This window comes from Eleutherodactylus coqui, chromosome 13 (assembly GCF_035609145.1).
Source record: "Eleutherodactylus coqui strain aEleCoq1 chromosome 13, aEleCoq1.hap1, whole genome shotgun sequence".
Lineage (NCBI taxonomy): Eukaryota > Metazoa > Chordata > Amphibia > Anura > Eleutherodactylidae > Eleutherodactylus > Eleutherodactylus coqui.
This window is the reverse complement of record NC_089849.1, coordinates 57,414,889-57,476,656: the sequence shown is the minus strand read 5'-3', so window position 1 is coordinate 57,476,656 and position 61,768 is coordinate 57,414,889. Positions and strand designations below refer to the sequence as shown.

Sequence of the window (61,768 nt, the reverse complement as noted above, 5' to 3'; positions counted from 1 at the left end):
AGCTTAAATGAGGTGCGTATATATCTGCAGAATTAACCCCCTAGATCCCTGCGTACGCAGAACTCTCATCAACGAATAGGGGGAAAGGGACCGATGTGGCTCTGGGCGTTGAGCACATGTCCTAGTTGGAGGTATTTGTAAAAGCTGGTTCTAGGGATCTGGTAAAGCTGCTGCAGCTGCTCAGAGGCGGCTAAAACACCGTTAATATATATGCGCTTCATGGAGGCGATTTCAAGGTCTATCCAGAATTGTGTGTCTGGGAGGTTCACCAAGTGTGCGAGTGCTCAGTTACCCCATATGGGGGGTTGGTGTCTTCATACCTAGTCAACATCTATCTGCCAGTGAAATCCAAATCTTACATTTACTCTGAAGGGGAGGAGAGGGGCCACATTCATATTTAAGATGTAAGCAGAGTCTATAGCTATAGGAATTCCCAGGTATTTAAAGCTTGGAGGTTACATATCTTATTCCCCATGGTCCAGTCTCTTGTTTGCATCGGCATAAATGTGGACTTTGGTCATTTTTCAGGCCTATATATAAATTAGCCAAACGTGCTACTCATGGAGATAGCTTGTGGCAGTTTCCTTAGGGTTTGACAAACAGAAACAAGTCATCTGCATGTAGCCAGACTCAGTTTTCCCTTGGGCCTATTACTACACTTCCGTAAACGGGGTCTTGATGAAGGAGTAAAGCTGGATGTTCTATGGCCACTGCAAACGAGGGGGGGCGGGGGGGGGGGGGGGGGGGGGAGAGAAGACATCCTTGGCGAGTTCCCCTGGTCAACCAAAAGGGGGCAGAGGTCATTATTTAAGGAGACCGTAGCGACCAGATAACTATATTACAGAAACTAGCGTACCCATCGCGCATTGCTGCGAAGACATACATACATACATTTTTATATATCTAGATAGCAGCTTTCAAGTTACCTCAGCGGTATAATATATAACAACCAATCACAGCACAGCAGCTTTCATGTTACCTCAGCAGTATAATATATAGCAACCAATCACAGCACAGCTTTCATGTTACCTCAGCGGTATAATATATAGCAACCAATAACAGCACAGCTTTCATGTTACCTCAGCAGTATAAGAAATATCAACCAATCAGAGCACAGCTTTCATTTTACCTCAGCAGTATAAGAAATTGCAACCAATCACAGCACAGCTTTCATTTTACCTCAGCATTCTCAATATCCAGCAATTGTCTTGCGAAACGTTCAGCGGATGCATCATTTTGTAGTTGAACACTCATCCCGTTGCTCGTAATGCCTTTTGCTTTTGTGCTTGAGATGGAAATCAAACGATCTTTGTCTGGGGGGCATAACTGTCGACGATGCTCGCAGGATAGGTGTACTATGCCAGTAATTTTCCCAGGAGTGTACTCAACAACTTCCCAAAGTTTCATGGCGATTAGATGAATGGTGTAGTAGCGCAAAAAGGACAGACAGACAGACATACATTCCTTTTTATATATATAGATGACATCAGAAAGTGAGAGAATTAGATTCCGTACGTAAAATTTGGACGCTAATTATTGTGCGCTTAGAATTGAATAATCGAGTTGGGACCTATTAACTTTTCCTATTTATGACATAATCAATGCTCGTGCCAAATTTCAAGTTTCTATGACATTGGGAAGCGAGAAAATTAGATTCCGTACTTAAAATTTGGACGCTAATTCTTTGGCGCTTAGAATTGAATAATGGAGTTGGGACCCATTAGCTTTTCCTATTTATGACATAATCAATGCTCGTGCCAAATTTCAAGTTTCTATGACATTATGAAGTGAGAAAATTAGATTCCATACATAAAATTTGGACGCTAATTCTTTGGCGCTTAGAATTGAATAATCGAGTTGGGACCTATTAGCTTTTCCTATTTATGACACAATCAATGCTCGTGCCAAATTTCAAGTTTCTATGACATTGGGAGGTGAGAAAATTAGATTCCGTACGTAAAATTTGGACGCTAATTCTTTGGCGCTTAGAATTGAATAATCGAGTTGGGACCCATTAATTTTTCCTAGTTATGACATAATCAATGCTCGTGGCAAATTTCATGTTTCTACAACATCGGGAAGTGAGAGAATTAGTGGCAATGATGGAAATCGAACGATCTAGGTGGGGGGGTCGTAACTGTCGACGACGCTCGCACGCGTGCCACCTATCATAGGATAGTTGCACTATGCCTATAATCTTCCCAGGAGTGTACTCAGGAACTTCCCAAAGTTTCATGGCGATCGGATGAATGGTGAAGTAGCGCATAAAGGACAAACACACAGACAGACAGACATACATTCAATTTTATATATATATAGATAAAAAAACTAACTCTTTAATATACAACTACTATACTACACTAAACTAAGAGTTACAAGAGCCACATTACAGTGGTTTAGAATTTAATTGATTATTGTGCGATCTGACAAGAGTAAGCATACTCCACGTGGGCCCGTATGGATTATAGGAGTATTTTCTAATAAGCAACCCAAGTAAACAAAACACAATTGTGCAAAGCAGGGATGAAGTTTATTGTAATATGTACAAATGTGTGCAAACAAAACAGGCACCCCCCACAAAAAAGCAAGATACACACCCAAAATAACCTACAAAACATACAACTAATGGAGTGTTGCAGATACCACTGCAAGTTGAAGTCTCAGCCACACAAGCAATAAAGTATATACACATAGCCTAGGTTTATGCATACACAAATACGCAGAATGTGTAGATGCTACACAACGTTGTCTAGTTTAAAGCGGACCGATCACCTCTGCACAATGCTGGCAATCATTTCAGATTTGTACCAATCCAGAATATTCAGTAGTTGGATACAGTAGGAAGCAGCAATGCTTAAGTCTGGAATAGCACTAGGCCTGTCCATTATGACAATGGCTCCTAGCACACCGACGGGCTACCAAAAAACAATGCACCCTTTGTGCATACGCAATGTCCTCTTTACATACATAAGAAAGGTCTTCTAGAAAGACTTTACAATATTTAGCAACAGCTTGGTCTTCAAAATATAGCTTTTAATATTTCGCAATTAAAAAAAAAAAAAAAAAGTTGCGTTAATTCATTGATTCTTGCCAGATGAAGGCTGTGCTCAAAACTGCCATACTGTAAAGACTATGCTTTCTACAATGCTATATCACAATTGTAAGTGAAGAAAGCTTCTAACAAGCTTTAAAGGCGGCACATCTCAAACAGATTAAAGCAGTAGGTGCCATGTGGCTAACATGAAGTGTGCTTTAATAAAATTCTACATGATGACAGCAAACTAAATGGAACTTGTCACCAGGTTCATGCTTCCCGAACCACAGTCAGTACGAACCCAGGGCAGATGTGCCCCTTCAGCCCATGTACTTTTTATTCTGAGACATTCCTGCATTTCAGAAAAAAAAAAATATATATAAAAAAAATATCTGTTGCAGTTCAACTCTGAGGTCGAGTCGTAGAATCAAGCGTGACAGCTCCTCATGGGCTGTCAGTGTTGATGCTGTGGGCGGGGGAAGACCCGCCTCCAATTTGGAACTCCCTGTCAAACTTCTAACACTGCTGCATTTTAGGGTGAAACAATTTGATTGTTCCCAGCAAGAGAAACCCAAGTAATCTTGTAGACAGGATACCTTTTAATGGGTAACAAAAATACATGATGTTACAGCGAGCTTTCAAACCTCTGAGGATCCTTCCTCAGGCATAATGGGTAAAACCTACATGGGCCGAATGAGCATATCTGTCCCAAGTGTGGTTTGGCCAGCAAGAACCTGGTGACAGATTCACTTTAACCCTTCCAAGACCACTGATTTTTCCCCAGTTGTTGCTTGTTTTTATTCCTGCCTTCCAAGAACATAGTTGTATGAATTCCATTTCCTCTACCCTTTTCTTTCCTGCATATTTTAGGTGATCAAAAAACGTACACAACTTTTTAAACCATTAAAGGGGGGTGTGAAATAAACTGCACCATTTATTTTTGGGTGGGGGCTCATTTTTATGACAGTCCAGCAGTTATACTCATGGCCTTAAACTGTGTGCCCCAAAGACATGGATGAGAAGTGACAGGTTTGCATTATTCTGTAGGTCAGCAGGACTACAGAAGATGATTTGTTACTGTTTTATTATACTTCATTGCATTCTGTTGCCATATGACCTAAATGAATTTTCCAGTTGACAGTTGTGAGACAGCTTTTTTTGATGGGGGAAAGCTGTTTATTGGTACGGTTTTGGAGTACATACAATTTTGATCACTTTTCATTCAATTTTTTATGGGGACAGGGTAATGAAAAAAAACCTGCACACTAGTCAAGTTGCAATTCTGGCGTTGTGCTTTTTATGGTCTTTAACTGTGTAAGATAAATACTGTAAAAGTTACACACAAAAAAAAAACAAATACCAATTCTGTTAAAAAAAAACCAAAAAAAAAAAACCCCAAAAAACTGTTACAGAACGTGTACAGCCGTGTCTGCAAAACTCTAAACTATTAAAACATGACAGCATTTATTCTGCACTGTAATCATCGCAAAAACACAGAAATCCAGAACGCCAGATTTGCATCCATTCCTTTTTTTGTTTAGGGGAATATTTAAAACATTTTTAAAAATATTATTACACTTTATTTATTACCAACAGCAGACTCCCAAGGTCTAATCAGCTTCCGTGTATGGCGGCCCTGGGAGCCTTCACTAGGCCATAGACTGTCATGGCAACTCATTGGTTCCCTGCAGATTTACGTTATGTGGTCAGGAAGAGGTTAACCAACCCTTTAAAATGTGTTCTATAAAAAACAACTGCCATGGGTAGAACGTGTACAAAGTAGTAGGAGAAAGATTAAAATAGGTAAAATGCTGCATAAAAACCATTTAAAATTGCACAACCGTAAACCAATAGGGCACACAGCGATTAAACAGTGCAATATACATTACAGTGCCATGCAGAATCCGCTAACGGATCGCCCTCTCGCTGACAACATCCTGCAGGCGTTTTATCAGCACGTCATCATTCTCTGTGCACATCCTCTTTGCAGGAGAATCCGAGTCACTGTCGATGGTGATTGCTCGTTTGCGGCTCCTGTGGTCTTGTTTAATCATGCTGTTGATATCTTCCAAGCTCTACAATGATAAGAATGAAGTCCAGATCAGAAGACAGCATAAAGTAATAGGTAGATTAAAGGAACCCTCCTGGAGAAACAAAGATGGCCACACCAGCTTCTCTCACTACCTGATGCGCATTGTGCATTAGTATGCAGCATTAATCTAAGACACTACATGCTGCTCTGGCTGGTCAGTGCTTCTCATGTGGGCAGCACTGGTTATACCAACCAGGTGTGGTGTCTCAAGGCCCATTTAGATGGGACGAGTGTCGGGCAAACGATGCCAGACACTCGTCCCCGCACATACTAGCTTCCGAGCGCTAGCATCTTTGGCTCACAGCGGGGCGGCAGGAGAAGATTTCTCTCCTCTCATTCCCCCACCCTTCTCTATTGACTTAATATAGCGGCTGTTCAGTACTGAACGGCTGCTATTTATGCTGCAATAAACGATGGACTGATCGCTTACCGCTCAGTGTAAATAGCAGCTGTTCAGTACTGAATGGCCGCTATGTTAAGTCAATGGAGAGGGGCGGGGGGAGCTCGAGGAGAGAAATCTCCTCCTACCGTCCCGCTGTGAGCCAGCAATACTAGCTCTTGTGCAGGTGCACGATGACAGTGCACGATAAACAGCTGGCTCCCCTGAAACAAATAGGTGTGTGCTGTGTTCCCCCCAATGAACATCTGAGAAAAGAATTTTGTGGCGAGTAACCAAAAAAAAAAAACTATCAAAAAAAATCTTGTTTTCTTGGCTGTGTCATTGGGGAACACAGACAACCTCGGGACACTCAAAAGCAATCACTGGGGATGGGCCAAAGGATGCTCCCCCCAGTGGGCAGTGACCCAAAAGGGCAGGGTCCTGCTCTTAGCACGGTAGGCCTCCGTGATCACCGGCCTGATCTAGCGAACAATTGTGGACTTGGGTCTGCCAGACCTCAGCAAAGGCAGTCTGATGAGAAAGTGAATGGCAGAAGAATTCGGTGCAAGAATAATAGATCTACAATGCACGTACGGCATTAAGCTTGCAAAGATTATATTCCATAGGGTGTGCTGGCTCCGGACATAAAGAGGGCAGAATGCTTTAAAGAGCTGAGTCTCAATCCCATTGTCACATTTTGTTGGAGGAAGAAAAGAATACAGGGAACGGAAAACATGCATCGGTTGGAGAGGTTGCTCATTTCATCTGAAGGTCCTCCACACCCTATGGTAGATATGAGGATTTCCTAGCCTTGAGCATAGTCCGAACCCCTGCGTTTTCAAGGCATATGTGAATGTGGGTGAAGTGTTAGGACCTCCTGCGTAGATCTAAAAGGGCCAGATTGGACCGTGGCGTAGCTGTCTCTAAGACAAGTAATGGGCAGGGACACACTCGCTATATGAAGTGGTTGTTGGCGATACATACTTACCTTCACTGGAAGGGGGAAGAGCCACATATAATGGTATTGATGCCCAGCATGATCCCACAAAATTTCTCACCTCCCTTTGGAACCAGACTGAGTCGATCCTCGCTGGCGGGTCATAGAAGACTTCATGCTTCTCTGAGCCACCTTGCCTTCAGGAGGCAGGTAATTCAGCAGAGGAGTTAGATCAACCCTGATGTTCCTTCTAAGTAGGGGGATTCTGTCACCGTGGGCACCATAAAGGTACAAGGCATTCCACTATTTGGAAGACCTGCAGCAGGAAGGTCTGCTTCCTATAGATACTAAGCTAAAACTCATACAGCTTAGTGGCTGCAGGAGGGGTATAGCTGGTAGGAGGAGTAAACTTTTGCTTAGTGTCCACCTCCTAGTGGCAGGAGCTATACCTAAGGTCTTCGCTGCATCCACCAATGACACAGTCCAGAAAAGTCAAACTTGGTACAACCTCTTTAAAACATTCCTAGGAATAATTATAAAAACGGTAATGGAAGTGTACATTAGGTAACGTTAGGAAGACTTAAAACCACTGCTGTAGTGAACTTACCTTAGAAGGACTGCCATTGAACTTATATAGAAGTGCTGTGCGTGGGGTGAGACAAGCTGTGTTCTTATGTGGAGACACATATATGGAATGCTGCTGGGACACACGGCGTGGTGAAACCGCATGTTGTCGGATGCTGGGGAATGGGGACAATGGAGGAGCTGCTGCCTAAATGGGAAAGAAGATAATCCATTAGACAAGGTTAATCCTTCAATTTTTTGTGTGTCAATATTAAGTGCTGTTAAATGGATTGCATCATAAAAGGGAACCAGTCACCTCCGGCAGGGAGGTGACTGGGAGCCGATAGATGTATTTTTTTTTTTTTTAATACTCACCCAGCTGCCCTATTCCCATAATGCGGTCTGCAAATCTCTTTTTAAACCACTGTCTACGCGCTTTCCCATAGATTTCTATGGGTATGCATGTGCACAACGGTCTGAAGAGGCAAGATTTTCAGACCAAATGCAGACTTCACACGGGGTAGGAGCAGGTGCGTGTACATATTAATATACTTTTCTTTTTACATACAATCTCCCAGAAATAGCCCCGTAAATTATGTAGCGCTGTTCAGAAGTGACAGGTACCCTTTAAGAGATCCCAAACTGCAGGGTTTTCTGCAATCTGATATTACATGGCTGCATTACTTTAAAAATAAATAAATAAATAAATAAATAAAAAAGGACTAAGCGCCATAAATTTACAGTCCCATGCCATAGCAAAATTACTGTGAGTGTAAAGCTCCTGCAATGTAGCTGGAACAGGTCAGTTGTTCTGCAGTCAGAGACAGCCAAGGATCAAGAGAAGACAGAAGAAGTTTCTAACCGCTTCTTCATTCTCTTTTGCACCCAATGAGCGCCATGTCTGTTTGGACCCAAACTGGGAGACCTATTAGCTGAGGAGCAACAGAAGAATGGCCTGAAGTTCCAACAAGTTTATCGTAAGGGTAGACTCATTTACTGTCCAAGTGCCCTGCGAGTTTCTGCAGGGTCCTCTGCCCCCTTCCCCCAGCAGAGTAGGCGGACATAAGTGGGCGTACCCATCCCTGTAGAATTAGGAAGGGGTGTCCCAGATGGAGCTGTGGAGAGTCGAGCCATCGGAGAAGGGAGTGTTGAAGCTTTTGAGGTAGACAGATATATTCAACAAGAGAGCCTGCGTATTTGTCCCACAGAGCAACTGAGCATGAAATTAGTTGAATGGAATCGCCTTAAAAGGAGGAACCCATCAGCCCCAGCACTCTCATGCAGTGACGAATGGTCACGGTGGCTTGCACATGAAGATGTAATTTCTGCGGCAGTAGGACAGCGGCACATGCTGTGTCTAATGAGACACCCAGAGTGCACAGACACTGTGATTATGAGGACAACTTGGGAGTGGTTGGTGATCCAACTGAACCAGGACAGAGTGTCCAATGTGATCTGTAGACTTTTTAGCTTGTCTGACCGGATTGGAGCTTTCACCAAGAGCTCATCAAGATAGTGGCAATCAACCACCCCTTGGAGTGAAGAAGAGTCATCACTGATACTGTAACCTTTGTGAAGGCTAGGGGGCAATGGCCAACCTGCATGAAAGGGCAGTGAACCAGAAGTGTTCCAACCGGATGGTGAAGCAGAAGAATTGCTGATGCATGTAACAGATGGGGACATGAAGGTAGGCATCCTTGTTAATTGATGGCAAACTCCCCTGGTTCCATGGACTGAACCTTAAATTCTTCAAATCCAGAAAGGGTCTGACAGAACCCTCCTCCTCCTTGGGGACCATGAAGAGACTGAACCCCTGAAATAGTTCTAAGGGAAGAACAGGAACTATTACGCCCTGAGAGAATAGTGTGTATCACATGAGCCAAAGCATTGGCTTTTAAAGGAGACACCAGAATTCCGGAGCTAAAGAAGCTGCTTGGAGCGTGGGCAGAAAATTCAATAGTATAGCCTGAGTAAATGATCTCTGGAACACCGGTGTCCAAGACACAAGTGAGCCAGGTCTCCCTGAATAGGGAAAGTTGAGATTTGGTAGAAAACAAATTTCAGGGTTGTATTCAGGGGCACCAGGAGGGACACGTTAAAAGGAAGACCTATGCTTTTGTTTTTCTGAGCTTGTCTTGTTGTTTGAGGTCCGGTACTGAAGGCAGGAAGAAAAGAGGACCTGAGGGCGCAGGGAGAGGCCCATAGAGTGGGAATGTTGTAGGGGCCCCTTAAATAGAAAAAAAATAAAGGGAGAGAAATGAAAGAAGAGAAAAAGTTATGCCCACATCCGGAGTAGTCACAGCAGGGCTTAAGGTAGCAAAGAGGTATCCCTTTATAAAGACTGGGGGGATAGGTTGGAAAAAGAGGGTAGTGGTAGTGGAAGGAGAGGGGAGGAAAAAAGGAGTATAAGGACTCTGTTTCTGGATACTTACCCAGACAGAGAAATACTTTTCTGCTGCATAAAACAGGTCTCCAGCAGTGTGTCCTAGTACTTGCCCATCTTGGGGAAGCAAGGGAGTGCTTCAGTGTGGGGCCACTATGGTTGGTGGGTCAAGGTCAAACCAACAGTTGGCCATACGTAGTCTTCTGAAGGTTGGGCCAGCAACAGAGTGGTTAACACAAGTCTGTTCACCATCCTTGGGGTGAGGGGGAACGGCAACAGGGAGAGTCTACTGCCAGCCCTGTTTTCTTTGAGTCAGGGAGATAACAGCTGAAAACCAATGAATAGAGAGGTCTGCCTCCTATAAACACCAAGCTAAAATTGTTTAGCTTGGTGGCTGCAGGAGGGGTGTAGCTGGTAGGTGTAGCTAACCCTTTTTTGCCAAGTGTCTGCTTTCTAGTGGCAATAGCTATACGCACGCCAACTTCAACAGCCTAGAAAGTTGCATGATCTAGAGGCTCAGTTACAGTAAATGTGAAGTGATATGCCCTAGGATACCATACCGAACCTGTATACCTCCATGCACACAACCGTATCACATCTTGCATCCAAGCAATTAGTGTTTATTCCTTTCCCCAGAACAGATATAAAGTAACACCATTTATCAGGTTATATAAGAAATTCACAATGTTCATTCTACACTTAACAGAGATGCTCCTACCAGATGGTCACTAGTGGTGATTGCATATTTAAGGGCAAACAGCTGCACTCGTTCCACGTAGACGTTGTTATAAAAGGTTATTAAGTCTCCTCTTTCTTGTTCACTGGCGCCAGCAGCTTGATTCGAGTGAGAGTCATTAGAATCTATAAAACAGGGACCAAAAAAAAAAAAAAAAGTTAAGACTGACGATTGTCTCACTAATCTGTGAGAATGGAGTATCCCCAAGTTCACCCAGTGGCAACTGAACGCAATGTGTTTGCTGCGTTAGCCCAACATACTATAAAATGAAATGTACTAGACTGCATGATCATCAGGATGCGTAGCACTCAAATTTGAGATTTGCTTTTCTGCATTCAGGAAAATTGGCAAGTCACCCATTGTATTTTATGGGCTGATGAGTCCGAGTCAGATGAAGTCATCCACTAGCATTGAATGCAATACGAGGACACAGACTATGATGGGCAGAAAACTATTTGCCTGAGGCTGGATTCACACGAATGTATATCGGCTCGGTTTTCACGCCGAGCCGATATACGTCGTCCTCATCTGCAGGCAGGGGAAGGATGGAAGAGCCAGAAGCAGGAACTGAGCTCCCGCCCCCTCTCTGCCCCATTTGCAATGGGGAGAGGCAGGGCGGGGCTAATTCTCAGCCCATAGCCCCTCCCCCATCCTTTCAATGCAAATATGCAGAGGGGGCGGGAGCTCAGTTCCTGCTTCTGGCTCTTCCATCCTCTCCCCCCCCCCCCCCCCTTGCAGATGAGGACGACGTATATCGGCTCGGCGTGAAAACCGAGCCGATATAAGTTCGTGTGAATGCAGCCTAAACCAAAGAGCAGGGTTTCCCAATCTGTAGCTCTCCAGCTGTTGCAAAATTACAATTCTTGAGCCTGTTAAGTGCGGGCAATTTGGAAAAGTAATTTTGCAACAGCAGGAGAGCCACAGGTTGGGGGCTACTTGTCTAAAGATTCAAAAGGTCAACTGCAGACAATTGGAAAAATACCCAAAGTGAAGCAGGAGACCAAGGCCGTTCACTGGCTATAAAGCAAACCTCTGTGTGAGCAAGGGAGGCTTCATCCAACATATTTTCTTACCACAATCAGCCATTTCCACATCTTGGCTGGATCCAGTGTCACTTTGCTGCATGTCAGCCAGTTTTTTTAGTAATACATGCCTATACACCTAAGAAAAGAAAAAGCAAATATGTAACGCTGATGCTTTTTAAAAAAAAAACAAAAAAACACAACACAAACAAAAAAGCCACATTATATATCTTTACTTACACGGCTGTCTGCTTGGGGTTGATTCCTGTAACATTTCATGATATCATGAAACAGCCTCTCTTCCTTTGTTACCTGTGGAATAGTTAAAAAAGACAACTAAATGCATACCTGTCATTTCAAGTGACTTTTCAGAATAAGCCATTGCGAGTACAAGAGAAGTGGCAGATGCCTGAAGGTCGTCCTGTGATGGTCGTTCTTGTGCTTTTACATAGGAACGATTGCTGAGTGAATGTAGGCAGAGCGGGATGGATATCATTCCGGCACACCCACCTCCATTCACAGTGAACAGGTAGTCACACCGGTTTCACACAGGCAGAGTGACGTTCAGGTTTTATGAACGCAGAAACTGGACCACAAACGATAAGCGAACGCATCAGTCATCGTTCAGTCTGTGAATGCACTTACACTGGTCACGGGAATCCAATAATTTGTGCTAGGATAACGTAAAGACCCTTTTACACTGGCCAGTCCTTGAACACCTGAGCGATAATCAGAAATATTTATTTACACGTTAACACTTCGTGAGGCCTCCTTTGGCCCTAACTATATCAGGTACACAGTCATACTTTCTACTAACGTCTGATGCACTTCAGCTCGTATGTCCCTCCATTCATCCTGCAAACATCTACAATAGTACACAAAGCATCGTCACTGGATAGTTGATGGATCACACTACTCCATCTTCAAATCAGATGGACGTACCTGGGTGTGGAAGATGCATGGAGAAAGCCTTTTGCTTAAGTGTGTGGTGCAATTAAAAAAGCACTTCCTGAAAACACTTGCTTCTCTCAACTGATAGCCTGTCAGGCTCTGGAGGTTCTCTCCGTATTTTGTACTGTCTTCCCCAGCTACTTGGTCTCAGTTTTTAAAAATGCAAGCGGAATTTCCACCCCGTATGAATACAGCCAAAAGGCCAAGATGTCCTTTAGGGCCAGGATAAATAGCCAGCCCCTTCCACCTCTTAGCACTGAGTGCTCTACCTCGGAGCGTGGCCTGGGTAGAGTTGTGCCGATGTGGAGGTGCGCCCAGGAGCTCAGAATCCAAAATGGCACCCACTACCTGTGCTGGCTACATCCTCCAGGGAAAGAGGAGAGTCGACCCTTCTGCATCGGAACCTCACGGACCACATAAGACAATATGGCGGGCCAGATTCTGCCTGCGGGCCATGAGCTTGACATGTGTTCTAGACCAGTGTTCCCCCAACTCCAGTCCTCAGGGACCGCCAACAGGTCATGTTTTCTGGATTTCTTCAGTGTTGTACAGGTGATTTAATTATTGTCGTTGCCTCAGACATTGCCACAGGTGTTCTTACCATAGGATATCCTGAAAACATGACCTGTTGGTGGTCCCTGAGGACTGGAGTTGGGGACCCCTGTTCTAGACAACACACCTTGTGAAAAATGTAATGCTGGTTGACGTTTGTTTGGGCTTACCTGAACCCCACTGAACATCCTGGGGACAAACTGGAATGCCATTTCCTGACGCATGAACAGCATGCATTTTCTCTTAGAGAACGTGCCAGATGTTTGCAAGATGAATGGAAATACTGGCTGAAGTGTACTGGCTGGTAGGATTGTGTATAGTCATTCTACCCTTTGTAAGCAGTATCTAACAATTTGCTCTGCAGTACACCCTCGGGAGCAGCCGCATGGAAGACATTATACAGCAGCACTGAGTAGTGTAGCTGTGAATCCAGCATGGTAGAGAGATAAAACACCAATTGCTGCTACAGCAGCATCTGTAGGACTCTTGCCTCTTCACTCTGCAGCTGCTCCCTCCTCCCCATTCTATAGATTTCTCTGGGCAAGACATAACCTAATCCCTCAGTAAGGTGATCTGTCTTGAAACAGATTTTAGCAGTATTTCATAGTGACTCATCAGTGCAAGAGAAAAAGTGGCTGATAAATATAAATCAGGTACTTTCTCTAAGACATTACTGAAATAGGTGTTTCTAATATTCTCGTGTACGATTTATACAAGATTTGTTGAGAGGACAGGGCTTTTCAAGAAAAAATAAATAAAATAAAAAGGTGCTCATATACACTTAAGGATGTCTGAAACCACGACAAATGCCATAATGACTAACAGCAGAACATTCTCTATGGGGCAGTATACAGCTTCAAGCAATATATAACAAACAGAAGAGTCAAGTTGAAAAAGGAAGCAAAGTTTTACTTGAAATAAAAAAATAAAAAAATAATAATTGCAGTAAGAGGTTGATCAATGTTTGAAAAGAGCGAGAGCCATAGTCTGTCTGTAGCTTCAATTGAATTGCATGAAATTGAGTTTTGGGGGAGAAGGGATGCACAAAGCAAGACGCTGCCACAAATATAGGAATATACAACGGAAGAGAAACATACCCCTTCTATTTCATTGTCTTCTATGAACTCACGCCACTGAAAGAAGCTGTTAAAGCTTTTCATGGCATCATCCTCATTCTTGCTTCCATCACTCTGGAAAGAAGTACATTAAAGAGAAACTGTCAAAAAGGTACACGCTGCAATAGTCCTATGCAGCGTGCGACCTCTAACTGCAGAGCTCCTGCCAAGAGCTTTAAGCTCCGAACTCTCTCCACCACTATAAAGGTGCAATCATGGTCACTGCAATTGCACACCAAGCGCCAAATCTATTAAGTACTGGGGAAAAGAGGACAGCTCCTTTACAATGGTGCATTTGCAAACGGGGCACAAAAATTCCCAGAGCTTAAAGCTGCAGATACTAGGTATTGGCCGGAATTCATGAGTGACAAGCGCACGCTGTATGACTAAGGGGCATGTAACTTCATGACAGATTCTCTTTAAGGCGCTACTAGGTTTTTAATTATCAATTTGATGACGTAAGCACCCCCACAACCAACAAATGAAAATAAGAAGGCTGCAGGATAAGACAGCCGATTGCTGAAGAATCCCAAGCGGACCCCCATTGATCTTGCTATAGATGACCTATTCTCAGGATAGGTCACCAATAGCAGAAATGGGACCCCTTAAATAGCTAATGTATAGTAAAGCCTTACCTTTGCCATAATGTACACTGCACATAGAAGCAACTGATCAAGGTGTCTATCTTTCATCAAATCTGTGCAGTGAACCAGCGAGTACCCAAACAGCGTCCAGATCTTGCGTCGCAAATCATTAGACAAATCAAGCTTCAAACACAAGTCTCTCAGGCGAACACTAACCAAATGGTACACCTAGAAATAAAACAAGTGTAGTACAGTAGGACGTGAAGTGGCATTTGTCACACGGGAAGAAAGGCAGAGAAGACAGACGTCATACCTTCCTGAAGAAAAGCGCTAGAGATCCTGTTCTCTTGGGCTTCTTTGCTGATATGTTGCATACATCTTGGGTTCGGGAAACCTGACTCTTAGGGCTGATTAAAGCCTGTGCAGTTAAGGGAACCTGAATGCCATTTTCACTTTGTGACTGTGAATATTGCAGGACGCTTGCAGTTTGAATACCTTAGATAGATGTCAGGATCAAAACTATTAGTATTAAATTATGGGCATTTAAAACGACCAAAAACTACCCCTGTACAGGATAGTGAAGAATTACCTGTCACATTGACCTTCAGGCCGGACAACAGAGTTTTATCAGGCGACAGGCACATTTGTTCAGAGGTCTGGCATGGAACAATTCTTATTCTGGTAATCTCCGGTGTAGTGTGCATTCTTTCCACTGGTGACTCTTTTGGACCATCATCCCCAAAGAGCCTCCTTTTAGCGCTGCCAGCGGTAGGAGAGTTGTAGCGTTCATGAACAGAAAGTGGTGACAGAGGCAGCGCATCTGAAAGATGAATTAGAATACATGCAAGAAAAATCAAAGTCATCAAGATAAGAAATATATACTTCCTTTACATGGGGAAAGATAAATCCATCAAAATAATTATAAATAGAGATGAGTGAGCATACTCGTTAAGGCGATTTACTTGAGAGCATTGCCTTTTTCGAGTACCTGCTGGCCCGTCGCTGAAGGTTTGGTGGACCGCTGGGGAGAGCTCTCTCCTCCCCGCTCCCCCTCGCTGCCCCCGACCCCCGCGAATCTTCAGGGACGAGCCAGCAGGTACTCGAAAAAGGCGATGCTCTCTCGTGTAGATCGCCTTACCAAGTATGCTCGCTCATCTCTAATTATAAACTAATCATGAAAAGCTTTTGTAAACTTGACACTTTTTACATTGGGTACTGGGATATATACAATAAAGTCAGTTTCGCTCATCTCGCTAATTAGCTGTGCTCAGCAGACTAATGACAAGTTGACCCAAAGCGGAATATCCCATACACGAAGTAGTACTATATAAGTGACAATAGCATGACGTAGACAACTAGGTTCTCTATGCAGATCCCCAGACACCACCTTGTGTCTAGAAAGAGAACTGTAGATATTATGAAGACAAAAGTATGAAACACTTTCTAGCCCATAAAAAAAAAAAAAAAAATGTCCCCACTTAAGACATTAATCCCCTTAATCACAGGATAGGGAATGAATGTAACCCCAAGCAATCTTGAGAACCGCACTCTCCAAATGCCCCTTTGTAATGGAGTGGTAGTATGCAAGTGTGACCATTGCTCCATGTACTTCTATGGGATGGAAGGAGATGGATATGTTCCTTACATCCCACAGAAGTGAATAGAGCAGTGGTGCAGCATTCAGAGAGTGCCGTTCGACACTGCTGGGGGTCCCCGTTATCAGACATTTATTTCCTGACCTGCGAATAGAGAATAAAGGTCTTTAGTGGGAAAGCTCCTTTAGCGTCCATCTATTTTAGTGTATATACGCTGCAGCCATTATCAGGACATTACAGCCATCTCCAATATAACAAAGATTCAAGACGGATTTCCATAAACTGAAGCTTTTAAGTCATATGTAACTATACCTCTTCTGCAAGAGCCTCCAAGATCAGTGCGCACTTCTTTCAAACGAGGATGAATGATTGGTGAAGCTGGCATCATAGGCAGATGCCCCAAACCTGCTTCATTGCCAGTTTCAAAGTTGCTTGGTATTATAACCTAAAAAAGGAAGAGAGAAATGCTCAGTATGTATGTTATTCAGTTGCAGGCCTCCAGCGCAGTAGTGTTTAAGAAAAAAAAAAAAGTCTATCTACATACATATATACACACACAACTGAGGGTCCCCCCTCCCCCCCCCCCCCCCCCACAGACAGCGTGAAAAAACTGCAACAAAAAACCCGCATTGCATGTCCTATTTCTCTGATGAATATTTTATTGTAGTGTGTCCACTCTTCTTCGTCTGTCAGTCCAAATATTGCTATTTTGGGGTCCATGACCAGTGGGGTCGGCAGGAGCGAAGATGCATGTCCTATTTCTGTTCACATCACGGATGAGAATTAGCACATACAAATGCATGTCAGTGTTCCGGCATTCGATGTATCGAACAGCACACGGACAGCTGTCCCTTTGGCGTTCGATACAAGTTGTGCATGAACCACTTTGTTGCAACTCACACACCCCTTGGGTACACCCGGCCTTATGCTGACCACCAATGTTCTGTGTACATTTGCAGATTCAAATAGATTTAAGGGGCACCAACTTTTCAAAGCTTCAATCTTATAATATACTTTCATTAGAAATTATTTTGCCACTGCAATTTCAAGTTTGAAGTAGCTTTCACTAGGTCTCCCTTCCAGCCCTTTCTGCAATCCACTGCCTGTTGCTAGGTATTGAGCTTCTGTAGTCGCTAGGATGAGGGAAAGTGGCCATCTTCAAAAACTGCACCCCTGCACTGACAGACGGCAAACATTGTCTGCAATCTCCGACAATGCTGCTATTACACCACGTGCATACGCACATTGTAGCGGGATTACCATTTGGTCCAAATCTCTCTTAATGTCTGAATCGTTCTAGGAAAGCAGAGGGCAGGCATTCAGATACTGCCTCCCTGCTGATTGGACCAGAGAAAGTAATGCAGTATGAGAAGAGAGGGAAAGGAAGAGCAGGACAGTGAACTACTGGCAAAATGCTGGAGTTGCGATTATGCCACCTGCTTGGATGTGGATTGCAAACAGCAGGGCAGCGGAAAAATGGGAAAGACCACCTGAAAAAAATCTGAGCTTATAAACATGAAACAGAGTGAAAACAGCAGCAAGTAAGTGTTTGAGGAAAGCATGGTGTATTTTAGAAAAAGTCTTGAAATCTCAAGTGTACTTTAAAAATCATTTTAGGTCATGTTAAGAAAAGTGGCATTCTCTGCTTACTGTATTCAGAAGCACGCAGTCTATGTATCATACATACTTCCTCACAGGTCGGCACAGTCTCCGATGCCTGAAGTAGCTCCCACAGAACAGAACTGCTTGTCCAAGCTTGTTCTTCTAAGATCTGTTCTTCAATACTGTTAAGGTGTTTCACCATGTCTCGAGACAAGCCATCCTCTGACCGGATGAAGACTTCGATGACCTATGCAAAAAAAATAGCACTATTTCTTAGTTTACTATGCACTCTTTTACACAAGCATAATTTTATATCTTTAACCCTTTAATAGTCGCAATAAAACAGAGGGGGGGCAAAAAAAAAACAAAAAACACACAACTCTCCTGGAAAGGTCATTTCTTATTGTAGATTCTGAATTTATGTCTCAAGTAAATATAGTCCGCACCAGGGCCGTATTCAGCTCTCTTTGCCATAGGCACAGAGACTAAGTAAGCCCCTTTAACACCACAATATGTAAACTTATATCCTGGCAGGGTGGTACCGAACACAACAGGACAACCTTTTGTACTATGGATTGCATATGCTCAGAAGCTACCATCCAGCTAGAGCAGTCTGCGACAGATACAGCGGGAGGGTAGCTAACAGCAGAAATCACAACCCGCTACTCATATCCTCGACAACCGACTGACTCCCAGGGCCACCGTCACTACAGTCAATGCAGTAAGCGCTAACCAAAGTGCAGATCCTATTTAATTCAATAGAAACAGCACTACATTACTAACCTGGATTTTAAAAAGTTGTAGAATTTTTCATCTCGTAGTAAATTTAAAGGGCATTATCATCCCAGCCAATCGTAGTTGAGATGAAAATACCCGTCTGCTCTCTCCAGTCACTGGTGGACAGGATTACGGGCACAGCCGATCTGACTTTTGAAATGCATGGTCATAGCAAGTCTTCCAGAGCAGGAGTAAAGGGATCGGTTTCTTGTTTATCAGCTATTCATTTTACAATGGACCTTAAAGAAATGACATTTACCTTATAGAAGTAGAAAGGACTGAGATTGAGAACTTCAATAGTCCATGGAAATTTCTGAGGAGAACTGTAAGCGAACAGCACGATTTCAAGACAGCAAGTCAGCAGTGACTGGTGGAAGATTTCTTGCTCCAATAGTGCCTAGAAAAGGAAAAGGCAAACACTTTGTATAAAGTATAAAGACAGAGGCTTCCACAAAAGAACTGTCACCTATGGAAGGCTGACATATCTGACGGGTGAAGGTCAATGGACTTGCTATTCCCAATTCTTGCAGAAATTGTGTTCTCCAGTGTAATTGTTCCGTCTAAATGAAGCCAACGACTGAACGATAAATCGTTTGTTTTTCGATAATCATTCATTTTATGCAGGCATAAAGGCCTATTTACATGAAGCGATAAACGCTTAAAAAAAAGCTAATCGGCGATTGTTTTAGCGATAATTGGTGCGTGTAAATGGGCGCTGGGCACCCGCTTTTTGGACACTGTTAGCTGATCGCGTAGCTCCGCCCCGTGTGCCGATTCCAGCCAATCAGGAGGCTGGAATCGGCACACGTGACGGGGCAGAGCTACGCGATGACGCGTACAAGGGGGCGGAGCCAGAACGCCGCTGCTGCCGGACTGAGCCGAAGGGAGAAGACCCTTCTGCGCAAGCGCGTCTAATCGGTCGATTAGACGCTGAAAGTAGACGGCACCATGGCGACGGGGACGCCAGCAACGGAACAGGTAAGTGAATAACTTCTGTATGGCTCATATTTAATGCACGATGTATATTACAAAGTGCATTAATATGGCCATACAGAAGTACTTAACCCCACTTGCTGCCGCGAGACAACCCCTTTAAAATCAAGCTAACCTAAAAATTGTTGTTAGCTCTCATCAGTAGTTCTCCACGGGGAGTGCTAATAGCATTGTTTCCCCGTGGAGAACAAAGGATCTGAGCGCAGATAATAGCCTCCGGCTATTAACTGCATTCAGTGAAGGCTTCATTTGCATATCTAATTGGTATTTAAGTAGCTGAGTAGCTACTTAAAAATGCCAATTAATACTTTATGCAAAATAATCACTCAAAGCTGTCACTCAAACTGTCGTTGGAGCGATCTGCTGGTGTAAATGGGTCTTAAGAATAATCGTTGGGTCGTTCACTAATTATTCGGTTTAAGTACCGATCACTTTCATTGTGTAAGTGAGAATGACTGAATGATTTCTCGTTTCAACGAGCCAACGATGTATCTACCTGTATAAACAGGCTGCCAGAGTGAACTGACTTCGTTTGTTCGTTTAAATGAAAGTTAAAAAGTCTAAAATGGACCAAAACATGCCCTTCTATGACCCTATATCAACTCCTTCCTGATGCTCCTTTTGGATGGAAGCTGCAGTGAATGGAGAGGGCTCAGGAGCTGGAACGCCATACACAGCAGGTGTCAGAATCATAGATACTTAGATCACTGCCTTTTAATCCCTTACATGCGAAAGTCAAAAGCAAGTGTATCAGCGAAGAGCTGGGAGGGAGGAGAAGGCTTGGACACAAGCAACTGTTTGCTGGGAAGGACACAGAATATAGGGTATGCTCACTAGTCAGACGGCCTAAGTCCATCACAGCTGCAGTACCACCCACCCAATTCAGGAAGCTGCTGCAGCGGTCATGTGTCATTCATTGCGCACGTGACCGCTCAGCCAACCACCCCGAATCTGCCATGACCTGAACATAGACTGCTGCAACAACCTTCTGGAGCATCTGCAATATGACTTATGGTTTTAATTATCTGTCCTATGTATCCACCTCCCCCCTTCGAGTGCTGGAAAACCACTTTAATGTTTAATTATGTGGTTCCATTAATAAATACAACTCAACCTACAAAAGCTCTAATGTTGATATGGAAGATGCGGGTGGGCATCCTAAAACTGACTGTCAGGAAGGGGTTAACACATTACAGCCCAGAAAGGTCAAGCAGTCGCTGATCTTACCGTCAAGTCTTTCCCAGGAAGTCGTCTGATTTCTTGAACAACAATGGATTCTAAAACCTTATAATATAAAATTTCCGCCAGCTTCCACCGGTTAACTGCAAAGTCTGCCAATGGAAAAAAGATAGCAATGTCTACCGTATCCATATACATAAGAGCTGCCACATGCAACATTCAGAGGTAAATGCTCATTCAAGACAAGATTAGAAGGTTTTCTAAATATATAGTAGGACAAATAAGTAAACCTCTTCTCGGTCTTGCAAAGGGCATTAACCCCTTAAGGACATGGCCTATTTTGGGCATAAGAACACAACGATTTTGGGGGGATTTTCATCTTTACTTTTCAAAAGCCTTTTTTTTTTTCTGTCCACATGAGGGCTTGTTTTTTGCGTACATAGATTTTATTATAAAACCCTAATTTTTTTTTTAATGATAGAGAGAAAGCACATGAATTCTGCCTTTTTTTTTTAATACAGTGTTAATCATACAGCATAAACAATACATTTTTTTCTGCGGGTCGGTACGATTACAACGATACCAAAAAAAAATATTTATTTTTTTCACTTTATGTCCCTGTAGAGGACTTGCACCGTAGCAGCTATGCTAAAGCATTGAGGACTTCCGTCCTGCAATGCCTTAATCGCTAGTAATAGCGATCATAGGCAATGGCAAAGCAGGATGCCTATAGCTGGCATCCTGTTACCATGGCAACCAGTCAACCCTCCACGATTATATTGTGGGGGTCCGATGAAGTCACAGAGGGAGGGGCCTCCCTCTGTGAGCCCTTTACATGCCGCAAGCTACATAGATTGAGGCGTGTAAGGCGTTAACAGCAGTGGTCGCTGTCCCGATACACCCCCGCACTATCGGTGACAGCTGGCTGCCACACATCGCATGATCTCTTCTGATCTCACGCTATCCACAGGGCGCAAGTGTACATCTTGTTGTGTTAAGTACCCCTCTGCCAGGACGTACACTCAAGCCCTGTGGCAGGGAGGGGTTAAAAGTGCAGTATACATGCAGCTTGAAAAGATAGAATCTGATAGAGCAGCTAATGGTTGTTTTACACGGGACGATGCTCGCCACTCGTCCCAGTGATGTTCGCTCCTGTGCTGTTACACAAGAGCGAGTATCGTTGGCATTGCTCAGAGTGCAGCTGGTATGGAGTGTGGCCCGGAGAGCGTCCTCTGCCCATCTGCCTCCATTCACAGTAAGCCGACAGTCGTTCAGAGTAAACAGCAGTCATTCACTTCTGAACGACACCTGCAGAAACTGAATGACCGAGCGCGGGAAGCTGAGCGATAATGGTCCCGTGTACAAGGGTGATAAGTCAGCTCATACAAAGCAGATTCAAATTCAGGACTATAGTGCTGCAAGGCAACAAATGCTGCAACTGAGGCTAAAGGGGGCTGCATTTCAAATGAAGAATTTAACAACAATATCAAAATTATAATCTATTCCAATTTGCCCATTCCCCCAATTCTGGGCAGGAGAAGTACTGGTCAAGGACCAAGCAAATATTTTCTGCAACTTACCAATATGGGAACCTGGCTGATCTCCCGATGGCCGAGTGTATTGATGACAGAACCGTTTCTGAACGTCGCTCACAGTGTTCTGTATATTTTCCGCCGGATTACGAGCACATGACCTATGGCAAACAGTGAACACGTGTGAGACCTTCCCCGCTATTAAGTTTTGCCTTAAGGGAGGGGGTTCTAGATACTTACTTAAAAATATTCGCAAGCTGCTCGCTGGGAGTGTTGCGGAGCCCGGTCACCATGCTCTGCAGCTTGCTCACACACTGCGTGGCCGACGAGACAGGAGTGATCACGGCCTCCTTCTCCTTCAGGTATCGTCTCCCGGTTAATGGAGTAGATGGGGCAAATGATCTTCTCTGGGGCACAATGTACAACATTATTTGTCAAATTGCAGAAATAATGAACACTTGCCAGATAAATAACATAGAAACAGTACTGTGCAAAAGTCTAGGCTGCAAAGAATGCTTCAAAAAATAAAAAAAAGGAGGCGTTAATTTTTTTTGTCAGTTTACAAAATGCAAAGTGGATTAACTAAATAAAATTTGTGATGACCATCCTTTGCCTTCCAAACAGCATCAATTCTTCTAAGTACACTTGTGCAGTCAGATTTGTAGGATTGTAGTCAGGTACATGATTAAGGTAAATTTAAATACAGTCCAACTGAAACAGCTGTGTAGGAGGCTTAAAACTGTGTGAGGAACAGCCACAAAAGGTGAGGTTAAGGAAGACAGATGTCACAGGTCACACACCATGGCAAGACTGAGCACAGCAACAAGACACAAGGTAGCTATAGTGCATCAGTAAGGTCTCTACCAGGTAAAAATTTCAAAGCAGACTGAGGTTTCAGGCAGTCCAAGCTCTTGAAGCAGCACAAACAGGCAATATTGATGACTGTAGATGCAGGAGGGTCTAGCCATGATATCATATGGTGGGAGATTAGTGTAATTTTGCCTTACATCATAGAGCTTGGAGGACTAAAACATGAAAGGGGTCTCTGAAAGGGTCTACTCTTCCTCTACTCTCTGGTCAGTTTCTGGGCAGAAAGCAAAATGTGGTCTGGACCCAATGGGTGACCAAACACCAATAGCCCTACGGGCATTTAAGAAGCACCATCCCAACTGCATTTTCTCTTGGAACGGGGTGACCCTGAGTGACCTTTAGATAGCTTGTGGCAGTCAGTACCCAGCTTAATTCAGTATGTTCCCCAGATCGTAATATATAGCAATGCTTACAGTTGCACTAAAGGAAATGAAACTTCAGTTACACTCGCTTAGTGAAAGGATTGATTTAGTTCAAACAACTGCAGCTGGAAAGAGCCTTGTTGTTACTATTGCTGACATATAACTGCTGCAGACTAAGAAACTGTTGTAATGCCAGACCTGTAGTTAAAGATGTTAAACAGTTCAAGTTTGCACAGTAAGGATTCTGATGACCACTCCAAGGCACAAGATCTCCCGATGTAGGCCGGGTCGCAGAGGCTTCCATTGCGAATAGGGAGTCACCCTGGCCTACACCCCGGTCAGCGACTCCCTCTTATAGACTAATAGGCTAAAGAAACAGTACAGCAGATGAAAGACACATCATGCTTCCTTCCCTCTGAAAATGGAAGATGTCCAGCAGTGCCATCAGCTCAGAATTGTCAGAAACCAAGGGGACCCAGGTATATCCATCTACTGTTTGGAGACATCCGGCCAGAAGTGGTCTTCATGGAAGAATTGCAGCCGAAAAGCCACACTTTCAACGTAGAAACAAGGACAAGTGACTCAACTATGCAAAAAACACAGAACTGGGGTCTAGAAAAATGGCAGCAGGCGCTCTGGACTGATGAGTCAGAATTTGAAATATTTGGCTGTAACAAAATGCAGTTTGTTCGGTGGAGAGCGGTACAATAAGGAGTGTCTGCAGGTAGCAGTGAAGCATGGTGGAGAGCAGTACAATAAGGAGTGTCTGCAGGTAGCAGTGAAGCATGGTGGAGAGCAGTACAATAAGGAGTGTCTACAGGTAGCAGTGAAGCATGGTGGAGAGCAGTACAATAAGGAGTGTCTGCAGGTAGCAGTGAAGCATGGTGGAGAGCAGTACAATAAGGAGTGTCTACAGGTAGCAGTGAAGCATGGTGGAGAGCAGTACAATAAGGAGTGTCTGCAGGCAGCAGTGAAGCACGGTGGAGAGCAGTACAATAAGGAGTGTCTGCAGGTAGCAGTGAAGCATGGTGGAGAGCGGTACAATGATGAGTGTCTACAAGCAGCAGTAAAGCATGGTGGAGGTTCCTTGCAAGTCTGAGGCTGCATTTCCGTAAAAGGAGTTGGGGATCTGGTCAGGATTAATGGGGTCCTCAATGCTGGGAAATACAGACAGATACTTTCCCATCATATAAAATCATCACAGAGGCATCTGATGGGTTCCAAATTCATTCTGCAGCAGGACAATAAACCCAAACATACAACTAATGTAATTAGGAACTATCTTCATTGTAAAGTAGAACAAGGAGGGCCTGGAAGTGAGGATATGGAGACAGAAGGATTTCAGCAAACTTACATACACAGATGACCTGTGCTTAGTTCTCAGAGAGCTTTGGAAAGCATACACCACCAGGGCAGGCACACACAGACAGAGGGGTAGGCACACACAGAGGCACGGCTTTAGTCACTGTAAAAAGTGCTTTTAGTTCGTGCACAGCAAGAGGTGGTAGTGACCAAGACAGGAGAACTGAGTGTAGAGGCACATTGCAGTAGCAGCAACGTTTCAGGGAACCCCCTTCCTCAGGCATGTGATGTTTTGAAGGCAAAAGGATGGCCACTCCAAATGCAGATTTAATTTAGAATTATCTTTTGTTCACTCAATTTTGATAGTTTATTTTTGTCAATTATTACCTTTTGTTTTTGAAAGCATTCTTTCCACACCTGCCTAAAATGTTTGCACAATGCGGTATATGCTCTTTAGAGAGTATCTTCATGTAGAGACTGCTAGGTGTTACAGGCTTGGGATGCAATACTACTAGGCTCTGATGATAAAACTTCCAAGTTATTTCTGTCAGGGGCAAGACTTTGTGTTGGACTCATATCTGCCTGAGATTATATGATATACAGTATTCAATTTTTGCAAGTGCTAAAAGGCATCAGGTTGAGTAGGGCACTGTAAGATAAACACTTGTTTTACAATGTATTGTAATTCCGCTATAGCCCATGAGAGAAATTAAGCATTACATAGTGGTCCTTGAAAACCTGACTGTGACAAGTTCATGTGCTGGGTTCATCAGACCAAGAGAAACTCGTCCCAGCCATGCTCCACTCAAGCTAATTGATGATGATCTTATGTCCTAGTGGGTTTACAACTCAAAACATAGCTAAAGGCCCCTTTAGACGGGACGAGTGTCAAGCCAACAATGCCCGACATTTGTCCCGCATATACTAGCTCCCATGCTGCTGCAAGGGAGCTAGCATTGCTGGCTCACAGCGAGGGCGGCTGGAGGAGAGATTTCTCGTGCCGCTCTCACCCTTCTCCATTGACATAACATAGCGGCCATTCAATACTAAACGGCTGGCATTTTCACTGAACAATCAAGCTCATCGCCCATCGTTTATGTTGCATGGACAATGAGCTGATCACTGATTGTTCAGTGTAAATAGCAGCTGTTCAGTATTGAACAGCCACTATGTTAAGTCAATGGAGAGGGGCGGGGGAATGCGAGGAGTAAAAACTCCTGCAATCTCCTCGCCCTCTGCTGGCCACTCTGTGAGCAAGCCAGCAATACTAGTTCCCATGCAGCAGCACCAGAGCGAGGACACACAGGGACGAGTATCAGGCATCTATTGCCCGACATTCGTCCCGTCTAAATGGGCCTTAACTAACAGTTATTTAAAAATGTACGCCACAGAGCCTCTCCTATTGTGGTAGCCCTCATTTACAGATTGTCAGTGATTGCCTCAATCTACCTTCAACTTTCTTTAAAAGAGACTGTCACCCTCTTCCTGCACCCATATCTGAGGACAGCACAAGGCAGTGACAGGTACACTAATTACAGCAATATGTCTGCTGTGTGGATCTGTGCACTAAATTTGGAGACACTTGCATTTTATCAGAAGCAGCACATGAACAGAGGACTACTTGAAGTAGTCTTGGATATTCATGAGCTGCAGGCTATCCACACCCACCTCCCCCTCCAGCCAATGCTTGGCAGCTGTTTGCCTATTACTATGCATAGCAAGAGAGCTGCCAATCATTGGCTGGATGAAGAGGGGTGTGGCTAGCCTACAGCTCATGAATATGCGGGACTCGTTCTATGTGAAGGGCAACTAAGAAAATGCAAGTTTCTCCAAAACTACTGCAAATACACACAGCAGACATATCACTGTAATCAATGTGACCGGCACTAACTTATGGTGCACTCAGTGAGGACTGCATAAACAAAGTGATCGATTCCCTTTAAGAGCAGATAAAAGCTCTACATACGTGTGAGAATTCACATGCTTTATACCAGCTTAGGCCTCCCTCACACAGGCATTTGGAGAAAGGCAGCGGTTTCAGCAGCGCTGACATGTGTTATGCCAGCGTTTTGGCTGCGTTTTCAGCACAGGCTAAAAAGAAAAAAAAAATAAAATATAGCAATACTCACCTAGCAGGTGGCGTCCGGGTCCCTGGCGCTGCTCAAGGCTTCCCGTGCACTTACAGATCATCTATTGCTGGTAGCGAGGTTTCAGTACCCCGCCTCCAGCAAGAAATTGCTGCGATTGGTTCTCGGCGCTGGCTCCGTAAATCAGACACGGTGAGCTCTGATTGGCTGAGCCAGTCAATGAATGGCTGTGATTGGTACATCGAGCCAGCGCCGAGAACCAATCACAGAAATCTCTTGCTGGAGGTGGGGTTTTCAAACTTCGCAACTTGTCAGTGCACAGGAAGCCTGGAGCAGCAGTAGGGACCCGGACACCACCTGCTAGGCGAGTTGTTTGGGCTTCCCCCCCCCATCTAGTATAGCTAGGGCTCACTTCAAGCCCCTCACTCCCCCCGTAAATCAGTGCGCGGTTAATGCTGCCAAAAATGAGGCCCCAAGCTGTGCCATGTTTTCAGCAGCGCTGAAACCACTGCCCATTCATTTCAATGGATGACGCAGGACTGAAAACCGGCCAAAGATAGAACATGCATCACTGTCAAAGCGCAGCGTTGACACTGTATTTTGACGCGTATGTGAACAGCCCCAATGAAATGAATAGGAGCGTTGTACAGCGTTTAGCGCAGAGCTGAAAAGGCAGCGCTAAATGCTGTACAAAACCATCTGTGTGAGGGAGGTCTACGTTTCCATTTACATCAGATGTCCAAAATCAACAGATCTGTTATATTTGCCAGGATTACTACAATGGCCATACGTAAATAGGGTGAAGCTATTTCATTTAACACTGTTGGCAAAAAAACCCCCCAAAAAAACGACAACCTTTCAAAAAAGTTACCTTCTCAAAATGCTGCTGGAGGCTGGACTCCAGATTCTTCCTCGGTGTACAGCTGCCCATAGGAAGCTCCGTTAAAAATTTCCTGGGGGTCCCAATTTCTTCATCCGCATCATCTCCCAAGAACACCCGCTCATCAAAGTCTCCCACTGTAAGGACGTATTCCTCATACTCTCTATTTAGTGCCTTTCTGCAGGACAAGAGGAGAGTTTGCTATGAAACTCCAAGCAAAACCACAACCCAAAATAGTCTGATATGAGGCAGAACTTTAGTATAACTAAATACAAGGGCCCTTTAACTTGGCACAACAGGTCCTACACGTCTGCAATAGTCGTACTTAAAATATGTTTTAGTTGCAGAGATCTTGGCTGCTCGGAGAGAGACATGGCAAGAGATCAAGTGGCAGCGCTACAGCAAGACACCTTCAGTTTGTTACATCTAATAGTAATGTCAGGGTAAAGTTTTAGCTTTAAATTCAACTACAAGATGGCGCTCAAAACTGATGCATATTATGAAGAATGGCTCTTATGCGTAAGATTTCCAGTTACACAAGCTACAGCATTAATATTAACAATTTTTTTTTTTTTCCACCATACTTCAAAACATGAAGCATTGACAAGGGCACTTGTCCTGACAATCTACACATTTGTGCTGTTCCTACAAAAATACCTCCAAATATATGAAAATAGTCAAAATTCTGACAAATCCTTGTCAGTCAGTGCTAAAGGACTGGACAGTGGACATCCTAATAATCCATGTTGGAACCGCCTCGCAATTTGCTTCCAGGACTTGAAGCAACAGTTTTTCTTCTTCGTCATTAGTAAAAAGTCTGAAAATTTATGGTCTTTGAGAACAACCTTGTCGTAGACATAACCTGAAACGGCCCCAAATAAAGGTTTGTTAGAAGGAAAATAAATTAGAGGGTGTCTTGCTTTGTAGCTGAAGGTTGAGTTTTTGGGACCACCCTATAAGCAGCTTGCCAATTATAAGCTCTAGTAAAGATGATTTTTGCCCCTGCTATGAGGGCTTATTCTCTACAATCATTGCTAGATCTATGAGCAGGGCCCGCTAGCACAATGACGACCATTAGCATAGGATAGCTCACTAAGGCCTCCTTCCCACGAACGGATTTCCGCCGCGTAATTCACGGCAGAAATCCGCTGCGTTGCCCGCTGCTATTAGGTTCTATTGAACCCAATAGCTCAGTGCTCACGATGCGGAATTCCACCGCGGAATTCCGCACCATGAATTCACCCGTGGCATGCTCTATTTGCCGCGGGTGTACGCGCGGACGGCTTCCATTGCAGTCAATGGAAGCCGTCCGTTCACGCTATCTTCCGCTGCGCCATATGACACGGCCGGCCGCTTTATGTGACGCGGCAGAGGTGGGCGGGGAAGCATCATGCGGGAGCGAGGACGCCGGATCCGCACGCAAGTATAGGGTCTCCTGGGGGGCGCCGTGACGGGCTCCGCCGCAGAATTTCGCGGTGGAGCCCGTCACAGCCGTGTGCAGCCGGCCTAAGTGGGGACATTAATCTTGTTGGCCCGCAATCGACCCCCTTAGGCTAAACTAGCAGGGGCAAAAATCATCTTTACTAGAGCTTATAATTGGCAAGCATTATAGACTTAAAACCCGGTCGTGTGTTAAATCAGCACAAGCTGTAATTATCCTTGCTAAGGATAAGGGCTTAGAATCTGTCCTCCCCATGGAGAATAATTATACACCTCCAGGTGCTCATATGTACACCATACCTAGAGCTACAGCTTTATTTTGATCATTACTGATTGAATCAAACTATTAAAAGCCTCTCTTTATCCTGGGCAGTGACGAAGAAGAAAAACTGGGCAGCATACTGTGTCCGGCATATTGTTGGACAGTATATAGCTGTTTCAGATACCTTATAGACAATAACTTCCTGATGATCCGGGGTAACGCGGCGAAGTCTCAAAGTCTCATGAATTGAAAAATCTTACAAAACAAAAACCCTGCGTATGTTCATAGTGTCCTCGCCATCTATGAGCAACGGGGTCCGGTTCTTTTCTAAATCATAATAAAGCATTATGCATTGATGATTTCGTGATTGATATGATCATCATAAATTGGTTATTCTGAAACTGGATATAAATCAGTAATAGGCAATTGGCATATTATCCGGCCTATTGTAGGAGGATTGTTTTGGATGAGTATCCAAGTGGTATATATAGTAGCAGGTCACTAAAATATTGAATTATGATAGATCAAAAACAGACCTGATCAAAGTAGAAGATCAAGGTGGCTCTAATACTCTTCATATCTGTTAAAGTAAGAAGAGCACTTTTTGTACTATCTTATATTATCATCATACTTCAAATCCATCCATTAGAAGGATACTCATTCCTTGTTGGCAACCCGAACCGTAGGTGCCACCCTAATTTAGTGTGCTACCCATTATTTGTGTGTTTGGTGTGCCCTATAGTGGTATACTTTTTAAAGAAAATCAATAAACATTATTTTAATTTAGTCTAAACTGCGAAGGACTTCAACTTTAACTATTAGACTACTGCTTCTGTGTATAAAAAAAAATAAAAAAACACTGTAGAATTTAAATCAAACCACAATCTGACAAGCAGTGAAGCCATGCCACATAGGCAATCAAAGCCTTGGGGGCTTTCAGAAGGACCCCAGCTACCATTGTGACCAAACCCTAATCGGGGCATTTAAAGGTCGCTGTCAGAATTAACAGTAGGATTTAAAGAGTTAACAGCTGCAATCAGTGGGAGTGCTGATCACAGCTGTTGCAGGCAGCTGTCAGCTATAAGAAACAGCCGACACCCATATTGTATGGTGTGGGATGGACCCCTGATCCTGCTCCATACAAACCCCAGAAGTCAGGTATCTGTAGGTCGGAGCGTTAAGGGGTTAGCAGCACAATAAGGGTGGTCAGAAGACAGTTCGTACTCACTTATTGTCGGTAAAACTTGAAAGATCCAGCAAGCAGTTTCCTTTAATGATCTGAAAAACATTTAAGGATATAGAGATTAGACTGATATAGTTTGCCACAGTACGCTGGATGTTGCTGATATGGCTGTAGTGATCAGTTAGTCTGTGCTTCGTTAAAGCAGACTGCAACCATGGCCTACTGGGTTAAGTGGGCTAGAGCAGAAGACGGACTAGATCGTTCCGGTGCCTGGAGGGCAATAGAAGCAGGGAGTTTTCTCAGGAGACCCGATGGGTGGCGGGAAGCATTAGTGCTGCTCTGGTCCACTTTGTCCTGGTGGAGGAGGGAATAACACTCTCATGCAGTACTGTTCACCCTCCCTACTTGGGGATAAACATGGAAGTTAGCTTATCCCCAAGACGACTTGTAGAGCAGGAGGTCTGTCTCCTGCAGACACCAAGCTGAATCAGATTAGGCTCACTGTCAGTAGGACGGGTATAATTGGTAGGAGCCAACACATTTTGCTTAGCGTTGTCTCCTAGTGGCAAACAAATGCTAAACCCACATGTAGAGATTCTGAATTGCTCTTTAGTGGCGGGTGCACAATTTTTATCATGCAGCTGTATGGAGCTTTTTAAGAAATTTAGGGGACTTATTACCACTATCTCCTTAAAGATTGTCACCTACTTTTAGCATTGAGCTGTAGCTTTCAGTGGCGACACCGCAGAAACTACAAGGAAGGCAAATATAGCCCTTACATCCTTAAACTCAGCGGGTCACTAAATTAAAGCCCATAAGCTTAGCTTATAAGGCTAAAAGTAGGTGCCCGATTCCCTTGAAAAAAAATAAATAACTGAAGCTAGAGTACTGCCAAAACTAGGAAGGCTTTAAGAAAAAAAGGTGAATCATACTTCATGGTCAGCTGAAAATGCAGGCATAAAGGCGATAGTTGCATTCTGGAGCTTCGGACACCTCGGTGAAACATTAGGGGTATTTCGCTTTTTTTTTTTTTTAATTGCAGTTTCTCTCATCACCCAAGTGGTCAGAAAAGACCTTTTGTGGGCACTTTATACTGTACATTGCCATAGCAGCCCCAGTTACAGGGACAAGTAGCCCCCAGATGTGAACGGGCTGTGGTCTCTGTATACACAGCACTTATTGAGCCACTTGAACGGTGGGGACAAGGTCTTCTGTGCAGCCCCTATTCTGCAGACCTGTACTTGTGGCCCTGTAGAATAAAGCCCCTCAGCAACAGTAAAGGAGAGCGAGAAGAAAGCAACACATGAGGATAGCTCTTAAGAACTGAAACAATACCTTTCTGTCATACAGTTTGGCTATGTAAGGCTTGAAGTAATGTTGCTTGATTCCTTTAGCTTCTACTGTAAGGCCATCATAATGGTCACATAAGGTGCCGATGATACAAGGAGGCTCTTCACCATCGTCATCATCAGAAGTGGACAGCTTTGCTGTTTGAACACAGAGGAATCAAATGCTAAGGAAATCATTCAAAACTAGATACGAAGTCAATTTCATCAGGATTCCAATTAAACCATAGAGATGTATAGGAGGGCACAGTTATGCAGTTTGTTCTAGGAATTGGTGGAATATATTACAACCCCAATTCCAAAGAAGTTGGGACGCCCTGTAAAATGTGTAAGGATTAGAGATGAGCGAGCGTATTCGCTAAGGGCAAAATACCCAAGCGAGTATTGCCTTTTGCGAGTACCTGCCCGCTCGTCTCAAAAGATTCGGGTGCCGGCGGGGTAGATCTCTCACTCTCCCCCCTACTCACTTCCGCAACCCGAATCTTTTGTGACGAGCGGGCAGGTACTCGCAAAAAGCAATACTCGCTCGAGTATTTGCCCTTAGAGAGTACGCTCGCTCACCTCTAGTAAGGATGTGTAAGCTGCCTATGTCCATCAGAGATGCAGGCTTTTGAACTCTGCACCAATAACCAGCTGGATGGTTCCGCTCATTGAGTCCGCAGGAAACATCATCGGTGGTTTCCAAAAAGAGTTTTGATTCATCTGACCACAGAACAGTTCTCCATTTCGCATTTTAACAGGTTTTGGCCCAGAGACGACGCTGTCATTTCTGGATTGCGTTGATATATGGCTGCTTCTTTGCATGACATAGCTTTAGGTTCAATGTCCACGGGCGGGTTTGATCTGCGGAATCTGCAAATCAAGCTGCTCATAGGAATACATGGGCATTCGCAAATTAAAGGATGCGCATTTGATTTGCGGACCTCCTGGTCCGGAAAACAAGTCACAGTATGCTCCATTTTTGTGTAGATCCTGCAGGGACGGCTTCCACTGTAATCAATGGAAGACGCCCAATCTGCGGCACACCCGCAACTGACACCGCTGATGTGCCACAGATCCACGGAAAGCAAGAGTTTGAAAGAAAAAAAAAAAAAGAAATGTACCATGAACAGTACAGGAAACCCAGAAGTGGAGAGGTCCGCATGGACGCTGCTGCCGGGGAAATGCAGGGACGCAGGGCTGGATTCTGTAAAGGGGTTACCAGCATGGAATCCAACCCGTCCGTGGGAATGAGGCCTTAAACTTGCATGGCAAACTGTCGAGTTTTTTTTTTCTTCATTTAAAAATAACACACTAGATTTTTTGTAAAAACTTACCATAAAAATCTTTCTTGTCTTGTTCATTTGGGGCCAAAGCAATCCGCACGGCCCTACTACCTGCCACAGGCGGCACTATCTGCAGCGGGCGGCGCAGCACCAGCCGCCACACAAGCACAATCCCCTGGGGAGACCTCATTACGGTCCGCATAGCGTCGGACTAACAAAATAAAAGCAGAGGTAGGATGGCTACCCAGCTCCAGCAGAGCTTCTCCCAGCATCGCCTGCCTTTAGGAAGGGAGGGGATGCCGGACCGAAGGAAGGAAGGGGGGGGGGGGGGGGGGGAGGCTCTATGGCTGGTGGGTCACATCCAGGTTAGAGCCTGTATGTGCCCGCTTGTCTTCTGAGGGATCGAGCAGACAACAGACGGTTAAGCTCCATTCTGTTCGCCCTCCTCGACGGGTTAACAGGGAAAGTCTTGCCTCCCAGTTATTCCCTGTTTTTTTTGGATAAAAATGAAAAATAAAAGATGAAAATAAAAAAGGTGTTCTCTACAGGAGAGACAGTCTGCCTCCTACGACACTAAGCTAAAAACGTAGCTAACATGATACTTGCAGGGGGTATAGCTAGTGGAAGGAGTTAACACTTTTATGCTTAGTGTTGCCTCCTAGTGGCAGAAGCTATACCCAAGGTCTTAGCTGTGTCCCCCAATAATACAGACAAGAAGAAAGGTCTCACTTTCAATTTCTGATATGTTTTCTATCGTGGATATTGATTTTTATGTATTTTCTAACATTTACACAGCATTCCAACATTTTTTGGAATTGTAATTGTAAAACTATGTAGCATCTCATCTCCCTGGGGAAGAAAGAAGTGGACAAGTTGAAATCCAACAATTCTTTCCTCCAACCTATGCCATCAGACCTTTCAGAGACCCCCTGTATACATGATCATCAGCTCGCAATGTGTATAGCATTGCAGTAGAGTCGGCTAGAAGGCATTTCACCACACTAATTCAACAAATCATAACTGTTAGGCCGCCTGCAGACGAGCGGGTCGGATCCGGCAGCGAGAATTCTCGCCGCGGGACCCGACCCGAGAGCCTGCAGGGACGAGCGCGTACTCTCCCGCACCTGGTGGCCCCAGCTCTTTCATGTGCCGGCTGCCGCGCAGCCGGCGCATGCGCAGACTGGAGCCGGCGGCCGGGTGAGTGCGTGCCCCGCACAAAAATAGGACATGTAGCGGTTTGTTTGCCGCGCGAGATTTCGCGCGGCCAAACCGCAGGCGTCTGCATAGGAGTGCGTATTGTAATGCACTCCTATGCAAACTTTCAGTGGCGGAAATCCCGCGGCGGGATTTCCGCCCGTGTGCAGGCGGCCTTAGTATACCCAAGTATAGACAGAACTCCTGAAATTGAGGGGCTGAAAGAAAGAGGGGTGATAGAAAGACTAGAAACCCCTTACCCGTGAATGATGGGTTAAGCAAATCATCTTTATGGGTGCACTGCAAGGTGTGGGAATACACCAAATCCAGACAACACAAGAGCAAGTGGTAAGAATTAACCAAGTCGTCTCCTATCAGGCTGAAATTAGCTGAAGAGAGAAAGAAATAAGAAAGCATGTCTTTATAAATCATTCAAGCAACTGAAGTCCCCCAGAAAGCTTCTAGGACTTCCCCGACCTGCCACATGTTATTTAGATTCCTTTACCCATTATCTATGTGGTTGGACGTCAAGGACCCCCAACCGGCTGGGTTTAATGCGAACGGACTGAAGCTCATACACACCTTTGGTATACACAAACAAGGTCCAGCAGAAGTTAAAGAGATCTTTCACATTACATTGCAGTTTCCTAAAAAGCAAAAAACACACAAAGATCAATACTGCCGACCATCCATTATAATGGCAGGAAAATACTGTAAGAATTATCATGGATGTTTGCTCAAGTAAGATGTTACTTTCCATGCGTTGATCCTGCGTGATCAATATGGACTAGTCACTGGGGCAGAAGAAGTCTGTAGTAAATTAAAGTAGAAGCCCTTCACAGTTATAGACAACCTAAAACAATAGGTTATTGATTCTCATTAAAATAGGGCTGACAAAGACCAAAGAACGAAAAACTACAACGGAATCCTCGGCACTGCTTTGGTATTGATGAAGATTGAGAGAGGATTGCAGGAGTCCCTCTATACCTGCACATATACTAACTGTACTTATTGCTAAAAATTGTAATCATCAGGGTTGTAATTATGATTCTTCAATTATTAGTTAGTAGTTGGTCCATCAAAATTGTATTTATGATGATTTGTATACAATTTTGAGTGATGCTTTTCAGTTGGTTCAATGATTTTATAAACTTTCAGTTAGTTCAACGCGTTTCCGTGCCACGTGTAGGCACTTCGTCAGCAACTTAAGTACATTTTTACCAACCATGTGGTATATCAGTGCAGAAAGTGTACTGATACGTGTGTGCCTTTTCGTGTGATAGTGACAACCACTGGAGCGCTGTGTATAGCTGTAGGCAGCTATCAACCTTATCTCTCTTATTATGACCCCAGTTGTAATGATAGGTATGCAACAGAGGCCTGCCAGAACGAAAGCTGGCATTAGTCACTATTCATATAGTGTCACAGCAATCAGTGGTCTTACTTAATGATTATTAGACCTTGCTTCCTCAAAGTAAGTCTCAGTACGTTAAGAGTTAACCCCTTTTCTTTCAGCTAATGGTCTATTCTGATAAGGTATTACCTAACAGCTCTAATAAAGAGCCCAGTCCCCAGAGGATCAGTTCCACAAGCAGAGCACAAAAGAAAATAAATGGGAGGACTGATAGAGCCTGCGGCCTGGATGATAGACCAGAGGGATTCCTGCAATCCTCTGTCACTGTATATATTAGGCATTGATGATTAACGATTTCTACGTATATTGTCTGATAAATCGGACCAAGGGTGCCATCCAATGTTTTTCTGAGAAAAATGGACACACCATTCAGTCTCATGACTGCTCACTCCGATCCAGGAGGATTGACATCTATATAATCTGTGAGCAAGAAATCTTCATCAATACCAAAGCAGTGCCGAGGATTACTTGTAGTTTTTCGTTCTTTGGTCTTTGTCAGCCCTATTTTAATGAGAATCAATAAAATATTGTTTTAGGTTGTCTATAGCTGTGCGTGATCGATATGTAAGAGGATGCAATGTGTTATTACTATGCCAATGTTCTTGTATTTCATTAAAGGGGTTGTCCCGAGGCAGCAAGTGGGTCTATACACTTCTGTATGGCCATAATAATGCACTTTGTAATATACATTGTGCATTAATTATGAGCCATGCAGAAGTTATAAAAAGTTTTATACTTACCTGCTCCGTTGCTGGCGTCCTCGTCTCCATGGTGCCGACTAATTTTCGGCCTCCGATGGCCAAATTAGCCGCGCTTGCGCAGTCCGGGTCTTCTGCAGTCTTCTATGGGGCTCCGTGTAGCTCCGTGTAGCTCCGCCCCGTCACGTGCCGATTCCAGCCAATCAGGAGGCTGGAATCGGCAATGGACCGCACAGAAGAGCTGCGGTCCACGGAGGAAGAGGCCATCTTCAGCGGTGAGTAGAGAAGTCACCGGAGCGCGGGGATTAAGGTAAGCGCTCCGGTGAGCTTTCTTTACCTCCCTGCATCGGGGTTGTCTCGCGCCGAACGGGGGGGGGGTTGAAAAAAAAAAAAAACCCCGTTTCGGCGCGGGACAACCCCTTTAACCCCTTCCCGCACAGGACGTACCGGTACGTCCTGGCGATAGTGCGAGATCACATATGATCCCGCGCTATCCCGCAGTGGGAGCCGGCTGTCGGTCACGGCCGGCGTCCCGCTGCAACAGCGGGGGGGGGGGGCAGGGAAAGAGTTCACAGAGGGATCGCGCTCCCTCTGTGTCTCCGGCCGGCTCTCGCGATGTCATCGCGAGAGCCCGGCCTGTCACCATGGCAAGAGGACGCCAGGCACACGCGTCCTGTATTGCCTGTGCCTATAATCGCTGTATAAGCGATAACGCATGGCAGCGCAGTAGCTCTGCCATGCCTTATGACAGCAATCATAGGCACAGTGCTGCAAGTCCCTCAGAGGGACTCGAATAGTGTAAAAAAAAAAGAACGTAAAAGAAAAATGTTTAAAGAACCCCTTTTTTTATGCTTTTTCTAATAGCATAAAAAAAAAGGTAAAAAAAAAATTAAAACCCCACATATTGGGTATTGACGCGTCCGTAATGACGTGTACAAAAAGTTGAACATGCTTTTTATTTTGTACGACAAAAAGCGTAAAAAAAAACCCCTAAAAAACAGGCAAAATGCTAATTTTTAGCATTTTGCCTCCCAAAAACTGCAATAAAAGTGATCAAAAAAGCCGTACATTCCCCAAAATGGTACCAATAAAAACTACAGCTCGTCTCGCAAAAAATAAGCCCTCATAGAGCTCCGTACATAGAAAAAGAAAAAAAAGTTACAGGACTTTGAATGCAGCTATAGAGAAAAAAAAAAAGATTTCCAAAAAAAAAGGGGGGTTTTATTGCAAAAAAGTGTAAAAACCTAAAAAAAAAAATATAACAATTTTCGTATCGTTGTAACCGTACCGACCCGCAGAAAAAATTTAGTGTGTCATTTATGCTGCATGATTAACGCTGTAAAAAAAAAAAAATAAAAATATGGCAGAATTGATGCGTTTTCTCTCCGTTATCATAAAAAATAATAATAAAAGTTTTATGATATAGTCCATGTACCCAAAAGTGGCACCGATAAAAACTACAGCTCGCCACGTAAAAAAACAAGCCCTTATACGGCCGCGTCCACGGAAAAATAAAAAAGTTATGGCTTTTGAAAAATGGAGATGGAAAAATACCAAAAAATAAATAAATAAAAAAAATTAAAAAAAAAAAAATTCGCTTGGTCCTCAACGCCAAAATAGGCCATGTCATTAAGGGGTTAATATATATAATATAAGTCACGGGGCACCTGACGAGAACATTGTTTTCCTCTTTACAAGCCACACATGGGATACAGTGTGCATTCTCCCCCTCGGGGCGTCACACCCGTGTACCTTAGTTACCTTTGCTTCCTGCTTCTGGGCAGCCTTGGAGGTTCTTCACGGGGGTTTTGAAATAAGTCCATGAATATTGGTTCAAACTTCTTGAATATTACAGTAGAAACCTCAAAGTTCCTCTCCAGCCTCTCCACTCGCTCCCTGAACTCTTGGGGCAGGTTAGACATGTCCATCCATTTCTTCATCTTATTAAAGAACTGTATCAGGCTGCGGAACACAAATATTCACCATGAAGCCATTACTTCCGTATACTACAAGAGTCAGATATGGGATACCGAGGCCGGCAGATACGGCAGATCATCAGCATCAAATACAGCGTGCATACAAGAGGGCAACCAACCTCAACTTGGCGGAGCGGAGGATGCGAGTCAGAGACACCCCGTTACCCTCCATGATGCCTCTTCCAACGGTGGGGATGAACCCCTTCCGACATGCAGCATACAGAGCGCACGCCAACCAGTGCTTTACTTCACCCTGTAAGCAGAAACACAGGTCCTTTAATATGTAGAAGGAACAATACAACTACATTGACTCCAGTGCCGAGCGCCAACTGTACATTACACTGCAATGGCCATAATCCAAAGGACTTCTATCCCACTCTTAACCCCTTAGGTGGTCAATAGAAGCCATAGCAGCTAAGTAAGAGAGCTCTGCTAGGTGCCAACAGGTTATCATGGCCAATATGTCTGCCATGTGTGTACACCGCCAGATGCAGAGCCAACTAGGATGCCTGCTAACATTATATTGACAAGCATAGTACACTGCAACACAGAGGTATTGCAGTGTATTATATTAGCAAATCAGAAGATCAACCATTTAAAAAGGAGTTTGCTTTTTTCTTAGAACACCAAAAATAAATAATTAAGTCCAATACTCCCTTTTTCTGACCCAGTCAAGACTGGAAAATATATTATGGAATGGCTGTTTTTTGTTCATCCTGCTTCCCCTCAAAAAAAGTATAGAAAGCAATCCAAGAATTTGTCTGCACACGAAAATGGTTCCGCTGAGAGAGTCAATACATCCCACAAAAAAGGAGATTAAAAATAAAAAATTATGGTCCTTGGAAGGCAGAGGTGAAAATAAAAGGCCAAAACTGGTTACAATGCCAATGGAAGGGTTTATGCCAGCGATCGGAGAGCTGCAAAGACTAATGCCAGACTAGGATTCAAGCCATATACTTATCAGTAGTTTTCAAGAAATGGCCCTTTATTATCCGCAGGGGGGGGGGGGGGGGGGGGCTGATGATGGTGGAGTCTTCTCCTTTCTGGGCACACAGGGTAATTCTCTGAAGAGCTTATTCACACAAGAGTATCCGATTTGGGGGCATGAAAACTGCCTGTTTCAATGCTTGTGTTTGTCCACGTTCCTTTTTTAGTCATCTGACGTTATTAAAAAAAAAAAAAAAAAAAAAACTAAAAAGGAGGCCCAATTTTCTTCTCTAGGATTAGCAACAATCAGTCGAGAAAAAACAAAACAAAAAACACTAGAACACATTGATGCCAGCCATACATTTTTTTCCTGAGCTCTCATTGACCTGAATGGGTGATGCTTGTCAGGGGTAATGGACCAGCAGGGGACATGCCACCATTTTTTTTTTTATTCACATGGTGTGCCAGTCTGCACAAGTAAAACTAATTTGCCCTTAGAGTGTAATGGGTCCGTTACATGACAGCACATGGAATGAATACATGCCCCTGTAAATAAGCCGCAGCATCCTTGCACTCTGCTAATTGGCAACGTTCTCCTTATGTACAGTACAGGGAGCGCCGAGTCGGGGGCTCCGTTACTACTTGTAGTCCTCAGATCGGGCATTATAAGCTGGCGACGGACCCCGTCCTAGCGGCAGTCCTGTGTGCCGCCCCTCGGTACACCTGGGTTAGTGGGGCGTCCCAGCACTTGCGCTTCAGTGAATTGATACAAGGCAGCGCTTTATCTGCTCGCCTCGCTGTCATTCCAGCCGCCAGACGCACCCGGACAGCGACGGACTTGCTTACACCCGCTGCTTCATTTGGCAGGACTTCCGCCTCTTCTCTGCACGCCGCCGCCGGACGTCAGTCTGTGCAGGTCTGTCGCAGTCCGAAGGGATGACAGGATCATCCGTCACTCCTCAGTGACTCGCCGTTCCAAAGCTGTGACAGGAAGCCATTTACAGCTGAATGGCGCACGTCATCAGTAGCCGGAGGTCCTGTGGAGGCGGCATCACATGACCCGGCGCCCGAAAGGGGAGTCTACAGAGTTTTCATACAGCAAGCAAAGGTTATCTGTGCCTATTTACATGTGGGGAGGCCGAAGGTAGCGGTGCAACTGGGAAACCCCCGGCAGTAAGATGACAGGAGGAACCGCAGACCATCATCCTGCGGGTGGGGGTCACTCCCTAAAGCAAGAAAACCCAAGATGCACCAGTTGTATAAGGAGCCGGGACCTCTTAATAATTGTGGAGGGGCTTAATCCAACGTGCAGCGGTTCAGGACTTGCATGGCCCCCACCAGCCCCGACCCCCAGGGGGGCCGTCCAGACCGCCCCCCACCAGCCCCGACCCCCGGGGGGCCGTCCAGACCGCCCCCCCACCAGCCCCGACCCCCGGGGGGGCCGTCCAGACCGCCCCCCCACCAGCCCCGACCCCCGGGGGGCCGTCCAGACCGCCCCCCCACCAGCCCCGACCCCCGGGGGGCCGTCCAGACCGCCCCCCCCACCAGCCCAGACCGCCCCCCCACCAGCCCAGACCCCCGGGGGCCGTCCAGACCGCCCCCCCACCAGCCCCGACCCCCGGGGGCCGTCCAGACCGCCCCCCCACCAGCCCCGACCCCCGGGGGCCGTCCAGACCGCCCCCCCACCAGCCCCGACCCCCGGGGGCCGTCCAGACCGCCCCCCCCACCAGCCCCGACCCCCGGGGGCCGTCCAGACCGCCCCCCCACCAGCCCCGACCCCCGGGGGCCGTCCAGACCGCCCCCCCACCAGCCCCGACCCCCGGGGGCCGTCCAGACCGCCCCCCCACCAGCCCCGACCCCCGGGGGCCGTCCAGACCGCCCCCCATCAGAACATCCTACGTGCCCTCTATTTCACTTCACTTCCCAGACTGCTGCAAAGCAGAGCGCTTCCAGCCCTGGCACTGCTGCCCGCTACCCCACTCCCCCCGAGCCCTGGCACTGCTGCCCGCTACCCCACTCCCCCCGAGCCCTGGCACTGCTGCCCGCTACCCCACTCCCCCCGAGCCCTGGCACTGCTGCCCGCTACCCCCACTCCCCCCGAGCCCTGGCACTGCTGCCCGCTAACCCCACTCCCCCCGAGCCCTGGCACTGCTGCCCGCTACCCCACTCCCCCCGAGCCCTGCTGCCCGCTACCCCACTCCCCCCGAGCCCTGGCACTGCTGCCCGCTACCCCACTCCCCCCGAGCCCTGGCACTGCTGCCCGCTACACCACTCCCCCCGAGCCCTGGCACTACTGCTCCATCAATGCCTCCTGCACCCCTGTCCCACCCACTCACACTCTTTATCCCTGGCACTACTTCTCACCCCCCATTGCCCAAGTCTGGCACTACTGACCAGATCAATGTTCCCCAAACACCCCTGGCACTGCCCCCAGCCAACCCCCACAACCCTGCCAATACTACCCATGTCCCCCCCAGTGCCAATCACGCCCGTCACTGCCCCGCCCCCAGTGACGCTACCTACCTCCAGGCTGTAGGTGCTCCACGTCCTGGTGAAGTTGCTCATGGTTTCGGCCGCCGTCTCCTCGTCTAGGTTGAGCTCCCCGCACAGCGCCTCCAGCGGCCCCCGCACCAGCTCCCCGGGACCCCCGTCCGACGAGTTGGAGGACTCCGCGTCGGCCTCGTCTCTCTGCATAGCGGCGTCCAGCAGGTCCCCTCCCGGTCCCCAAACACTCACCCTCCTTCCCACAAGCCCTTGCGCCGCGAAAAAGGCGCGAAAACTGACAGACTCACTTCCTCACTTGTGTGCCGTATCCCTCCGCGGTCAGTGAACCGAGACTCGGGGTCCCTGATTTTAGCCCCCCCTTCCGTCACACCTGTCACCGGACACTTCAGCGCCTGTCAAAGTGCTGAAAAAAGAGAAAATAAGAGGCAAGAGAAAAGTTTTTCTTAGTGGCGGATGAATTTTATTTTCACGGTGAAATGCATTCTGGGAGTTGTAGTCTTCTGTAGTATACAAAAGTTAAAAGTCCAGTTTGTTATAACGGACTGGTGAGAGAATACCCGAAGGCTAAACAGCAGGCTTTACATGGCATGCTGAGCTCTTTAGTGCCACAGCAGCTTGTCTGCCTGCCCAGCTACCTGAAGGGCACCAGTTTTGCCTGGTTAGCTCTATTAATGCTTGATTTTCGATTTGTCATTTTTCTCTTCTCACTTTGTTATTTTTCTATGGACACCGCTTTCTTGAGGGCTTTTTTTTCCTGCAGGACAAGTTGTATTTTTTTTCAATGGTACTTTTTAAAGGGGGTTTCCAGGCAATTTCTATTGATCTATTTTTAGTATAAGTCATCAATGGTTGATCGGGACCCCGACCAATCAGCTGTCAATGCCACAATACAATATACGCAGTGAAAGCAGATTGCGCCGCCCCCTGTATAGTGGCCGACGCTGGTAATTGCAGGTGCAGCTCTCATTGACATAAGAACTACATCTGACATTACTAGCGCCGGCCACTACACGGGGCGGAGTGATCTGCTTCCGCTCCTTACACTGTTGTGGCGCTGACAGCAGACTCCTGAACGGCTCTGATTGGCTGGGGTCCTGAGTGGCGGACCCCAGCCGATCAACCATTGATCCTGAGTATAGCTCATCGATAGAAATTGCCCAGAAATCCCCTGCAACATACTATATAATGTACTGAAAAACGTTAAAAAATTTCTAAGTGGGGTAAAATGGAAAATACGCCATTGTGCCATTTTAGGGGGGTCTTATTTTTATGGCACACACACTTCACAAGGCTCGCAGCTGCCATAACACTGATCTCATAGCATGGGACTGGTTTGGAACATTTAAATGCCGCTGTCAGAATTGACCGGCATTTAAATGGTTAAAATCCGCGATCGATCGGAGTTATCTCCAACTGTCACTGCTGCAGCCAGGTGTCAGCTGTCAAAGACAGCCAATATCTACCATGTATGGAGCAGGCCTGGCTCCGGAGCCTACTCTATGCAGTCCCCGCACACGCCGCCCGCTCCTGCACGGCACACGTCACCAAGCAGATCAAGTGATGAAGAATGGAAAAACATACGAGTTATCAATGGATATGTTCAAAAGAGACATAGAAGATTAAGGCCGGCTTCATAAGGGCGCAAGTGCAGCATTTACGCATGCGCTTGAGCGATGAGCGTTGCGTATTTGCGCGTGCATGTGCGTGTTTTACTGTTGGAACTAATATCCTACAACTCGTTATATTCATATAATTATCACCCCTCTATAAGTAGTTGGAACCACAAGAAAGCAGCTTCTTCTATGGGGTGAGATTTTCAGAGCACACGAAGACCACAGTTGGCCCCACAGTGTTAGGGCCCGTTCACTCGAGGGACCTAATCATTCAAACATTCCGTGTGCAAAAAAATCACGTGATCAGGCGATTTTCCGCACAGAAGTTCCGAGCTCTATCAATGTTGAAACAACGCAGAAGTCAGCGTCAAGGAAGGACCAGAACACCGTGGGACATTGCGGAGGACAGAGGTGAGTACTTTCAGCTCCTCTTATGAATCCGATCAATAAGGGAACTGAATCTTTAACTTTTTTTACACTATTATGCGATCGCTGGTATCCGGTGGATACCGGTGACCGCGGGCAGGTTTCCCGCGGCCCACCATGACAGCTCCAGGTTGTTGGCTACCTCCAGTAGCCAACAACATGGAGCTGTCACGTTCACAGCCCATGTGGCTTTAATCCTCAGAGAGAGCATGTTTTTACGTCCCTGGGGATTAAAGCCCACTAAAGCAAGATGTAAAAAGTCTATGGGTGGTCACTTAGGTCACGATCATGCAATTTAATGTAGTTACGCCAAGTTCATGAGTGTGAGCCAATACTTGTAGCAGCTTCCCGATCTTGCTAATAAATGAGTACTCCCTGTATAATGTCCACATGCCCTGACTGAAAGACCCCTCTCATCCCTTCTTCAGTAATCATCACACACAACACAACTTACTCTTTGGCAGGTTTCTCAAACCAGACTGACAGCCCCAGTAGGTGCTTGCAGGAGGCATGGACCCCAGGATCTCATATCTCAGAAGCCCAGAGTGAAGGACAGATGCAGCTCCTGAATGGAGTATTTGAAGATCACTTGTCCGAGAACCTTCAGGAATAATCTGTGAGACACTAGAAAAAGAACTCTCCTTAGAAACTCAGAGATGGAATCAGTAAGAACTCGTAACATGTTAAATGAGACTAGATAAGATATGAACATCATGAAAGGGGGCTACCCTGCTGGGACCCCCTCAATGAGCCAGAATAGAGAGATGATAAGTATGAAGTACTGCTAAGTATTAAAGGATCCTGCAGTGAGTAATATATATGGTGGGCCACATCTCAGGAGTCTGGGGTGTACAATATGCCCAGCAGATTAATGTTCTTAAGATGGTTTTCTGGGTCTCTAATACTGATGACCTTTCTTTATGACGGGTAATCAATATCAGTTTGTGGAGGGTTCACTACTCAGGACTGACGCTGATCAGCTGATTGTAAAGATCATTGCACTCAGGAACACTGTGGTCTCTTCTCCAGTCAATGGCATCAACTTCATTGGTTACAGATCCTGAGAACACTTCAGTCGCAGGTACATCGAAATGTAGCCGCTATGATATGTAGGACACTGTGCTTGGTATGCAGTGAAGTGACGCTCATCCGAGCACTGCAGTCATTTCACACAGCTGATTAGTGGTGGTCCTGAGCAGTAGACCCTCATCCATCTGATATTGATAACCTATCTTCAGGATAGATCATCAATATCTTCGAGGCATAAAAACCCCTTTAAGACATCCTATAGATGCATAATAATGTAACACTATGTTTAATCTATCCACTTAGGATATTCCGCTTTCCCCTTACAACGGTCCTGATGACTAGTTATTTATGGGTGGTCCTGCTGCTGAGACCCCCTCCCCATCAGGTCACACCAGTGGAAGAAGCTTGTGCTCAATGCTCAGCCTCCCTGAAGAAACATAATGCTCCATCCCATAGAAATCTATGAGAGGTCAATGGACTCCTGCAGAGCAAGAAGACTCGTTAGAGCGGCTCTCCAGCTTGTGATAGATGGGAGATCATAAATGGGGACTCCACTCTATATCAGATAGCTCTAGTAAAGCATATTACGACTGAATGTCCGAACTAGACCCCTTTAAACCTTTCATGCAACCCAACGTGACTAAAATGTCAGATGTGCACACGGTTAGTATGGAGCAGGCTTTGGAATAGAGTCTGCTCCATGTAGAGCAGGTGTCGGCTGTTTTTGACAGCCGACCCCCTGACTGCAGCTGCAATTGGAGATAACTGTGACTGCGGCTGTCAGCCATTTAGATGCTGCCGTGAATTCTGACAGTGGTATTTAAATTACAGAGAGAGAAGGCTTCCTCTGTCTCCCGAATTGCTCCTCCTGCAATGAGAATGTGGCGTGCCATTCAGGTATTGAGTGAAGTAAAAAACCTAATATTTAGACACTGCTCTCCAATAAATGTCAACAGACAATGGGATAAATTATCCAACTTCTGTTTTATTAAATCAATTAGGATATGGTACCCCCAAAAGCGCTGGTGGTACCTGGAGGCATGGGATGCCAAAACTGGGAGTACCAGGAGAAATAGTGTCCTACTCAGCTTGACTCATGGAGGGCTAACCCCAAAACGCATATCTGCCGGTTTTAATTGATTTAATAAAAGTGAAGTTGGATAATTTATCCCATTGTCTGTTGACATTTATTGGAGAGCAGAACCTAAATACTGTGTTTTTTTTCTTCACACACTCCACTTGACCACCACTGGTGGATTTATCTGGTTGGCAGCGCCTCCTTAGTGAAATTCGGTTCACACACATTCACATTTATTCTTCAGCTCCTTGAGGTTTCTGAGCCATCTGTCTGGATCCCAGACCCTTAACTTCACTGGGTTTTTCTCCACCCTCTTTGTTAAGGTATCATGGCAGATTCGGCCCGTGAAGCCGACTGGTGCAGCCTGACTGTTGTGTGTCTGCGACTGGGTGGAAGAAGAGGTGGTGGCACTTTAGGCATGCTGTGTCGTCCACTCTACGACCTGTTGTGCATGCTGCAGATGTAACAGACTTAGGGGAGTGGGGAGAACCACTTCTAAGGAATGACAGAAGGCTTTCCTTACCTCCTGCAGAATGTACAGCTGTTGCTTCAGTCGGGAACCACTTGATGTACCAATTTGACCCATCCTCTACTACCTCCAAGACCACCACTACCGACACGTCCCTTACGCCTTGCTCTCTCCAGGTTTCCTTTTTATTTTTTTTCGATTGACTTTTTAGTGTCGTTTTATGTAACTTATCAGCTAACTTCTGTAGCTGCTTAAGACCTGCAAATAATTTGTGGTGGCTGGACTGGTGATATTGAACGACGTCTGAGGTAGCTGACACTCACTGTGTGTATTTGCTGTTTCCCTGTTGGATTTTCTTTTTGTTTTACATTAACAAAAATAAAACCGCCCACTAAATGAGCCACGATCCGTAGGAAGCAGATTATGTGAGAACAGAAGGCCCCATCGTACAGTTTGTATATTTGTGCACTGTCCTTGTTTGGGGAAGCATCATTGAATTCCCCAAAACTCACTTTTAGCTTAGTAAGGTCAGCAAATAATTTTTGGTGGCCGGACTGGCAACTTTCAATGACGGCTGAAGCCAAAAGCAGAGAACTGCAATATTTCCCATGCCAAAGCGTACTTTGTCTGTCTGCTTTGCTGCTATATACATCGACAGCAGCAGAAATATTCCCTACCCCAATGTACAGACCACATTTCGTATAGGCATATAAATGTGATGCAGCTTTTTTTTCTCTGCTCCCTCCAATAGAACCTTGTTTACGTTCTGTGCTGGTATGCAAGCTTTCACACCAGCTGCAATATATCCTCTGTGGAATATCTGGCGCTAAGGACAGACCACATTTTATATAGGCATATAAACGTGATGCAGCTTCTCTTTCCTGTGCTCAACTGTTAAAAGGCGGCTGGTTACACTGGGCCTATGTTACATATGGCTAGGTCATTTAATGCAGGCATCCAGTCCAACTACTGAAAAAGAACAGCAGTTGGCCATTCATCAAGATCCAACATCATTGATGCACATCAGCATACTTGGGAGACCACCACTGATGCAACTCAACCACCAACATTCTTTCATCCTAATCTACTGTATTATTTCTGATCTGCAGGCAAACCAAGTTGTTTGCTAATTATTTTTGACAGTATCACTCAGTACATTGAAAGGGTGGTACCGAATCTGAGATTTCACGTTCCGTTAAGTACCTGCCAATGAAAACTTTCCATTTTCTGAAAAAGCTCCATGCCCGTTTTCCCTTGTGACACAATGTTTTCAGCTATTCCAATTCCATCATATAATCCAACTGTCTCACTAATTCTGTAGTTGTAAGAAACAGGCATCTTATGGCCAACTTACTCCTACTCAGGGGATATTTACCCAGAACTACTACCCCCTTCCATGATCATTCTTTTGTTATGAGGGGCAGATGGTGAAGAAATCCATTTGAAATACCATTTACGACTCACCGTATCTTTTACTGGTTTATTGTGTATACATACAGTATGTCCTCCTTTGTCAAGCGAGATTTAGAGCACCGCTGTAGTCCGCCCTCTTATCTTGTACATACCTCTCATTAATGTCAGTGTGAAGTGGACACTTACCTGCAATACCTGTAGGACACTATGCCGTCCAAAAGGTGGAGGTAAAGCCAAACTCCAGCAAAGCCCATTGTCATTGACTGTTGAGCACAAACTGTGTCGTTACTACTGAATGTGAAGGCACTAACCATGCCGGGCCAGTAAAACAGCGGAGCATACAGGTTGTAACTAGAGATGAGCGAGTACTCGCTACAGGCAATTGCTCGAGCGAGCATTGCCTTTAGCGAGTACCTGCCCACTCGAGACTGAAGGTTCGGGTGCCGGCACGGGGGTGCGGTGAGTAGCGGCAGTCAGCAGGTGGGAGCGGGGGGGGGGGCGGGGGGGGGGAGAGGGAGAGAGAGATCTCCCCTCCGTTCCTCCCCGCTCTCCCCCGCAGCTCCGTGCCCGCTGCCGGCACCTGAACCTTTCATCTTGAGCGGGCAGGTACTCGCTAAAGGCAATGCTCGCTCGAGCAATTGCCTTTAGCGAGTATACTCGCTCATCTCTAGTTGTAACCATGGTATACCAATGGAGATCTAAGCAAGGGGGAGACCACAGATAAAGCAATATCTTTACAGCGTTGTAAAACAAGTTATAACATTCATTGCAAAATTACGTTGTTGCCTTACCAATCACGTAACTTTCTCTTCAAAACACTGCTGAGATATGGCCACAATGTATCCAAAAGTCTCAGTTAGTGCAGCTGGCAAAGTAATGGTGTTTACAGCTGAGGATGATCGTGCCAGTGCTTAGAACGCCATTATATTTATAGCAGCCGGTATGGATATGAACAGGATTGTGCTCATTTACAAGCCTGTAGTACGGAGAATGGCAGGAAAACCAAGGTCAACAGGAAGACCTTCTGGCTAATGTTTCTTAATGTCCTGGTGACTGACTTTCTGTATAGAAGCTTCGTACCTGCTGGATTACTGTACATTTTTCTGGATAGAAGCAAGGGCATGCATATCATAGAGGAAGACCATGCAACTGCTATGGAGCCCATGGAGAGAAGGGTCTAAGCTCTGATTGCACCACTTTGTAGCGAGAACATATAAAGGACCTTCCTCCAAAGAGGAACTGCTTTGTTAGCAGAAAGGTGTTAGAGAATTAGCGCAAGGGTCATTTTAAAGGGTATGGAATGGGCAACAAACACCAGGTCCTCCTGTCCTTGGTGGGGTGTCAAACTGGGCACCCTAATATGGCACTAAGTTTTTACTATAGTGCCTCATCTCATCTACTACTGCTTAGAAGTCAACTTTACCATCCGATAACACTGTTCAAAATGTCTCCTCTTCAATTGTTATCATTTACATAACTTTTGCCATTTTCTGGCTTCTTGGTCTATTTCAATTACTTTTTTTTAATCAAGACTGGGACTACATAGAGAATCAGATACTTACAAGCTTTGAAGAAATCTTCATGCTGTTCCTTAGGCATGCTTTCACATAGCTCGAGAAAAAGTCATTCGAGATTTGTGTTGCCAGATGCACAAATAGAAAAAAGTTTTGTTACGGTGTTAGCCAGTACAGCAATGTGTGATTGCTCTCAGTCAGAGAAGCCAATTAATCTTATAGATATACCATCTTTTAATAGCTAACAAAAAGACATGCTGTTATACCATATTTTAGGGATATCTCGCCCCCTTCATCAGGCTATGAATGAAACTAGTTGGCATAAATTGTAACATATAGATGGAGAGGGGAGAGCACAGCGTCATAGAAGTACAAAAAATTATGGCCATGTTTGATACCCTCAAGAATAGAATGAACCTCAGCTCAGGATTCTTGCATAAGTGGAAAATATGAAAGGTCTGAAGGAGGTCAAGAGGGATGTCCTCTTCCCAATCATAATTTTTTTTTCTCTTTCTTTAAAACTTCATAAAAATTCTGAACTTGACTTGTAATAATGTTGCCATCCAATAGGTGGTGCTGCATCTCCTTCCATGTGCAGGTTGAAGGAGATAAGACACATCATAAAACTGTCCTGAACCCAGTGGACTGATTTAGGATGTATGTCTCAGCTCAGTTTGTCTGTTGTTTTAAGTGCAAAACGGTCTTAAATTTCTGTGTGTGAACATTTATTTAGATCAAGCGGAGTGTGTTCTCCTCCCTTCTGCATCTGTATGTTATAATTATGGGCCATCCAAACTAGTTTCATTCATTATCCTGACGAAGAGGGCGAGATATTCCCGAAAGCTTGCTGTAACATCATGTATTTTTGTTAGCCATTAAGGCCCCCTGTCCACGGGCGAGGAAGAAAATTGCTAGCGATATTCCGCTGCAGGGTAGAGAACTGATAGTGGTGAGAATCGCGGCAAATAGCAGCATGCTGCAATTTGGGTCCCGTGAGCGGAGAACCGCTATAATTCCCCGGTTGTGGACAGGGGGCTATGGAAAGCATGCACTGCATTACTCGCAGCCGGATTATCGTCGTGAGTAATGCTAGATTGTCCGTGAACAGGAGCCCTAAAAGGTATCATATCTACAAGATTACTTGGCTTCTCTCACTGAGAACAATCACACCGATGCACAAATCTCGCACAAATATGAACCCCATTCTTTTGAATGGTGTCATACACATGAGCAATTTTTTTCCCCGCATCGTGGTGCAGAAAAGAAACGTGGCATATCCTATCTTTGGGTGTTCCCTCGGGACATCCCGCCTATTGTTTTCAATGGGGCAGAGGTGCGATGAGCACACAATGTTTCCCTTTGAAAACAAACACTCCGCACTCCTCCACCACAGCTAAAAGCTGCGCCAGAGGATTGTTAATTCCCTGAAGTAAGGTACATGTTGGGGTGCTTTCACATGTGCTGGGGATTCCGGTTTTCTGCTCCATTCGGGGAGCAGGTAAGGGGAATCCCCACGGCTGAATGGTACCAGCTCTGGCCAGAACCAAACCGTGCCAGATGGACTCCATTGACTACAATGGGGTGCACCCACTTTTCCGGCTTTTGGGCGAAAGAAAAAGCACTGAATGCAAAACTTTTTCTTACGGTATTTTCAGCCAGATCCGTGACAGAACCTCGGTCCAATGCAGATGTGAAAAGGCCGCTCTTTTTGTGTGGTTTATTTCCTTTCTTTTTGTGTACATTTTATGTGGTTTATTTTCTTTTCTCTTGGGGTTCTGACGCAGATGTGAAGCCTGCCTCATTCCAGCATAGCTTATATTAGGAGAGGGGGTAGGAAATGCCGCTTTTGATAAATTCCCCCTCAATGTTGGTGAGAAGAAACCGCTCTTTTACCCACTGGAGTCGTGCTTTTTGTTTCTTAGACAACAACAGTGCTGAAAGCGGTTGTCTGCTGTCATAGCTCATACGTGTTCAGGAACAATGAGTTATGTGATTGGATGTTAGAGCATCAACGTTGTATTTGGCTACGGCTTGCTTGACTGTGCCCCATCTGTTCATCAGAATGATTCTTGACTACCTGTCTTTTATCAATTAGTCATTTCTAGAGATGAGCGAGCGTACTCGCTGAGGCAAACTACTTGATCAAGTAGTGCCTAATGCGAGTACCTGCCCGCATGTCTCAAAAGATTCGGGGGCTGCCGTGGGGAGGAACGGGGGGGGGGGGGGGAGATCTCTCTCTCACTCTCTCCCCCACACTCACTCCCGCAACTCACCACTCACCTGCGCCGGCACCCGAATCTTTTGAGATGAGCGGGCAGGTACTCGCATAAGCCAATACTCGCTCGAGTAGTTTGCCTTAGCGAGTACGCTCGCTCATCTCTAGTCATTTCCATCCACACGACCGCCTTTCACTTGCTGTTTTTCCTCTATCACACAGACTCACAGATAGTGAGCCCAAATGGGGACAGAATCCAATATTAAGCAATGGAACCTGTGACTGCTATATAAATGAAGGTGATTAGTGATTATTTTGTGGGTCAGTATGATTACAGTGATTTTAATTTTTTTTTTTAAATAGTAAAAAAAAAAATCTATGAATGACTTCCTTTTGGGCATGTTTTTTGCAGGGTGGGCTGTAGTTTCCATTTGTTACCACTATGGGATACATGTGATATTTTTCATCACTTTTTATTCATTATTTTTGAGAGGCGATGTGACCAAAAAATATAATTCTGGCATAATTTTTTTTTACAGTGTTCATTGTCTGGGATAAATAATATATGGTTTCCAGGCTACATCATTCTGCTACAACTTGGATGCATTACATAGCAAGTGTAAAAAGCCTTGCAGTATGATTTTGGAGTGTGGATGGGAACCAGCGTAGCTGGAAGAAACACTATCAGAACATACAAAGCATGCTACAGGTGGCAGCCTTGGTCGAATTTCAACCCAAAAGTCAATTGCTACAGGGCAAAAGTACTTACCACTGAACCACCGTACAGTCACTTACCAATCTCCTATTGAAAACACGACTTGGATTGCATGCTAGACTTCCTACTCTGCAAACTGACAACTAGAAAATGTGATCCCTTTACACATGAGGGCATTACATGTATGCCCTTTGGCACTGGAGGACATATGGAGCTGAGCCAGCTCCACAGCTGATGCCTACTACCCACCATCAGAATTAACTCCAATTGTGGGTGCTTAACCTTTAAGAAGCCATGGCACCTAAGCTGGTAGACAGAGGTGAAGCACTCACTGTCGCCCTATTAGCTCCGCCATGACATGATCAAGGAGATTCTTTTGATTACATTGGCAGCCTAGAACCTAGTGAAGGCGCCCAGGGCTGTCATGTATTACAGCTTAGGGTGCTTTTATATGTTGCTGATTTGCTGCAGATCTGAAGCAGCAGATTTCACCATTCCAACTGAATGGGTGAAATCTGCTACAGATCTGCACCAAAATAGGTGATAAAATCAACAACAAATCAGCAACATGTGAGGCACCCTTAGGCCTCGGTCACACGGGCGTGTTTTCGTGCGATTTGCGTATCGCATGACAGATGCGCATCCGCAAATCGGATGACCGGGGCCGACGATTCGCCGAAAAATCTGCAGCTAGCAGCGTTTTCGGCGAAACAGCCCAGCGCTGCCCGCTATACAGCCGGCTCCATTGAAAGCAATGGGCTGCCAGCGAGCGCGGGATGAATTTTCGGGAAGGGCTTAAAAATATAAGCCCTTCCCTGAAAACCATCCTAAAATGTGTAAAAAAAAAAAAAAAAGGATACTCACCTTTTTCCTGCAGCCGGACTTCAGCCGCGTCCATCCGTCAGTTCTCCTGAACTGCTCTGTGTAGTATTCAGCAGGCAGGGATTTAAAATCCCCGCCTGCTGAATGGGTTGCCTCTGATTGGTCACAGCCCTCACCAATCAGAGGCAGCTCTCACTCACCCATTCATGAATGGGTGAGTGAGTGCTGCCTCTGATTGGCTGAGCGCAGGGACCATTCAGAGGCAGCTCTCAGCTGTCATTCAATAGCTATAATAAAAGTACCATATAGCGCAATACAGAGGTATTACAGTACATTCTATAAGTGATCAAATGAGGGCAAGTTCAAATTCCCTATTGGAGGGCTAAAAAAAAAAAAAAGGGAATTTTTAAGTTTAATCATTCTTTTTTTAAATATTAAAAAGAAGAAACTTCCCAACGGAAAAAAAACTAAACAAAATAAACATAATTGGCATTGCTGCATCTGTAAAAGTCTTAAACTAATAAAATACTGCAACAACAAACAGTAAAGGTGGAATTACGATTTCCCTCAATGTTGCTGCTCCTTAGGACAATCATTTGGTAGTCACACGTTTGCAATTATCTCCTGTTAGAGAACAATTCAAGGGATGGACAACTCGGTTGTACAAGGCCGAGTCTGTAACCTACCTGCTAGAGCCTCCATTAAGTTCTCCACTCTCAGATTGTCTTCTTGCAGGCTTCATATGTTGAACAACTGCTCGGTATTCTTTTTTAAAAAATAAGAAACCTCGTTACAGCAAATCAGGAAACTATAAGTGGTAAAAGGTATGCTTTAGTGAATGTGAAGCCATAAGAACTAATCCATACTTGGAGCTGTCACCCAAACTCCTGTCCAGGATAGTTTACTTTATGATTGGTCAAGAGTGAGCATGTGACCTGCTCGCCACCCTCCTTTTTGGGAAAAGAGTATATTTAACAATGCTGTATTATTGTAAAGCTGACCCTCCACTTAATGCAACCAATTCCAGATAATTGTCCTAATATAAACAGCTCTTAATATATATTATCCTCATAGTATAAAAAGTCATGCAGTAATTGCCAGAGTGCTAAAAACCTAGAAGTAACTCACTGTCAATAGTCCTTATTTAAAGTATAATTCCCTATTTGTTAGACTCTGTTCACACCACGTTTGGAGCCTTCTGTCATTGGTGTACATCTGGAGGACTCTCGACGTATACCTCTGAAGGAAGGCTGCAACATATCCAACTCTACAGGAAAACAGTGGGCTACACTGCCATCTAGCCGCTACCACTACGCACACCCCTTCTCCAGCTGGATAGGTACAGGACCTGGAGGAGCAATGTCCTCCCTCTTCTCCCAATCTTCACTTCAACTTCAATGATGCAACAGTCCACATAAGGATACTTACCACCTGTCGCAGGGTGGGCGCCCGCATAAAATCTGCACATATTGGGTGAATGGAAGTCTACTATTTCTGCCCACTAAATTCTGCCATTGGAAAATGTTGATCTACCAATTCCTTCTCGCTGCCTTCTCCATATTTTAGTGGAAACGCAAAACACAGCCATCTTTCGACTGAAGTATATGGAGTAATGCAGCAGAGGAATTTGGGAATGGGAACAGGTAATAATTGCAAGTAGCTGCGCAGTGGGCCCTAGCCAACCCAGTCCAACATTGTTTATGACCATGTACTCACATTTCATATACGCTAATAGTAAGGTCAAAGACCTACAACTCCACCTGACCAACCTCTTCTCTGCATAGGGACCTGATTGACCAGCTATTATCACAAGAGGAAGCTGTGGGTAGTACATGGCACCGATTCAGATGAACACAACTCTTCGCTCTCACTTAGAGAGGGGGGTTCCAACTACATCTTCCACATGATGAGCAATTGCTTTGATTGGGCCTACAGGCAGGGGTTGTCCTATGATCTCCCAATTATCCCTGAGTTGTAGTAACAGAAAAATGAAGATATTCTTAGTGAAATGAATGTCACTTATTCCTAATGATGTGACATTGTCCTAACTTATAGGAGTGAGTTTATCCACTAGAAGACTTTTCCTACATCTGTTATTTAATATTGTGTTGGGACACTTGTCATCAATAGATTGAAATATGCTAAGAACTCGTGCTTTGGATGTATGTATCTGTATACAGTGATCTACCTACCATGCCCACAAGACCCAGTATTAATAGGAACCTAATACACTGAACACAGCTATTATGGCTGGCCATTCACGTGAAAAGGAAGTTTGCGTGTAACACCAATCTGGGCACTACAGCGTTGGCTGTCTGCATCAGTCAGCTCTGTGCAAAAGTACACCGACCCGGCGAACATTGCTGATCTACTATTGATGGCCTAACCGGACTATAGGCCATCAATAGTCTAAAGTTGGATAACCCCCTTAAAGCACCCAATATAGTCTTTCTGTTATGTGTTTCACGTCTACGAGTATTGCTGCCGAGGTTTACTACGGTTCTTGGCCCTTAAGCTCCATGATAAGCATTAGGCCTGGTGCGCACAGTGGGCTTTTGGTGCAGTTTTTGCATGCGTTTCTCCAACTGTATAACTAATCACATGCAGAATTATAAAGATTGTCCTGATTAGAGTTGAGCGAGCATACTCGATAAGGCAAACTACTCGAGCGGGTAGTGCCTTATTCGAGTACCTGCACGCGAGTCTCTAAAGATTCGGGTGCCATCGGGATAGAGGTGAGTTGTGGCGGTGAGCATGGGGGAGAGAGAGATCTCCCCTCCGTTCCTCCCCATTCTCCCCCACCCCCCAAATCTTTAGAGACGAGCGGGCAGGTAATTGAATAAGGCACTACTCTATCGAGTAGTTTGCCTTATAGAGTATGCTCGCTCATCTCTAGTCCTGATCAATCACTACTAGAGATGAGCGAGCACGCTCGTTTAAGGCTGATGCTCGAGCTATTATCGGTCTTTTCTAAATCAGTTACTCGAAAAGACCGATGCGTGCTCAAGCATCAACCTCAAAAATGAGCGTGCTCGCTCATCTCTAATCACTACTAGTTTTGGTTAGAAAAATCCATACAATACTGCAGCAGAGATCGCATTTACAAGTTTATGCAGTTTTAACATCAAATTTGATAGCAGAAGTAGATTTTAAACAGATATTCCCATGAAGGCATGCTCTAGCATATTGCTAGGATATGCCATGACCTACTGAGTGGTAGCCATTCAACACTAACTAGCCAAGTGCTGCTGCTCCTTCACGAGGATCCCAGTCTCCCAATGTGCAGAAATCTACAACACTTCCCCATTTCGTTAATTTGTGTTCCCTGTACAGAGGCTAGCCACGTGCGCCAAAGCCGAAGCGGCCTACGTCCCTTCAGTCATGTGATAAGCGAGGGACCCAAAGCTCTAAGCCCTACCAGTTATGATTTTATTGCATAACCCAGTGACGTGCCGTAATAGCCTAAGATGGGATACCGCCTTCATAAAAGGGAGGAGAAGACGAAAAGGAAAGGTTTATATATTACTGTTTTGGATCCATTCCCAGAGCTAAATTTTAAGGCTGGGTCCACATGGGGTTGATTTGCAGCGGACTGTCTGCAGCAGATCAGCTTGCCTCCATCGCCGCACCATTTGGTGTGGATTTTATCACGTATTTCATTGAGAAGAGGTGAATTCTGCAGTGGAAATAGCTATAAAATTGACATGCTGCGGAATTGAATTCAATCTCTATAGGGGTTTTGTGCGGATTATTTATGCAGTTTGGGGATGAGAATTTCAAAATCTCATCCTCTGCTGCTACTGTAAAGGTTGCATAATTTCTGTGCAGAGGGTCCCCGCGAAAATTCCACAGCAGATCTGCCCCGTCTGCTCCCCCTACCCCCCAATAATACCTGACAGCTCTTCTCAACATGTATATTTTCATAAAAATAGATGGATTCCCCATGAAATAACAATATCGATGCCTCTTCTTCAAAAACTCTGCATTGTGTTCTTCCTCCTGGAAATACGTGAATAAGGCTAGGTGCATAATAGCCATAAGTGTGAATCGCGCCTGAGACAGTCTATGTGCTGTCTGACATATGCCATGACACCAGTCACATTCATCGGCATGTCCTAGTTCTCATCAATGACAAGAATAAAACATGCCACCAGTTTCTTCACGCGGACCATCAACCTGTATAAAAAAAAACGCCCATCTATATAGCCCCATAGGCTATAATGGGGTTTTATGCTGGCTGTGGAATTATACAGAGTGTATACAGCCAGAAAATATGCATGCTAGTGTGCACCTAGCCTTAAAAGGGGTTTTCCAAGACATCGAAAAAAATAGTTAACCCCTACAACTGGGCTTATATCTATACAAGTCAATGCTTCAATACTAGAGTTGAGCGAACATACTCTGCCGAGCTTGATGCTCGTTCGAGTATTAGCGTACTCGATTGTGCTCGTTACTCGAACGAGCATCACGCTGTGTTCGACCCCACCTCAGTTTTTGGCTCCTCCCCGCTGTGACGTGCCTGTTTTGACCCCGCCGCGACACAGCACGCGTCATTGGCTAATTTTTTGGCTGGAAGGTAGGGGGAGAGAGGGGGAGGGAGGGAGAGAGAGGGGGAGGGAGGGAGAGGGGAAGAGAAAAAAAAACAAACAAAAAACACAAAATTCTCGAATTTTACGAAAAGCTCGACTCAAATAACGTGGACCCGAGCATTTGGGTGCTCGCTCATCTCTATTCAATACCAATAGAAAACTCCTAAAAAACATGCCTATAAATACGCATGATATCCAAAAAAAAGGAATCTTCTCTTTATTGATAATTCACAAATGTACCATTAAAAACACATTAAAAATTATGGAACAGTTATGCAAAGCGGTTGCCATTCTAAATATAAATTGTTGTATAACTCACTCCATAGTGTCAGCAACCATAACTCCTACACAAACAGAACCTAAAAGAGCATATACTACGATATAAAGCAACATGTCCTCGCTGCTCCCCAATGGGCATTTCATTGACCCTGTAAGAAGCTAGGCATCAAATGCGCATTGGGGAGCAGGGACCGGTTTGTATTGTAGTATTATGTATATGCTCTGTTAGGTAATGTCTATGTGAAGGAGTTACAGTGACTGACTACATAGAATGGCAACCACTTTGCATGACTGTTCCATCCATTACATTTGTGGAGGTCAATAAGAGCAGGATCTTGTTGGATATATATGTCGCTTTATAGGTTTTTTAGGTGGCTCAAAATGGTGCAAAATAAAGAAAAAGAAATCGATCCTCTCCTACTTTGAATGACACATGACCACTCGCTGCTTTTTCCAAGTTCTGAGCAGCAGGTACCTGGGCTGCAGTGCTGGACGAGATGCCACAAGAGTAGGGGAGTATCCATTTTTATTTGATTTCAGACCATTTAAATTTTTTAAGTCTTGGAAAACCCCTTTAATTGACAAATGGGAGTTGCCATTTCCATTGTCAATGTCCCTACACACTGTGATAAGATCCAGTCGGTGCTGACAGTGTCAAAGTGATTAAGGGCACCCTCTACTACAAAGGTGAATGGTAAAGCCCAGTTGTCAATTTATTCATACATTTCCAGAAAGTATACCAAAAGGAATGATACATTGCAGAGTTCTAAGAAAGGTTTCAGAATTGTATTCACTAGAACTTGTCAGAAGACCTGAAAAATGTTGTAAACTATTAATGGCCTATCCTTACGGTAGGCAATAAAAAAAGGAAAGGATACACAGCAAGGATACACAGCCTGGTATCCTTGCTGATCAGCTGTTCACCAGGCTGGTGGACTCCTACACCTTGTTCCCACTGTAGTGGCCCGACTTGGTATTGCAATGTTCCATTCACTTCAATGGGAACTTTATCTTTACCTGTAATACCATGTCTGGCCACTGCAGTGGAAACAGAGCTGTTTGCTTCCTGCAAAAATAAGTTCAGTGCATAATTACACTGGCACAGCGAACAACTGATCAGTAGGGTTCTGGGAGCCAAATTCTGATAGACCATTAAATAGTGGAAAACCCCTTTAAGTAAAAATATGTGCGCTGTCAATATAAGCCCTCAAAAATAACCTGTCCTGTCATTCACCCAGCAACACGCATACCTCACAAAATGTCACAGAACGCAGATTATTAACAGCATTTTTATGTAGGAAAAACCCAGATGTCAGCATCAGGATGAAGAAAACGAATCAGTTACTTGCACAGTTAACATAGTCTTTCAAAGTCTTAATTTCAACATATACATCATTAATAATCCCAAGTGTATAAAAGACAAGTGACCAAAAAGAAAAAAAAAAGGAAAAACAAAAAGTCAAATAAATAACTCAGTGGATGAAATGTTAGGTTTGTTGTTGACACTTCTGGACCATTCAGATAAATTAGTAACACTACAAAAGAAAAAAACTAAACAGAACAAACAGTGAAATAACAAAAACCATGAGAGCCATTGATATGAGGCCGGGAATAACAGAACAGGTATATAACACTTCCCTCACATTCAAGGCAATTCTTTTGTCATTTTCATAAAAGTACACACAAAAAAAAAAAAAAAAATCCCCAAATTGATACAATTTTCATTTCATGTTTTTGACTAATGGTATATGTGTGTGCATGAATGTATATAAATATACAGATTCAGAATTGATACATTGTGCGTATAGAGAATGAGTCAAGTATAGAATGAATGTGACTGGGACAAGGGAGAATGCTCCGAAAGCAACATGGGAGTCCCACCGCTACCTAAGGAGGGCACAAAGTGACTAGAAACCTCGGTGCTCAAATCAACCCGTAGATATAAGAATATAAAGAAGTCAAGCAGAATCATACACCACGGTCATAAGACGGTGTAGTCTCACCCATGTATAACTGCAAAAGCTGTCTACAGTATATAGTCATCATACACCGTCACATAATGGTTCTAAAACCTTTCTCGCTGCTATTAAACATACCACGTTGATGAGTATATGGAGCCAATTCTAGGTCTGGTAGATGCAGGGCTTCCACATGAACTAGATTTCCCGTAACCGTTTTCTTAATTTACTCCGGAGCCATAAAAATGTCTTTCCAAATCCCATTACAAGAACTGTTAGGATTAGAGATGAGCGAGCATACTCGCTAAGGACAATTACTCAAGCGAGTATTGTCCTTAGCGAGTACCTGCACGCTCGGAAGAAAAGATTCGGGTGCCGGCGGGGGTCAGCGGTGAGTTGCTGGAGTGAGCATGGGGGAGCGGGGCGGAGAGAGAGATCTCCCCTCCGTTGCCCCCTGCTCTCCCCCACCGGCACCCGAATCTTTTCTTCCGAGCGGGCAGGTACTCGCTAAGGACAATGCTCGCTCAAGTAATTGTCCTTAGCGAGTATGCTCGCTCATCTCTAGTTAGGCTTGATAGGATTCCGTCGCCAGGTTGATGAAGTTTGACTTGGAGCCGAGATGCTGGTGGGAAGAAGCTGGCCCGGCCCGTCTCCGTGACTCGAAGCTCAGCTCCACGTCGAACATCATCAACCTTGTGACAGAATCCCTTTAAAGTCCTTTTACACAGAGCGAGAAATCATTGGATCGAGTGAACGAGCAAACAATGACAAAGTCGTTTGCTTTAAAATGTGGTCAGCTGAGAACCACAGATAACTTTTTGAATTTTTTCATCATTCACTCAATGGTTGGTCTCTCAGAGGACTGCAGGAGCGAAGGGGAACGGCCCGAACGATTGTTTTTATGCCTGTAAAAAATGAACAATAGGTGAACGAATTATATCAATGGTCGTTCATGGCCCGTGTTTACACTGAACGTTCATTCAGTTTCGCACAATCTAATAATTGAATGATAGAAGAATATGGGAATGGAAGTGAAAGGCCAGACAAAAATATACAGCTAATGAATACATTAACTGTAGATTTATACAGGGAAATTGGATTGGAAAGGGTTAATAGCGGTCTACAAATATCGGAAGGGCTGTCACAGTGCAGAGGGATCAGCCCTATTCTCATTTGTACAAGGAAAGACCAGAAGCAATGGGATGAAACTGAAAGGGAGGAGACACCGATTAGATATTAGGCAGTGAGGGTGATCTATGAGTGGAACAGGTTACCACAGGAGGTGGTGAGTTCTCCTTCAATGGAAGTAGCAATGTGGAGAATCATCAGAAACAGATGACAGGATAGGAGAGTAATGACTGTGTGATTTAAATCCATAAACATGGCACAAACACTTCTCATATCTGGAATTTTTTGGAAATTTCACATCACAACCAGAATACCCCTTTAAAGCTCCACCCAGAGTACAAGAACTAAGGCTACTTTAAGTTCATCACTAGATCGTGTGAACTTCAGTGCAAACACAGCCAACGACAAATGATAATGTGTTCGCTTTTTGTTCCGTTTTACGTAGGCATAAAAATCGAGCGACTATCTGCCCATTTAAACAAGTAGTCCTCCATCTATAAATGAATGTAGATGGGCGGCTGGAAGACATCTCGAGCCCGCCCCGCCTCCAATCTGTGAGCGATTATCACCGGGATGAAGACTTCCACGTGAAACAAACTCTGTGCTCATTTCCACCGCTCCATTTATTGCTATCAGAGTCGGCAGAGTGCATTATTTGGATTTTTCCATAGACAGCGAATGGAGTGATGATCACACATGCGCACCAACGTTACAGCTACCCAGGGGGACTTGCAGATGTACTATTCGCATGAGGCCAGTAGTCAAATGCACAGCGATCCTTT

General features: G+C 44.9%; 1 protein-coding gene across 2 annotated transcripts; it reads right to left on the bottom strand.

The window, feature by feature from the left end:
• Nucleotides 1–2,508: 2,508 nt before the first annotated feature.
• Nucleotides 2,509–41,997, bottom strand: RBL1 (RB transcriptional corepressor like 1). 2 transcript variants are annotated; one of them, XM_066587660.1, is made up of 23 exons: nt 41,757–41,997; nt 38,426–38,559; nt 38,092–38,292; nt 34,801–34,865; nt 34,479–34,607; nt 31,749–31,900; nt 30,459–30,508; nt 27,520–27,706; nt 22,268–22,434; nt 22,076–22,188; nt 20,544–20,647; nt 18,583–18,720; nt 17,632–17,793; nt 16,257–16,389; nt 14,939–15,169; nt 14,663–14,844; nt 14,401–14,577; nt 13,748–13,840; nt 11,388–11,459; nt 11,199–11,286; nt 10,108–10,250; nt 7,050–7,214; nt 2,509–5,109 (listed from the first exon to the last, which is right to left on the bottom strand). In XM_066587660.1, the coding sequence occupies exons 1-23, from the start codon at nt 41,925–41,927 to the stop codon at nt 4,942–4,944; spliced, it is 3,225 nt and encodes a 1,074-aa protein (XP_066443757.1). In that variant the 5' UTR covers nt 41,928–41,997; the 3' UTR covers nt 2,509–4,941. The 2 variants fall into 2 exon arrangements, with proteins under 2 accessions (XP_066443757.1, XP_066443758.1); XM_066587661.1 differs by lacking the exon at nt 13,748–13,840.
• Between the last annotated feature and the right edge of the window lie 19,771 nt (nt 41,998–61,768).

What these genes read in the sequence shown, in the direction of transcription:
- RBL1 (XM_066587660.1), bottom strand. Translation starts at nt 41,927, where the DNA reads ATGCAGAGAGACGAGGCCGACGCGGAGTCCTCCAACTCGTCGGACGGG. An exon ending in GCTTAACCCATCATTCACGG is followed by an intron (nt 31,901 to 34,478) that starts GTAAGGGGTTTC and finishes GTGTTCAAACAG; the next exon opens with CAAAGCTGTCCACTTCTGAT. An exon ending in CAGCTTGCGAATATTTTTAA is followed by an intron (nt 22,189 to 22,267) that starts GTAAGTATCTAG and finishes TGTTTGCCATAG; the next exon opens with GTCATGTGCTCGTAATCCGG.